This window comes from Sebastes umbrosus, chromosome 8 (assembly GCF_015220745.1).
Source record: "Sebastes umbrosus isolate fSebUmb1 chromosome 8, fSebUmb1.pri, whole genome shotgun sequence".
Taxonomy (NCBI): domain Eukaryota; kingdom Metazoa; phylum Chordata; class Actinopteri; order Perciformes; family Sebastidae; genus Sebastes; species Sebastes umbrosus.
This window is the reverse complement of record NC_051276.1, coordinates 27,308,238-27,363,574: the sequence shown is the minus strand read 5'-3', so window position 1 is coordinate 27,363,574 and position 55,337 is coordinate 27,308,238. Positions and strand designations below refer to the sequence as shown.

Genomic DNA, 55,337 nt, shown 5'->3' with positions numbered 1-55,337 from the left:
AGACGAGGGAGCCTTAAGTGCTAAAATGTTGGCTCATTTCTGGGTTTTAGGACTCATTGCTACACCGCAACATTTTAGCTTGCGCTAGGTAATAACTAACACAAACACATTTTCGCTTCCAGGACTTAATCCTATTAACTGTCCCCAAAGTCCGTACTGAATCAGGGAAAAAGGGCATTCAAGTATGCTGCTCCCTCTTCATGGAATCAGTTACAAAATTACCTGAATCTTCGAGAGCTGGTTTCACTGAATGTGCTTCTAAAAGACTTGGAAGCAAGCACATATGGCTGTAGATGTTTTGAATGCTGATGAATGTTTTTTCGAGACCTTATGATTCTATAATTTGCTCTTTGTTGTTAACTCATTTCCGGGTTTTAGGGATCATTCTTGGAGCACTCTATAACAGTTAAGCTACCATTAGCTATTAACTAACACAACCACATGGATGAAAAAAAAATGTTATTGTCTTCATTCAGTTGTGGAACTGATCAGGGATCAGATAAATGCTAGAAACGTTTGCTTCGTCTTCAGTATGGCCATATGTGTTGAAATCATTGAAGCCATTTTTTCTATCACTTTAATGTCGCACTAATTTCAGTGTAATTTCAGTGCAATTTTAGCTGCTATAATCACAGAGGAGAGACCCTGTGAGTTACATTTGGAAGGAGTAAAGATTGCAGACGCAACATCTGGCTAGAATGTGAGCAAACAGATTTCAATCCATCTTGAATGCATTAACCCTTTTTTTTTATCTGATAGCTATTTGATCCGCCGAAGACACATGAAATGACTTAAGTGCAAATCGGCTGATAAAGCTCAGTAGATCCAGCAGAGTGGGAGAGCTGGTGGACCAGTATTTGTACCACAGTAGGTGATGGGGGAATAAGGGACAGGTACAAAGGCGTAAACCCCAGCTACACCTCTGTGCTCAGTGCTCCAGATCACAGCACTAATGATGTGTGAAGAGACTTTCAGACTAGTACAAATGAGCTGAATTGATTAAGGAATTCCCTTAAAGCCGTCACAGAGGAGTTAACTGAATATTTAACATGTGCAGTTTTTTTTTTTGATTTTATAGCTGTGGTCAACAAGTAATCTTTTACGTGGATTGTAAGCATACTGTCACTGAGAATTCACAGAAAAAATAGACAATAATCTTCAAAAATAACTTATAACTAGTAACTAGTATAATAATTACTTTTTTTTTATTACGTTTTTCTCAATCGCCATCAATCACACTCTCTCCTCATTCTGCTGCAAGACACTCCTAATGAACAAATCTGCATTTCACAGAGAAATCACAGCACTGTGTTGATAAAACATTCAACATTAATGTATTAATATCTGATACAGCTTTTGATCAAATCCCCAAAAAACATATGAGGCAATCATTTAAATAATACCAATATTTTTGATGCATTAGCGAGAATGTTCAAGGAAGTTTTTTGCCACAAACCAAACATGACCTGGGTTATTTTAAATTCATCACCTGATCATGTAAGCGTAATTCTTTCATGATGCTGGAAAGTCAAATCTTTTGTCGACAACCTCTCACACGCATCCCGCACAGACTTGTGTGAGAAGCAAATCCACTATCAGAGGATATTACCTCCCAGGGTAATAGCGCCCCATCATTCTCAGGGACACAGTCCTTTGATATGCATTTTTTAAAGTGAGGCCTATCCCCGAGTTGCTTGAAGTTTCATGAAGGGAAATATTTATGACATTAAAAAGGCAGATAGAGCACTCTAGGGTGCTCATAATTGGTACTAGTGGGTAATCGTTTAGGATAATTTTGTCACTGTATGCTGAGGCGCCGTTGTTGGGCCCAGGAGTCCGATGTCAGACGATTTCCACGGGGACATAAATATGGTCTAGTAGTTTGGATAAATAAACAGGAATCAGTTAATGGGGTCCCATAATGAAAATATATTTGGGAGTAAAAAAGTAAGAATAACTGGCTTCTGTGACCACTAGACTTAAAATAAAATTTGACAGGTTGGCAGAAACATGACCTCATATGAATGCTAATGTTGCAAGATAATAATGCGTCAGTGACTCCGTTTGCATGCACACTAATATTCCACTATTATTGAAAAATAATAGACAATATTCTGAATTTGATACGGGTCATTTAAACAGCATATTCCCTTTGGTAATTCTGAATTAAGCTTTTTTTCCGAATGGAGCATTTTCCGATTAAAACATGTGGGATATGCCGATATTATTCAGGTTTTAGGAGCATCCTTTGGACATGTATACAGCACATTCAGAATATTTGTCTCAATTGGTGATTTTACGGCAGTTTGCGACACACGGCCTCTTACCTGTTTACGGCCAGCTCTGTGCGTTGTTCACAAACCAACTAGCTGACAGTTTGCAGAGATGCATGCCCAAAAGAAAAGCCCACATTTTTGTTCGGAAGGAGAAACACACCCACTTCTAAACATTATGAACGACTTGGATATCAACATTTTTTTGATATGCACAAATAGCACAACGCCGACCTTTTCAAGAAGGTGGTTGAGGGAATGAAAGAGGTTGTGTTCGCAAGGTCGAACAAGTCCGCCACCGGTTTCATTAATCGGAGTATGCACGGCTGCATGTTAACAGGAATATAAGTGGAATATTCATTTTCATTAGCCATGTTAACAGCTTAGTAGGAATATTGTCTTTTTCAGAATAAGGGCAAAAAAATGAATATGTTGTGCATGAAAACGTAGTCAATGTTGTGTTTACATCCTGCTCTGCTGCTCCCAAAAGGCCAAAACATTCATTAATGTTGCTTCAAGCCTCCAGTGTGGCCCTTTTTCTGGTGAGGGCTACCTCACTTTGCTACATGTAAAAGGATGCAATGCCCAGTACTAATCCATCTGTCACTGAGCTAAACCTGTTAGACAGATTCCTGTCAAGGACACCCGTTGTATACTGGGTGACCTTCAACGTAAAACCAATTACTCATACTATTAATCATTCGTGTGTGTGTGCACCTCGGAGAACAAGTGACATCTTCGATACGTGAGTCCTTCACCAAATGGCAGCAGATGTGAGTTGTTTTAAATAGACGCATACAATCACCAGAAAAGAATGAGCTCTTATGCAATCATTCTGCTTCCTGTTGCAACCCTGTCTCCAGCAAAGCTATGTTCCCATACAACTAAATTACATTCTCAATTACGTATTTTCAACACGTTCTCATCTCAGCTCGTCACATACTGACGCTTTATCAGACCCCTCGGCTTCAGGTCACAGTAAACACGTGCTAAATGGTGTGAATTAAACAAAAACACTTGTTTAGGATTAGGCAACAAAACCTCGATGGTTTGGTTTCGGAAAAAACAACACGGTTGGGTTTAAAATTACCACGTTTGTACAGTGAAAATGAAACTGAATGTTGTGAATACGGGACACGAATGAACAGCTGATTGAAAAGTGAAACATGACGCTTTGCGTTATTGGACCCATCCTCCTGCCCGCCCTCTGTGTCTCTTTCGCTCTTTTAACTACATCACCCACCACAGCACTTTCTCTGTGCGTTTACCGTTGCTGCAGATGGGTGATGCGGTGCGTCGTTTATGGACACTAAAGGGTGTATTGTACGGCAGTATCGAATCCCGATAGCGTCGGTATTTGATGCCCTGGGAATAAGAACGGGCTGGTATTTTCTCCCGGATTATGGTCGCAGTTTTAAACACATGGTTAAGGTTGTAAATCGAAACAAAACAAAACAAAAACACAACAAAACTACGTGGTTAGGTTTAGTAAAAAAACACACCATGGTTTGGCTTAAAATAAGTAGCCTACATTTGCTACATGTGTTACAAGTTACGGACGTAAATTAAAGTAACTAATGGCATTGATGCTATTGATGATGTTGATGACGATGATATTGATGGTGATATTATTGAGGATGTTGCTGATGTTGATTAGGATATTCATGATGATGATGATATTGATGACGCTGTTGATGTTGTTAATGATGATAATGACAAAAAAACATAAAAAGTCTGCTTCTATACACCCTGTGCAGTGCCTCTGTGCACTGCCTGTCGGCACCTATGTCCAATTGGAATTGAAGCTGTTGTTGGCACTTACTCACGTTGTTCCCTCCTATCAAGATCCTTGCTTGTGTTGTACGAATTCACTCACTGATATCTACACTTGAACATCTTCTAATGGCATCATTGTACTTTCTGCACACACCTTCAGGTGCAAAAAATGTTCTCGACATGTTCTCGTTTTTTAATGATCTGAGTGCATTCGTCAGTCTGCACCTTACTTGTTAAAAGCTTCAAGAAAGTCGCTCACATTGTGGAATATATTATCCCAACAGATTGTAACAAGAACAGCTGAGAGTTTTAAAATGTTTTGCCAGTTTCAAGGACACTAATTAGCCATTCTGAATTACCCATATCAGCTAATTAGGGTTTGGAAATTTCCACATTTAGCCAAATATTGTCAGTCATACTTTGAATATGGACCTCAGAAGTCAGATCTTGAAACACAGAATGAGAAAAATAAATATTAAGAAGAATGATATTCTGCGTATCACAGCAGCAGTCGTCAAGTGAGTGATATTGTTGCATGAAAACTACGGTAATAAAACTCATTCTGATTTGAATTAATTAGCTTTGCCTCGTCAACACCGGGCAACAGCTGGAGTGTGAAATAGACACGAACGCGTCTGGATTCCCATTTGATTTAATCATTGTTTTTTCCTCCTTTGTGCATCTTTCCTCAAAAAACACACATACCGTATCTCTTGTGTTTTGAAAATAGACATGCGGCGTTTCACGTGCAACAGTTGCTTGTTTGGGGAGTGAAGTGTGGAAGGACACAGAAGGACATTTTGGGCCTGGAGTCTTTTCCAGAAAAGTCTTTGAAGTGAGGGATTTTCGTTAGCGAGAGGCTGCACGTTCAGTGAAAGCTGCAGAAAGAGGCGGGTTTTTTACACAACTTATGTAAGTCTCCCAGATGGCACCGGCTGCATTTGATCGATGACAGAGAGGGAAGATTCTGGAGACAAAGGGCTTTATGACTAGAAAATGTTGCCTTTATTGTCACGCTGAGGAGAACATATATCACTGAAAATATCATATGCATTTGAATATTCAGATATCAATCCCTTCACAAGGTCATCTAGAGGACATCTGCATAATCGTGTACTTATCCTCCCAAATCCACAAGTACACGCACATGCAAACACAACGCCAACAGAGAGGAACATTTCCAACCCCTCACTCCCTTGAAATATGGTCACTTCACACATTTTCTGTTAAAACACTGCTCACCCAACCGTAAAAGCCGGACAGCACGGACTCCTTGTAACACCCCTTTCGGCTTTTTTCTCTTTCACCACACATTCTCATTTATCTCACCTTGTTTATTTTTTTCTCTATAGTTCTGAGAGTAATGGAAACAGGCAGGAGAGCCAATTGTAGACGATGCCAATGAAATTACCCCTGCAGAACAAGCCATTCGGCTCCCAAGCCGAGAGGCCTTAGTATTGATATCCCCCAGATGAAACTGCCTCCCAATTAAACTCATTCATGTTAAGAAAAAATAACACAATGTGAGCTAATGCGGTCCCTTTTGACAGCCCCACACAGGCCAGAGGGAGGCAAATGGCAATTTCACCTAATTCACTTTTTCTTCTTTCGTTTTTTTTTTTCGTTGTTGTTTTACTGAAAGGCTTGGTGAAATAATTGGCTTTCGTGGCAAACAGTGAGCGTACAAAAAACGATTTCCAGGGGACGGAAACAAATGACGCCTTAAACGAAATTTGTAATGTGTATTAATGATGCAATTAAATTAGCTACAATTGTACAAAATGTGCCCTTTTATGAATGCAGTTTGTTGATGTTTGCAGACATTTTCTATTAAATGAGGGAGTAATGACCTTTTACTCCATCTGCTTTACATGCGTCAAATAGCGAGGCCTTGTCACGGCTGTTGGCGTTTGATACCTCCGCACACAGCACCCTTTAGCGCCGTGACGCACGTGTCAATCTCCGCTCCAGTCTTTTCAAAATAAAACTACTTAGTTAGGTTTAGGAATAGATTGACTTGGTTAGGCTTAGGCAACAAAACAACGTAGTTAGGTTTAGGAAAAGATTGTGGTTTGGGTTTAAATAACACCAGAACGAAACTTGGTGGGTGGGTCCAACAAACACAGGGCTTTCATCCAGGAGCCCTCATTCGTGTCCCGTGTGTCACATTACAATCAGCTGTTCATTTGTGTCCTGTGTTCACAACTTTCAGTGTCATTTTCACTGTACAAAGATAGTAGTTTTAAGCCCAACCATGTTTTTCTTTCCTAAAACTATAGGGGTTTTGTTGCCTACACCTAAAGTGATGCCAAGGGGCATTACAAAGTCGCAATACGTGACGAGTTGGCGGTGATGTAAAGTAACTAAGTATATTTACTCAAGCACTGTATTTAAGCAAAGTACACATACCTCATAATTGTACTTGAGTATTTCCATTTTCTGTTACTTTATACTTATACTCCACTACAATACAAAGGCAAATATTGTACTTTCTACTCCACTACATTTATTTGACAGCTTTGGTTACTTTGCAGATTCACATTAATAATACAAAATGTAATCAACAAATAAATGTATTATAGGTTAAAATAAGAGGGAGGGAGACGGCTACACAGAAGTATCTAAAGTAAAACCTAGCCCCACCTATACCAGCTGCAACATTAACATGATGTATACATTAATGTCAAAAGTGAAACATATGCAATATAATAAGGGGATACATTATTCTAAAATGGACCATTCTGCATGAGTACTTTTTACTTTTGGTACTTTAAGTAAAGTTTGATGCTAATACATTTGTACTTTTACTTGTATGTATGACTTTTACTTTGTACTAGAGTATTTCTACATTGTTGTATTGCTACTTTTACTTAAGTAGAAGATCTGAGTACTTCTTCCACCACTGCAAGATTGGATGAAAACATGTTGGTTGTGTTTCTATAGTAAATTGTCACTTGTTTTTGCGTGTGTTAACATGTTTTGAGAGAAATGCCTGCCAGATCTTATCTCTTTCTGTAAATGATATCAGCGTTACATCATCATGTCTCATGGTGGTGACACAAGATGAAAACAAACAAAACATATTTCATCTTGCAGTGTTAATGTGATACTGGCACAAATGTTGTGTATTTCCAAACATGACTTATTGCAATCAGCCGTCCTCTCTGATGTGTGCTGCTGAAACGCTGGTGAGGAATTAGACAAATTAGTTTATTTTGTTTGTACAGACATAAATCATTACAGCAATGTAACAACACGAAGCTAAAACAAACATCCAATGGAAGCTGTCTCAGCCACAAATAAGGAATAATTAAAGTGTTGTTGTTTTCTGGAACCATTAAAAGCCTTGTAGTTATTATACACCCAAATATCTTGCCAGACTATAATCTATGGATCTAATGAAAGGCTGTCAGATACATTAACAAAAGCAAACACTTACAACTATTTTTTATTATTATTTATTTAACCAATCTGTGATCTTCTCCATGTTGAAAAGGCCTTTTTGGCATAGATGAATATTTTTAAAAAGTATATACACACATATAAAACAAATTCACATAAATTTCGACACCAGAAATCCGTCAGCGGGTAGATAACAGCCGTGCTGCAAAAAAAGAAGCTTTAAAAAGAGCTGGAGCTGACTTTATATCAGCGGACAGCTCTTCGCCCCGGGGTGTGTGTTGTCTACTGGGGGTGACTGAGGTCTCCAGCAGGGTTGCTAGACGGACTCTAACAGACAGGCCAAGAGGTAAACAGAATCCTGGAGAGTTGCCCGTGGCATCGAATACACGAGTGGACTACGCGAGCACCTGCTTCAGTGCTCGGTGGGCATGAAATTGAATAGAGCAGCGGTGACGCAGGGTATCATCATGCATCGGTGTTGGTGTTTTTTAAAAGTGTCGCCCGCAGTGCCTCCATGATCTTGTAACTGTGAGTTCCACTTTTGACAATGTGCCAGCTATGCAGGGCTCTCTACTGCACCAAACGCACACTTAAAGGGGAGAAAGTAATAATTGTCCCAGAGTGCTAATTAGCCATGAATCTGAGGCTTTTGTTAGGGTTGTTGATGGATACAAATGACTCAACACTTACTTCACCAGGTGTTGAAGCGTCTGGCTTTCAGAACTCATTTTCTGGCCTCTACTCTGTTTTGGAACTTCTTCTACTGGCATTTCAACACGCTCCCTGTCTCCTCCACCTGCTCGCTCTGTCAACCACTCAGCGACGGAGGACAGCAGTATACGAGTCAGCAGCAGGTGTCAGAGCACAATTCAACTAAGAAGTCTAACAAGCCTCATTCTTAAGCCAACAACGAGAAGAAGCAGTCGTTTTATTGCAGGATTCTGTACTGTGATATGTGACTACTTCATTAGGCCTTTCTCTGTAAACATGGTTTTGGTGGGTCAAATATGTCCCTGCGTCTAGGTTCAAATGTGTAAAAAGCTAAGAGTTTTAGCCAGAGTGTAACACATATATAATTAGTAGGGCTGTCAATCGATTAAAATAGTTAATTGCGATTAATCGCAAATTAATCACACATTTTTTTGTCTGTTCAAAATGTACCTTAAAGGGAGATTTGTCAAGTATTTAACACTCTTATCAACATGGGAGTAGGCAAATATGCTGCTTTATGCAAATGTATGTCTATATTTATTATTGGAAATCAATTAACACAAAACAATGACAAATATTGTCCAGAAACCCTCACAGGTACTGCATTTAGCATAGAAAATATGCTCAAATCATATCATGGCAAACTCAAGCCCAACAGGCAACAACAGCTGTCAGTGTGTCAGTGTGCTGACTTGACTATGACTTGCCCCAAACTGCATGTGATTATCATAAAGTGGGCAAGTCTGTCAAAAGGGGAGACTCGTGGGTACCCATAGAACCCGTTTTCATTCACATATCTTGAGGTAAGAGGTCAAGGGACCCCTTTGAAAATGCCCATGCCAGTTTTTCCTTGCCAAAATTTAGCGCAAGTTTGGAGCGTTATTTAGCCTCCTTCAAAAACCAGGATGGCGACGGCCGAAATGACGAACTCGAGGCTTCAAAACAGCAGTCCATAAATCAATGAGTGATATCACGGTGACTACGTCCACTTCTTTTATACAGTCTGTGGGTATAAAGGGTTTTTAAGGTCATTATACATAAAGGAATATGATAAAAGTTTTTTTTTTCTTACAAACTAAGCACTAATATTAAAAGTATTTGGCCTTTGTGCCCCTAACCATCTGCTGCTTGTAATTTAATCTATATGAAAAGCATCAGTTAATACCCCAATGAAAAGCCTGCACCAAACATTGAACATATTCAAAATTAGGCCTCGCTGAAAGATGTAAATTCAGTCAATCTTTTACTTCATGCTCCATTTCGCCTTTCAAATATCGGTAGCTTATCTAATTCCTTTGGTCTTTTATGTCTATCCAATATTTAATAGCCAGAGGACCCCTCTATAAATGAACCACCTCCTTATTAATAAAACAACTGTGCTGCTCCGGCGCTTAGGAAGTGAAATGACACTCTACTCTCTCTTTAGCTTCTTTGAAAGAATGTACAGTATATGTATATGTGAGCCACGGGGTTAATGAATTTCTGAATATACAATTATCTAGATTTCATTCATATCATTATTATTAACACTCTCATCGTCATCGTGAAGTAGCACTTTGGCTTTATGGCATTTTCCTGGAACTTGCACTGGAATATTACTATGGCCATGTTAACGATGATTGTGTCCCCAGGCATGAATATAAATGAATTTGGGGAAGTCTACACCCTCGAACCCCAGACAACTTTACCCAAGGTACAGCAGCATTACATTTAGCCCTCGTCCTAAAAGCCTTTTCTCTTAGAACGTTAAAGGAACATACTGTACCAATCAGCTGAGCATCCAGTCTGATCTTACATGTTCCTTATCTTATTTATTACGTCCTGTTAGGGGTCGCCACAGCGGATCATCTGTTTCCATCTAGTTGGTAACCTGGACCTCGACTGAGCCGGTATGGAAATCTGATTTTATGATCCACTTACTTGATTTGGCTTAGATTTTACGCCTGATGCCCTTCCTGACGCAACCCCTGCCATTCACTGCACCCGGAGGAAATACATGTTTTGGTGGTGGGAGGGAACCGACACAAACACAGGGAGAGCATGCAAACTCCACACAGAAAGGCCCTGCCCTACTTGCTGTGAGGCCACAGTGATAAATATGCTGTATTTATTATAATAGGACCAACTATGGCTCTACACTGCAAGACTAATGCAACAGAAAAAATAAAAAAAAGCTTTTGCCTTTTGTCTTTTAGCATAATATTGTGCATGTGGCCATCAAGTGCATATTTAAAATTTAAGATACGTTTTACAGCTTTTAAAACAAGTCAGCTGGAAACATAAAAAGTCAACCAACTACTGGAGCTACTGTTAGCTTATAGTTAACTAGGTAGTTACAGCTGATAAAATCTGCCAGCCACAGTTTTGTCATTTCAGCCGACAAAATCGCCAGTCGCTAGATAAAGAATGAGAAGCCCGCTTTTCCGATTTGACTGTTATCAAGCCATTAAATAGGCATTATCGGTCGCTATAAACACTACAAATGTGGGTCAATAGGGACCTACTATGCCTACCACGGTGTTAAAGTGAAACTTAAAAGCAACACGTTCTAACATGTTGTAAAACTGAATTAAACGTTACGTTTTGAACACAAAAAGGCTTCTTTAGGTTCAGGCAACAAAATCACTTAGTTAAGTTTAAGGGAAAAACAACATGTTTTGGCTTAAAATAACTATGTTTCTAAAGTGAAAATGAAACACTACACATTGTTGGTTTCACAGAGGATGCAAACCCCGACCTCCTGGGTGAAAACCCTGTGTTTTGTGACTGACTTCCGCTTCTGCTCCTGTCATAATTACTACAGTCGGTCACTGTCGTCTTCTTTTATACCTTCCTTTGGTGATCTACCATTTGAATAGATATTAAAGCCTACTAGTGGTTGTAGTAGGCCCCTATTGACCCATATCTACGGTGCTTATAGCGACTGATAATGCCTATTTAATATCCTGACCTCCATCTAAAATCAAGGACCCATTGTTGATGGGTAATGCGAGAAGATATCTATGGGGCTAATATATTCTATAAATTGGCATCAGTATAAATATCAGTGCTGTTATACTCCCACCAACGGTGTAGACCAGTCAATTCTGGATACAATTTAATATAGAAACCCCCCAGACTGTGCCCTCTGTACTGAGTCAGTGGTGGCAGCAAATAGACATCTATGCAAATCAATGACGTCTGTGAGAAGCAAAGAGGTGACAAGCCAGAGAATGTTACACTCCCCGAATGCCAACAAATAGGTCACCGAGCCACAACCAACAACAAGGAGGAGAGGAGGAAGGAGGATGTGATTCAGGGAGCAGACAAAGAGAAATAAAGCATAAAGTGACTGACAGCCACTGCTGAGCCGGGTAATGGCTACGAAGACATTCTAATTATACAGCTCTTCACAATATGGGGAGTTAATGTTATATGTTCTGTTGTAGCGAAGTGAATCATATGACAGTTTTTAGGGAGTTTTTCCTTTTAGGTTTTGCTTAATTTTCTGTCTTGATGGCTGCTGAGAATGAGGCAGAGATAAATGGAGCAGCAGAGACGGATAAAATCACAGAAAAGATGACAAGAAGAGAAAAAAGATTCTTTGCATGAGTATAGGTTTTAGGCAAGAGGGAAAATGCATAAAGCAGAAGTGAAATGTTGCCTCTCGCTGCCAGCCTAAAAATAGGAGCACTTCCAGACCTGACAGTGTTTTGAGTTGTGTTTCTTTAGCTGTTAAGAAACGGAGAAAGAGGGACAGCGAGAGAGTAGAAGCCTCTGCCAAGTTTGTGTGTGAATCCCTTACGCTCATATTGGGACGTCTGCCACGAGGATGTTAGAAGTATAGCAGCTTGGAGAGAAATAGAGGCACATGAATGAACAATGCAACTGACATCACTCCACAGCAAGACAGCCTTCTGTGCTGCATTCTGCCCCTATCTCTGTTACATAACACTCTATTACATCCAAATTCCCTACAGTAGAAATAAACCAAGCTGGCATACTTGGATTCAGTGACAATTCCTTTTTTTCCCATTTTGATTTTACACAGAAATAGCATTCAATATTAAAGGTGAAGGCTGGCAATATTTTCTTATTGTCAACAAATCCTACGAAAAAACAACAGCAATGTAAGTCTGTTTCTCAATACTTCCCTACGCCTGTCCATCAGAGCTCATTCATTCCTACTGAAGAAGTCAAATTTAAAAAATATATTTCATTTTTTTCAAAGGTGCTCTATATGATATCCAGAGCATTAATATAGCAGCAAACTTTGCTATGTAAAGATATAGCGGAATAATGTCTACCTGAGCAGAGAATGAAGCTTCGCTGTGCTTTGTCGACATAGCTGGGCCAGCCGCACGTGCCTTTTAGTGCATGTTCGTTCACAGCTGCCACTCTGCACTGCTCTCATATGGCGGTTACAGCTGATAACGCCATCCCGACCGACGGCGTAGTTGCGGAAGCGTAGCGCCCACATACTCGCCAACCTTGACACCTCATACATATGGAGGATTTCAAAACCAAAGCGGCTCAAAAATTTGAGTTTCAGAGACTTTGTTTCCTGCATTCTGGTGACTTTTAAAGAATGAAAATAGCAAAATATTAAGAACACTGCCACACATGTTTTATGTTAATAAGGCCTTCTTTGAAATTTACTTTTAATACTCAGGAAAGAAAACAGAATAATTCGCCCCTCTGAAGTGAATTTGTGTGAATCTCTGGCATAAACTAATGTTAGTATAGTATTTATTTCTCTTGTACTCTCCATTTCTCTCTCCGTTTCTCACTCACTGGAGGTCCTTTCAGACAGAATGCGACAACGGCACCGCTGCTCTTTGAAACACATTATTTCCAATGGCTTGCGCCACGCCATGACGGCTCTCCACTCCAACTCTCGAGGCTCTCTTCCAATGCAAAATTAAATTTTTGTGTATCTCTATTGTCGTCCGGTTGGGAACAGATGCTGTACAGTGCCAGAAACAGGTTGAGATAAGGAAACAGAAAAAATGTGTGAACATTTGTCATAAATTTGGAGAAATACTGGAGGATTGTGACCCCGGGAGGAAACCGGATGAGGGCAATGAAAAGGGGAGTCTCGTGGGAAAATCGGGAGGGTTGGCAAGTCTGAGCACCCACCCTCTGATTCCCCCTCAGGTTAACACTGTTAGCTCTGTCAGCCCTGTTGCCGTTGTTTTCACTGTTAGCTGCTAGCCTGCACGACACCCCTGGTTTAAGTCCTCAGACCTTTATCAGGCACAAATCATAAGCACACAAACAACACAAGGACAGTGATACACTGGACACCAAAGGAAAAAGAAAACAAGAAATTCAGTTTTTTTTTGGATCTCATACCAATTTCTTGAAGCCTGCCTTCAAAGTCTTGGTGTGTCATTACTGCAAGTACAGTCTTGTCTCAAAAGATTTAATCAATATAGACGTATGAAGTGGAGAGGAGGGAGCAGTGCACGTTGCACCATCATCCCCAGACACTTGTACGTAGTAGCTGCTGCTCCACTGGTGTAGAAATCATAAATAGAGCAGCCAATTACAGAACCGCCACTGGGCTGCTGCTGCTTCTCCACCTCTTCAACGTTTGGCCATCAATCGATTGGCCCTTTTGTTTTAACCTGAGGTTGTTCAGTTCATATACAGCTTAGTGAAAAATAAAATAACAGTACGCAGAGCGCCCACTATTTGCAACGTCTGCATATGCCTTATTGGTCTAGTGCTTTTGTGACTTAATGACCTCTTCTTCCGTTGTGCTGGAAATAATGTGCAAACAAGGGAGAATCAAAGTGAGCTGTTTTTCCCCAAAACGGGTCTCTGATGGAAGAAAGGTGCCAGGTGAAGCGAGGTGCTTTAAACAAGCGAGTACACAGCGAGGTGGCGGAAGACATCGAAAAAGCCTCCAGCAGGAAAACAAAAAAAAATGCAAATCTCTTCTCCCTGAGCACCTCTGATGCAAGATCTACAACAGCTCAGCAGACAGGTAGGTAGCTGTAGAAGTGGGTCAGTTAAACAGGTCAGGATGGATGAACGAATGGGACATGGATTCTTCTTACGATCTAATTAATACCTCCAAGACTTTGCCAGAGCTATTTTTTACCCCTCTCGGCTAGTATTTGTTTTAAAACCAGATTTGACACCACCAAACAAGCCACCAGCGGCCCGGGGGTCAGATTGTTAGTCTGAGCGATGGAGCAAAGGCCACGCCCCTGTCCGTCACGCCACCAGATGAGGGGATTAGAATGGAGGATACGTACAGAGAAAGTAATTTGGAAGTAACAAGAGAGAAATTGCAAGGTAAAGGTGCGCTGAAGAACCCCTCAGGGTATGTGTGCATGCATAATGAGTTTTTGCAATCGAGGAGAAACAAATCACGGTTTCATTCATGGTCTCACCAGCTTTAAAAATTCACTAATAGTGTTCCGCTCATTAATATTTCACAGATGACTTCTCGGCCAGTGTCAAAGTCTCATTAATAGTCTGGCTTTATTGACAGGATATACAATGCTCTTTGGCAGACACACCTTCCCTGTATCCTCTGGTGCCGAGTAAAGAGTGGCATAACAGAGATGAGCATGATGACCACTGACTCCCTCAGCAGCTCAGCCCCTGAAGACAGACAGAGAGGGCAGAAGTAAAAGCAGATAAAAGAGGGAATGAGTCATGTTGACGAGCAAAGAGAGAACGGATAATACTGGAGATTGATCCATGAGACGATGAGAGAGACATGTAGATATTCATATTGTAATCATAGACTATAAGAAGTGGACATAGTCACCGTGACGTCACCCACTGGTTTGTGGACTGGCGCTTTGAAGCCTGGAGTTTGGCATTTTGGCCGTTGCCATCTTGTTTTTTTGCAACCAGAAGTGACACGAGAGGGCGGAGCTAACAGTGTTGCCAGATTGGGCTGGTTTCCGCCTTATTGGGCTACTTTTGATTAAGTTGGGCGGAGGAAAAAGAGTTGGGTTGGTAGATGAAATTTGGGTTGCTTTTGTCAACATTTGGCGGGTTTTTTTAAATATTGTGAAAACTTTGTTGTGTCCACTCAACTCATATTATTGACTCGTTTAATTTGAGAAATATTTGATTGACATGAGTTGTATTCAATCGTCGTTAGGGATAACGGAGGACCTACTTACTTTGACGTCATCATCTTGTGAGCTGTGATAGCCTATTTATCTAACATATCGTTGGTTATTTGATGTAGATATGAAGCTTTGTATGCTTATGATGCTTTTCTATTGCACATGAAATGGGTTTACGGTTTTACACAGGTTTCTCGCAAGGTTATGATTTGGGCTGGTTTATATATTGAATAGGGCAGGTTTTTCTGATTGGGCTGGAAACTGTCAATCTGATCTGGCCACACTGAGAGCTAAGTACAACTGAACGCTGAATAAGACATTTTTAGGTCACCAAAATGTTATACATTTAACTTCATGAACTGAAAAAATACTGTGAAAGGGTTAAAGTTGTAAGATGAAAACGCGGAAAACTCCCATACGCCATAGTAGCGACCTGTTAAGACACAAGGTAGCCACGCCCTAAAGCATACCCTGATTTATGGTCTATTTGACCCTAATTATGTCCATAATTTACTAAATGAACATCATGCTGTATTGAAGAAGACTTGAAACTAGTGTTTGAGACTATTAACTCATGTTTACAATGTTTACTGAGGTAATAAATCAAGTGAGAAGTAGGCTCATTTTCTCATAGACTTCTATACAATCAGACTTCTTTTTGCAACCAGAGGAGTCGCCCCCTGCTGGCTGTTAGAAAGAATGCAAGTTTAAGGTACTTCAGCATTGGCTTCACTGTTCAGACCCCGGAGGTAGCCCACTGATTGTAATGTATAACAGACTGAGACGATTAAAACTCAGCTCAGGGCCATTACAGAATGTATTCCTCAACAAGCACTGCAAACAAGCTGATATTTTGAAAAGGGAGATTTTTCTTTTTTTAGCCCAAAATACTGAGCTCATTTCCATCCTCGCTAACTGCGGGGAACATAATGAACCCAATCATGGCGATTTTCCACAGGTATTTCACTCTGAGACATCTGCATCCTGGAATGAAAGAAGATACTAATTTGGCTGGAAGGACCGAGAAGGATTTTGTGATTCTGTGTGTGTCTTGTCAGAGTGTGGGTGCATGAATTTGAGCGAAATACACACACGCCAGCAACCTGATGCGGCGCGGCGAAGCTTCCAAGTTATCAAAATCCTATACACCCCCTGCCACCACACTAGAGTCCCGGGGGACTGGAAACATTTAATCACACTAAACATATGTGTAAGGTGAGGTGACGCACTATCAGCATGAAGAGAAGCAGAAAAAGGAATAATGTCACAAGGATTCGTACTGAATATCGAGTGAATAAAAACACTCCCACAGGATCATGCAGGGCTGCAGCACATCACCCCCACACGTTGAGGAAAGAGAGGGGGATTTCACCACTTTGAGTGTTTCATAATGAAAGAGTCAATGGATCCTCCTGGCAGGACGGTTCTGCACAACATGCTGATAAATGTGCTTATTACTTGCAGAGCATGTAGCGTACACATGTACATTTAGATGGCTTTCTGTTCATAAGCCAAAACTCTAATGCGCTTACATGACTTCTAAAACCCACCTTTTTGAGACCTTATTGAAATTCTTGCGTGGGCAAAGAGATCCTGGAAAGAAGTATTCACTCCCACATCAGGGTGTTGAGCTGCAGAGTATTCCATGAATGAAAATGTAAAAATCTGATATATATATAATAAGTCAATATTTTCTTTACTGCGGTGGAGACAGTCCAGCTACTTTGAGCGAGTTAATTGTCACACCAGAGCGAAAACCCGGAATATCAGCCTTTTTCAGATGCTTGGAGCACACAAGCATGACTTGGCACCAGATTCAGTCATCAAAAGCTGGAGAGCTGAGATCTCCATATGGTATTTTTAGACCTTACTAATGCCATTGGCTGTACACAACATCAACTACTGTGGAAGGGTTTTGATTCGCACAGTTCCTGGCATTCAATATTTTCTAGGTATCCAGAGATGAGTCACAAAAGCGAAGCAGCGTTTACTAGATCATCATGGGAGCATGTGGAGATGACGGCAGGCTGCAATTTTACCTCTACCTTTTATAATGACATTGGAGGTAATCATTCAGACATCGGGGGGAGTGGTAGATGGAGAACAGCAACAGAAAGGGATGTAGGCCTACTTCTACTATGCTATACATCAGTATATGTAACAGTAAGCATGGTTTTGGTGATTTGCACGTCAAAAGATGTTCAGGTTAAAGGGGACATCTCATGGATTCATACATTTTGTACAGACGGACAGATAACTGGAAAACATAATGCCTCTAGCCACGGCTGTCACAAGCGCGGAGGCATAAAAACATGACAACACTCTATTGTTATAGCACCTATTGGATTTGATTGGCCAGTGCAGCGCCTTGCCGAATGACGTGTTGCGATGCAGCACCGGGACGACCCTGAACTGTTTTGCCCTTGTGTTGGCAGCCCCACTGTGCCGACGGACCGGCTCCATTCAAATGAACTGATGGTGGATAAGAAGGGCAGAAGGGATACCAGCTGCGGTCTCTGGTATCGAAGTTGCACGCTTTGTACACCCATCAACCCCATCTGCTTTTGCTATCATTATTCGGACAACCAAAAGAGGTTGCTTTACACACAATTTTTTGATGCACTGAAGACGCAGTAAGGTCCGGATTATGAGGCAACATTTAAAGTTACTGACACTCCACATACTTTGATTTCTAAGGCAAGTGTGGCTCTTGACACAGTTTAAAGATTGAACATCAAAGCGAAGCTGCAGAGGACTCTGGACATTATCTACATTTCTATCCTATAAACTCTATAGGATTTAAATACCTCTATAGTAAAGAGGTATTTAAATCCATGCAGTTGAGGTTACAGATAAGGCTCAAAATATCTTAAGACGTATAGCAGAAGTGTACGGCCTTCTTTATCCACATCAAAGTAGTTCAACAGGTGGAGTTGGCACTTAGGGAAAGAACGGGGTCACACAGAGGACAACCTTTATGGAGCAAACTCCTTCAGGGAAAAGCAGGCTGGACGAAATACGGGAGGGAGCACCGAGGTGGGTTGCTCCTCAGGCAAAACAGTCAGTGGATGAATTGTAAATGTGAAGCATGAAAGATGCTGGAGGGAGATTTGTGGTAAGGAGCAAGTCGGATTCCATTCGTGATGTGCTAGCTGTGATTTTAGCACATCTTAGGTTACGTCCATTTAAATATATCCAAATCACCCCACCAGAATGTCAGTCCATAGACAGGTGAAATCTCTTCCTGTCCTTTCTGTTCAGTTCTACAGTTTGTCCAAGCACGATATAACATAAATCATCTACCAGCAGAAATTGAGAGCAAATGGTTAGAATGTGAATATATTGTATTTGTCCAGTGTTAAAAGGACTAAAGGATTTCTGAGCCGGCATATTTTAGGACAGGTATGGGTGGGAAGAGATTAGCACATGGGAGTAGATTTAGGAAGCAGTTGATAAGCCCACAGGAAATAGCAAGAACCACCATAGCTGCTGCAGATAAAACACACAATAGCTGGTTAAGTCTGTGGAGCTCACGATGCCAAGGGAGGACACAGTCGATGAGGCATGTGAAAGGAAACACAAGGTGGTGTCAGAGATGGAGCGCTGGGGATGGAAAGTTAGGGTGTGATAAAAAAAAGTTGGTTGCAAAGTTGATCTTGAACTTACATTACGTAAATTACTACTAATGTAAATTGGCCATTTGTGAGCAGAGTTTAACATGAGTAGTGGCAACAATGGAAGGTAATAATTGTGACTAAAGCTCTATTTACTACTACTGCAGTGCCAACTGCAATGCAACAAACAAACGCTGCTGATGCCTAGCGTTTGTTTGCAGCATTGCAGTTGGCACTGCAGTAGTTTGCTCAGGTTGAAAATAGAGCTGGATCTAAAGTGACAATTTCAGCTGAGAGTTGTGCATTATATACTGTACACTTTTCTCAGCTTTTCCATTTCTCCTTTTCTCAACAATGAAATAATACGATGTTCAAAACACTGGCTGTGAATACTGTACCCTCTGTGTGGTTTAGCTGAACAATATAGAGAATATTAAGACTTTTAGTAATGATTTGTTAATACTGGCAAGTAGAGAGACCTGAGGTAGACGTGACAAAATTGTTACGCATTGTTGCAAGAACAGCTTGTGGTTAAAACGTCTGTTAACTTTAGTTTAAAGGGGACCTATTATGCTTTTGTGCTTTTTCCCTTTCCTTTAGTGTGTTAAATAGTTTTTTTTGTGCATGTAAAAGGTCTGCAAAGTTACTCTCCCCCACAGAAACACTGCTCCTGAACTGCCTGAAACGGCTTGCTTGAAGTCCCGCCTTTTCTTCCGTAACGTGGTGATGTCACCAAGTAACACATTTGCATAACGGCTAGTTTGGCAGGCCCGCAGGAGCGGAGTCTGAGGGGTTTGGTTCGATTGACCAATGACAATAGAGTGGGCCAGCTGACCAATCAATCAGCTTTTCAGGACGGGGGGGCAGGAGCTCAAACAGAGCGTGTCAGACAGAGGGTGAAAAGAGGTGCTGCAGCACAGCCGGAATGAGAAAAGTAAAGGGTTTTTTGAACATTAAAGCATGTAAACATGTTCTAGTAGAAACCCTAAATACAAGAATGCACCTGAAAATAAGCACAATAGGTCCTAAAAAGACTATTTATTTAGCCAATTATTGGACCTAATATTGTAGTTATTTTGTACAAGTAGGCCTACAGACTTAGTGCATGTACACATGTACCCTGCCTACAATGGCCTTGTAAATATACCAATGCTGCATCCTGTAAGTAAGACCAACTTCAACATTAATGTTGGTAACCATGGTAACACATAAGTAGGCTGAAGACAGTCGGTGATGCATGTGTGTGTGCTGTTATGCTATGCCATGTAGCCTACTTTGGCACTTCCACATTAAAGCAAGTAAGAGATTGTGGTCATTAACATGTCTTCTATTGAACTCTGGTATCACCATTAAACAGTCAAAGAAATGGCATACTTGGCTAAAACTCAGTGAACAGCTATAGAGGACGCTTTCACTATAATAGCATCACACTCAGGGATGTATACCACAATATAAAGGTTCTTTATGTATACCATAATAGTGTCTGTTTGACAGCAGGCAGGTCAGTCTAGAAATACCATGACAGGCCGAGTCAGTGGCCGGTCCAGTGGGTGATAAGCTAGGCATATGGGTTCAGCCAAGGAACGCTGTTCATTAAAATAATGTTTAATGCATGTACCTACAGAAAAGTAGTGCAATGTTTCTATTTCAAATCATAATTTAAAGAAAGATTGACATTTATTAGGTGGCTACAATGAAGCCATCGTGCCCTCACTTCCACGCCATTAAAGTTTAAAGGTACCACCTCCTTATATCTGCGCAGTCAAACGTGAAAAAAGGAGATTTTATTGGCTATTGTACTAAGCCAATAAAACTGCTACTGTATCATTCTTTTGACGGCTCTGAATGGAGACTCAACCTGGATTATGACACAAGGGTTTTTCCTTCCTATTGTGTGTGCTTGTTCTATATTCAAGCCCCTGGCAGGTGCTGTACAGTCGCCGTCAACTCCCCTCACCCTGCAGCGAACGGAGAACCTTTTCCAATCTGCTGCAAGGCGAGTGTGTTTGTGTGTACGCCGGTGTGTGCGGGTGTGACGTCAACTGTGATCCCTTGAGAATGGATAAATGACAAAAGATGTGTTTCTTCCCGTCTCATCCTCTCCCCTGTTTTCAGAAGACAGGCAGAGGCGGCAATGACGCAGAATCTGTGTGTCTGTTTGGTTCGCCTGATGCCCCCACAGATCCTCCACCCCGGTCTCTGAGCGCCGGGCCCCGAGGGAGAGTTGGCTCCTGAAGACGCCTCTTTTTGTCACATCACTGACAAGCCAAAGGTGGCCAATCTCCAACTGCCCAGAGGTGACAGCGCCGTGGAGAAGCCCCCTGACCTCGGCGCCACTCACCCTGCCAGAGGGCTGTCAGTCTCAGGGACCTAACACCACGGGAAAGGGACTCACATTAAAGGGTTAACACACCCCACTCGCCCACACATCCGTAAGCACACACACAAAGACCTTGTCACTCAAGCAAACACGGTATGTGATCTGACACAAGATGGAGGGTGCTTACGTAACACTTGAATCATTTCAAAGGTGTAATTGGATGTCTATTTGGGTCGGGTGGAAGAGGCTCTTGGCACTATCAAAGCTGACATTCATCAAAGTCTGCCAAAATAACACAACGTTATTTCTGGGGAAAAAAACTCAAACATACAAAAAAAATCAGACCTGATATTCATTTATTTTACAAAACATACATATCTGGTACAATGTTTCTGTGAAAATGTATATCTAGTAATAAAAGGTACTGTAACTTCACCCAGTTTCATTTTAAATACTGCTTACTATCCTTTTTAAATGCAGTCAAGAAGAATTTAATACATATTTTCTTCACATTATAATTCCCAAAAATAAATTGCTTTCAGAGGGAAAGAGCACATTAATTCAAAAAGACACATTAATTCAAAATAGATGCTAATTCATGTTTCGAAAAAGTGGTTGTCTTCACAAAAAAAAAAAAAAAGCTGAGATAGACGATAGCTCACATCTAAGAATCACAGTTCCTTCATCCAGTTTGGATTCTCAGAACAACCTACAAATGATCGTCTCTTCACTTTTGAGAGCAGAGAATAGTGCACTCGCTGCCTTGCGTTAAGAACATCCTAATCAGGTGTTCGACTGATTGAGGCAGCCAGAGATATGTAACATGACTTCTCTGTGTATACAAGATGTAAAAGCAAAAAGTTGCATAAAGGCAAAAACATGGACACAAATTCTGAGATTTAAAAAACACTGCTCACACAATATAACCAATACAAATTACTTATACTTATAAACAAGCGGCAACCTCCGGTGCTGAGAAATGAAGCCACAGCGGAAGTGCCAAAAACTGCAGTTCCTCAAATGGCCACTTGAGGCTGGCTCCAAAAGGGAGTCAATCCGCATAGACCTCCGTGTTAAAATGCCCAACTTTACAGCAGAAATAAACATGTTTACAGCCTGGTACAAAAAACAGTTTTGGTCTCCGTAGCTAATTTTCCCATTCATGACAACTGTACAGGGTGAATTTTTATATAACTCACCTGTTTAAATTATATTAAAGGAACAGTGTGAAACATTTCGGGGGAACTATTAGCAGAAATGGAATATAATATTCATGTTTTTATTAGTGTATAATCACCTGAAACAAAAAATAGTTTGTGTTTCTGTTAGCTTAGAATGAGCCCTTCATATCTACATAAGGAGCGGGTCCTCTTCATGGAGTCAGCCATGCTGCTCCGACGTGTTTTTACAGTAGCCCAGAACGGACAAACTTAACACTCATGTTTTTACGTGACCTGAAGTCCGCTGTTGTTCTCTGACACACTTGTGCGGTAACGTGAGCAGCAGAGAACTGTGCTATCACCAGCTGCCGTCTGACTATCGTTGCTCCTAGTAGTGTATAAGTAGTGTTATTATGGTAAGGATGGCCTCTGAGGCCAACAGCGTTACCACGGTTTTACACACAGCGGCTAACGTTACAGCAGTCTTGGAAAGGGAGGGGTGAGCGGAGGGGTACTCGGTTGGTTGCAATCTGCAACCACACCACTAGCAGCCGCAGTTAGCAACGTACGTGCTAACTGACCATCGGCTGTAGTCGTTGTGGTGTGTTCAAGTGCAACTTGAGGCGACGCAACAGTTGTCCTTCATCGCCGCTAGTTCTTTGATGTTGGGTTGGTGTGTCTGTGCCATAAGGCTTAAAGTTCGGCATAATTTAGGGCGTGGCCGCTTTGAGTGACAGGTGGGTGCCGTCTCAGGTCGCTAGCTGCTAGCAGTCTGCTCTGCTGCGTCACGCCTCAGCTCCACTGACAATCCACCTCTGTGGATTAGCCGGGAGTTAGGCTGTGTCGTCACTGCCAAGATGGCAACGGCCTTAGCCACCCGCTTTGAGCTTCACAACGGCTCTTCCAACACCCATGGGTGAGGTCACGGAGAATACGTCTATATTTTATACAGTCTACGGTTATAAATCACAGAAGTGGATTTTTGTGTAGAGAACATTAATACCCACCACAGCCCATCAACTCCCACTATTAGAAATAAATGGCTGTTTAAATGTATTATGCAAAGAAATGCCCTGTTTTTGCTGCTTGAACATTCAATTTTTCATTATAAAAAAATCCATTGAAACAAGAAAACTAAGGCAGCATAAAGTTATTAAGTAAAGAAAGAATATATTATATGGAGGGATTTGTTGGCATTATGAATCAAATGGGCAGTCTAGGTGGGCTATAGCCACTAAATATCAAATATTTGAGTCAGGGTAAGGGTAAACTATCAGCCATATAATCACTTAATTCTCTTGTTCAACTTTATCCCTTAGTGGTTTACTTCTGTTTGAATTTCAAAACAGTAAGGCAGTGAAATAATGTAGGTCACCCCATTTGGACATGATATAATAACCATTCTAAACTCCACAAATACTGTCTCATTAGAGCCACAGTGGAACCGGAGCAGTCAAAGACCATTTCTATTTCTTTATGCATCGTCTACCTTTGTTCTTTGACATTAATAAATCCCACACACACAAATTCCCCTTTCGAAATATTCACAGAGAATGTGCTGTATTTCACACACTCTTACTGTAAACACACACTCAAATGTTTTTTATGAATCCCAGATTTAGTGCAGGAGCATTATGCATCCTTGTTTGTGCGTACACAACATATGAGGCCCCTGGAGTTGGTGCAGATGAAGGCAGTGGTCGTTTTCTTTGTGTGTTCATAGTGGTTTCCCAGGAAGTGGAGCATAAGGTCTTGGTAGTGAGGCCAATCATTTAAACTGACCAGGAATGTAGAATCAGGAGGCTCTTTGCAGTTGTGCATTCTCACCTTTACAGGTATGTAGATTAAAGTTCCTCAAAGAAGGCCACCCTGGACTTGGTGCTCTGTAGTGTCAGCTGTGGAGGAGACAGACCAGATAAGGATGTTTTGTCTGTGGTGGAAGTAAACAAGTACAGAATACACTGCAGTACAGCGAGCAAGCAAGCAAAATAAGTAACCAAATGGCAATCCTTGCAGGAGACTAATGTCACTGAAATCACCACCTGCCCAGCTGCCCTTTCCCTCAACCTTTATGCCAGATCCAATCACGCTATGTATTTCCAATGCAAGCACCATGTATATAAAAATAATACATCCACAGAGCCAAATAAAAGTATGGCTTTTCCTGAAAAAAAAAATATTAGGATGTGAATTAATCATTTAAAAAATGTTGGTGGGTCCAACATGAATGTTTTGTTTGTCTCTGTGGAAGATCTCTGACGTTTGGTTCCCACTTCTAACAAGGCTTGTGAGCCAATAGTAAAAGGACGTTGGTATCACGTGGTATCTCTGGGTTGTCAGGTAGTGTGGAAAAAACTGATAAATGGCTGAGATTGATGGTAACTGCATGGCAACGACTTGTTGTGAAATAAATGCAATGGAACGGGGGAGGGAGAATGCATCATCTAATGACTGAATGTTATCAATAGCACCTTTTAAGCAGTTTTGATTCATTCATTTTGTGTATTCCAAATACCACAATATGCTACATTGTGGAAACATAATGGACCAAACCTTTTTGACTGCGGTTAGTTTAGCTGCAGTTCTAATGAAGAAGTACACACACGCGTGTTTAATCCAGTCTCTCCTCTGATGAACACCAGAGTAGATTTAAAAAAAGGCTCTAGAAACCACAGTACATTCAAAACACGTGATTTGACTTGTTTCCCTCGACTAATCAAAAGACTAAGTGATCATAAGGAGAGGATAATTGGAGAGCCGGTACATCATTGTGTGTTTACTGAAAACATCCCCCCTAGGTTATTCAGTTTTTAATGGAATTTCTGATGGTATGAGAAGATATGCAGCGTTTTATACTGAAACAAAAATCAGAGTTTACAACAAAAAAGAAATCTGTAGGTCTTTCAAACTCTCCATTACTGCAGAGACAATCAGGGAGAGCGGGATGGGAAAAAACATCAATGCCGGTCAGAGAAAGCACTGTTAATTGTTTTTCTCTCCAGGTTTAAATGAGCTGGTGATGGATTAATTCAGGCCACCGACTGTGCCTTTAACCCCTTCGGCGCAAGCTCAGCGTTAGCTCATCTAATACAGCATAAGTGAGCACTACTTCAAATTGACTGGGCAAACTTTTTCCCCTCAACATCTGTAGGGCGAAGGGAATTAAGGCGGCTGCCAGAGTAAATATTAGAGCGGGGATGATGGAGGACAGTTTGGGAAATCCAGGTTATTTCTGGGGAATGTGTACACGGAGGGACTTAAGCAAATCCAAACAGATAATGTGTGGGAACGGGATGGATTTGCAGCATAATGTTTACAGATCACCTTCTATTGTCCCGGCTGACAGACTGAACTATACTTGTGAGCGTGAAAGTGTGTGTCTAACTCTGCGGCATTGTACTCCACACTGCCCGCAGTCTCCATGCTGGAAAGAGCAAGAACTCCTTATTGAATGTCTCAGGTATTAATATTGTGAATGCCACAACAACAAGCTATTTCCAGAGATGAAGTCCTTCTATATGTTGTTTTTCGATAAGCAGTAGAGCACAACCCAAATCGTTGACCTCCTTTGTGTACAGTCTGGATGGACCGCCACATGTAAAAGAAAAAAGAAGCAGTTCCTCTCTGTGAAACTTCACACAGAATCACTGCAGCTCTGGCGCTGTGATTCAGGTGTTAAGAATGAGCCCTCCTGGCAGGCCCGGTGCTAACAGAGCAGAACCTGTGGCCCGGTAAGAGTGCAAAGGCGCTGGGCTGTGTTAAGGGGCCATTCATTAATCATCCAGAGCGGGGAGAGGGGGAGAGTCTGGATGGAGCAAACTTTGCCCGGGGGTGCAGCCGCTCCTGATGCTTCTGGCTCAGACATCTGTGCTTTGTTGCACATTCCCTCTGCTCTTCTTTTCCCCCTTCATCTTGTCCCTCTCTGGTTGCCAACTTCATAGTACATTCTTAACACTTCTCCGTGACTCAGCCTCCTTCAAACTCCTCATCCTTTGAACATTTTTTTGGTCAACCTCAGCCTCCTCAAAAACTTCTCGTCTCTTTTGGCAAAGCTGACTTCGCTTCCTCACCAACTCAGTCTCAGGCAGTTCGTGAAATAGTCACGAAATTTAACCTATTTGATTTGTGTACATAGACACAAATTTTCCTTTTTTTTCGGGACACTAAGTAAGACTTTCAACAACGTATTTTTGTGCGTTTTCCTACAAATGTCCAGCAACACGTGTCAATTTCCCTCTTAGTAATTAAAATAACTTTCCGAAGAAAATCTGTTTTCCCTTTACCCAAGCGAGCTGGGTCATATGTGACTATTTCAACTACTGTGCGACTGGCGTGTCTTTGCTCTTGATTCCTCTTCCCTTCAACTCTCGTGTGCCCGTCTGTCCGTTCCCTCACGAGCAAGATGAATGCCCCTCGCCTCTGGTTCAATTAAACCAACACTTTTAACTTAGCTCCTTCCCCCCCTGCATGCCAAAGGTGCCCCCATCCATCCAGATGACTAATCACCAAGCAAAAATCAATTAGTGCTCCCTTAACAAGTGTATTTTAAAGAGGGAGACAAGAAGGGAGGAGGGTCTGGGCTTTTTTTTTATTACACAATGTGCTGAGAGCACAGCTCCAAATTTTCATTTGATACTTTCATTGAAATAACAGAGATACTGGAGTGGGAAGATAAAGGAGAATGAGTCTAATCTGCCAGTTCATCAGAGGACAGCGGAAATATAATCCACTTTTTATAACAATTCCGTTGCCTCTGACCAATCAATTTGGGAATATCCCTCAAGCTGAACGAGACTGTCACTTCTTTTGTGTCATTTCATATCGCCGAGCCTGGCACTTGGGCATGAAATACTGTAGCTGTTCTTACTGATGGAGTCGACATACTAAAACACAGATTTCCCTCTCGGTTGACCTGTGAGATCTTTTTAAAAATATACTTAAGGCCGGTAATGACTGTGCACTTTTAGAAGCTCCGTCAGAGAAGAAACTTTAGGCTGGAAAATTAACCCAGGGGCCAAGTGGAGACTGCTGCTATTAAGTGATGCCCTGAGAATCAATACCCCGTCTTGAAATAATACGAAGGTTAGGCCTGGGTGCTGTATGATCATAGTTTTGATAAATACTTATCCTCGGAAGATTATGCCAGATCAGTATTAAGACCTCATTTACACTTCATTTCTTCATGACTCTCCAGCTGATCGGACAGCTGTTGAACAGCTAAAAAATCAACTTGTAAATGTAACTAAGATGCTTTAGGCGTGTGCATGAATCCCTATCAGACAATTTAAAGCTACGCTAGAAGCACAAGAGTGCGGAGAGAGTTATTTGTAAAGTTTTTTGACAGCTGCATCAATTTGTTTTTCCAAATTTCAGCATAATTTGGGTCAGATCTGTGATTGAGTATTGACGTAGTCGAATCAGTTCATCTTCAAACACAAATCTGTTAAGGTGTAGATGTAATTAGATTTCTGTTCAGCTGCCAAAGACCTATTGGGAGATTGTGTGCATGTATACAAAGTGCTAAGATAACTACAAATGTTTGACACAAGTGTGAATACATGAAGTATGAGAATTGGTAGAATCATGCCTGTGTATTTTAGTGTACATTGTGTTACAATGTGTGTTATGTGTCCAGCATGCAAGCAGAGCTGATGGCTACATACCTTTTTAAAGTTGCTGTGCTTGCTGGTCCCCTGCTCGGTGTTCTGGTTGTGGATGATGTCCAGAGGAGTCTCCCTCTCTTTCATCTTCAGACTCTCGATCTCTGTCTTCAGCTCATTCAGCTGCTCCTGCAGGTGCTTGCTCTTCTCCATGTACTCCACCCTAAACATGATCAAATAGCAAGTTGGGAGACAGTTTGGTCATTGGACTTTTTTCATATCCATTATATGGCAACAATGGGTATCCTTGTTTTACTCCTCTTAATAGGGGAACAAACATTGAGATATAACCATTTTTATAATCTAGAAGCTTATACTGTTATCAAAATCAAAATTAACGCGATAATAAAATAAATAAAATAAAATCTGACCAGTCAACTTTCTTGTGGTGCCACAATTTATTTAATTTCTTATGCATCTCTTAATTCCATCGCAGTCTTTCTTTCTCTTATCAACAGTTTCCCACCAAACCTGGACACTCTGCTCACTTGCCTTTATTTTAAAAAGCTAATTACATTACATCAAAGACCCAGATAATTTATTCAACTGCACAGCCAGGGTCATACTTGTCTAAGTGTAGTTTTTCCTGTCGACAATCACTGACACCAAGAGCTAGAGAAAAAAAAAAAGCTTGTGATATCAGTGACAGCTAATGCTGAGGGTCAACTGCTGACCTGAACTCCTGAATCAAAATGTGCATAATAAAAAGTGACGGTGCTCCTCCTCAAAGTACAATCCTGAATTGAGTCAGATCTTTTTCAAACACATTTTAGTGTATTTTAAAAAAGACTCTAAAATAGATATTCATCAGATAACCAATCCTTTCTGCTGAATAACAATTCAATAACATTTTTCTCTGAGGCCAAAAATATCAGGCAGCATCAGCAGAGTGAGGCCGGCCACTCACTTCTCCTTCTCGATCTCCATGGAGAGGCGTTTCATGTCGGTATCTTTAAAGTCAAAGCTGAGGTTCTCCCTGCTGAAGCTCAGGTCGGGAGGCATGCTGTCAGATGGCAGTCCAGGGGACTAGGAGGAGAGATGGAGAGAGAGAGAGATTAGAGGAGAGGAGGCGATGTAGACGAATTGACAGAAAAAAAAGAAAGAAAATGGAGCAGAATAAAGAAGAAGTGGGCGTAATGGAGAAAGAAAAGGACAGAGGAAAAGATACATATACTGTTTAAAGGAGGAGATAAAATAAAGTTGAAGGTGACAGTCATATAGAGAGTGCATGGAAAAGACATATAGGACACCATGTAGATGGAGAGAAGAGTTAGGAAGGAGAAAGGGGTAAATAAGATGACCTCTTTGATGGTCACAGACCATGAACACACACATATATATATGCTTTTAGATCCTGACCAGATGTGTGAAATGCATTGGCCACATGTCACGTCAGGAGCAGGCTGGATAAGAAGTGGACCTAATACACAATATAAATGTAAATCCATTGGTCGGCGTGAGAATCCAAACTACAGGCTGGACATGTTCGATATGTGAGCAGAGAAGGCAATCTGGCCATGTCCGGAGGAGATAGGAATGGAAACTAATGTGTACTCGTTTGTGTGTTTGTGTGTGTGTTTAGATGCGTTTTCATGCATGAGCTGATAACTGTATAAAGGAGTTCCGGTGGCAGCGTCTCTTTTGTATGCATGTATGTATGTGTGTGTGTTTAGGCTCTTCATTCATAAGCGTACAAGCGAGTATGGCCAGCATCTCAATATGTATCTATGTGTGTGTGTGTGTGTGTTTGTACATGTGTGTAAGCAGCTGAATGTGCAGTGAGTGGGTTTTTAGCATGTTGGAAGCTCTTGCGTAGGCTGCCTTATGTGCTGCCTGTTCTTATGCAAGAATCTCCTGTTCAGTGTGGCTTTGCGGGTCTACAGTTGTATGTGTGTGCGTGTGTGTGTGTGTGTGTGTGTGTGTGCTATTAGCAGTCAAGCTAAAACTATATGGTCATTTCCATACCAGCAACAGTTGCAGCAGTATGCAGCTTATACTCCCAGTAGGGACGTACATGGTATTTTTCTGTGGGGTGCTACTGCTGTACATGCGTTCCCTATTGGGAGTGTATCCATGTACTGCATAATACATGTGCTTATGCAAGGCTGTAACTTTCAACTGTTTACATTATTGATTTATCTTTTAATTTACCTTCAATTAATCCCTTTATCTTCGTCTTTAATTATAATACAAGTAGGAAATGTCCGTCATAATTTATCACAGCACACAGTGACGTCTTGAGATTGCTCACTTGAGACTAAAAACATTGTTTTTCATGCACTGATCAATTTTGACATTTGCTTCTTCTTTCAGACTAGTGGAAAGAAAACATCCGAAATACACATTTAGGTGTTTATTGTACGACACTTTGTCTATCTGCATCTGTAGATTTCTCCTAAATTCATCAAAAGTTACCATTAGATAATGCCTCATTTGGATATTCTCAGAAAACTTGTAATACAATGAATAATTCCAATTAATGTAAGTAATCAACGGGGGAAGTTTCATGGCGGTATCTATTATTTAAATTGTTTTACCCTATTCAGCTGGGGGGTCTCCTCTTAAAAAAAGTGTTTTTCTTATCGTTGGTCATTTATTAATTTTTTGGGGGATATTAAAACATTCATCCAGGGACTATGGATGAAAAATTGTGGTTTCATTTATGTAAATTACATTACATTTACATTAATGTTTATTAATGTGTAGAGCTGCATTGATTAATTGATTTGTTAATCGAAAGAAAATTAATCTGCAGTTATTTTTTCAAGGAAAATTTTCAAATGTGAGAATTTGCTGCTTTCGTTGGTCTTACATAATATAGTGAATTTAATATTTTTGGGTTTTGGACTGTTGGTTGGTCACAACAAGACATTTAAAGACATCACTTTGTGCTCTAGGATATTGCCATCAGCGTTTTTCACAGTTTTCTAATGATTTATAGACCAATTGATAATGAAAATAATTGCAGCCCTTTTAATATGCACTGTCCCTACTTAATCAATTAGCAGAATTCCCATAGATTTATTTCCTGCCATAGTATGTGTGTGTATGTTCTGGGTCCATTACCGCATACAGGGCCCTGCTGGTAATCTCCAGCAGCTTGTGCTTCGCCCTGCGCTCTGACTCCTTGGCTTCCTGCAGGTCCTGTTTCAGCTGCTCAGCCTCCTTGGCCCTGAGGGACAAACAGACAGACAGACAGATGCCGTTAATACTTTAATTCACCTCCTAGTCCTTCAAAGGAAACTGAATTATCTAAATTGAATCCAAAATTGAATCCAAAATTATCTCGCATAATCGGTACGCCGTTACTCGATGAACCAGGAATGTCACTTTGTTATTACCCAGGTGATCAATGTGTCACCCGAGCAGACAATCATTCCTGACTCCATTATTCCACCGTCGAGTTTGCACACAGAGATGTAAGAACGCTATATGCAGGTGATTACATTTCTTTTGATTGTGCTCCTGAACACGCAGCAGTTCCTCGTTGATGTGGGGGAGCGATGTGCCTCGAGGGTTTGAGTGGACGTAGTCATTTACATGTTGAGTGCCACAGGTTTAAATTTCTCTGGTACAGAAAGTGCTCATCCAGAAATTGCAGTTACTGGCAAGTGGTTAATGGTGCCCATTCAAATGATTGCCTTATAAATTGTGAAGTAGAAGCTTCGAAGCGGTATTCTTAGTATCTATGTTTTATTATGTTTAGTGGATTGGCATATGTCAGGCTTTACTGATCAAGCATCACTCATCAAGTCATCTTTTTATCCTTCTGACCTCCAAAGAAATAAAAAAAGGCAACAGCAGATATGATAAGTACTGGATTTGAACCAGTCGAGGATGCAACAGAAAATGACAAAATTGCTTTCTAAGGCACCGATAAACACACTACCAAAAAGTCAGTTTCAGCACTGCGGTGCTTCAATGTGTAGTAAAAGACACTGTTTGATAGGGACTCCCACCATCAATCGATACTGCTGCTAACAATTAACTAGCACAAATTAACTGCAGCACCTCGGAGGACGAGAGCTGCTGAACAAAAGCTTTCTCCCTTCTCCCTCCTGCGTGCAGCAGCGTGGCTGTGGCCGCATGATTACCTGCTGCGGTGCGAGAACAAAGCCTTTAAAATTAAATGATTTTAAACAAGTTAGAAGTTCTTTGATCGAGCAATTAAAATGCAGTTGCGTTACCTAGCTCTACGCCCGCGGCATATCGACTGACTTCTCTTCTGCTGAGCAGACTGAAAATGCAGCGGCGTGTTTGTGCACCTTGACATTAAACAGTACGGTGATTCAAAAACATTTAGGAGGCTTATGAGTTGAGGAAGTTATTTAGGAAGTGTGTTTTGATGCTCCTGTAAGACAGCTTCCTCAGTTCAAGGTATTAAAAATATATAAAATGTACCTATTTGTATTTAATACTCTTATCAACATGGGAGTGGGCAAATAAGCTTGCTTTATGCAAATGTATGTATATATTTATTATTGGAAATCAATTAACAACATAAAACAATGACAAATATTGTCCAGAAACCCTCACAGGTACTGCATTTAGCATAAAAAATATGCTCAAATCATAACATGGCAAACTGCAGCCCAACAGGCAACAACAGCTGTCAGTGTGTCAGTGTGCTGACTTGACTATGACTTGCCCCAAACTGCATGTGATTATCATAAAGTGGGCATGTCTGTAAAGGAGAGACTCGTGGGTACCCATAGAACCCATTTTCACTCACATATCTTGAGGTCAGAGGTCAAGGGACCCCTTTGAAAAAGGCCATGCCAGTTTTTTCTCGCCAAAATTTAGCATAAGTTTGGAGCGTTATTTTGCCTCCTTTGCGACCAGCTAGTATGACATGGATGGTACCAATGGATTCCTTAGGTTTTATAGTTTCATATAGCTAGCTTTTAAACTGAGCCCGCTAAAACCTAAAAATTGTGTTAATGCGTTAAAGAAATTAGCGGCGTTAAAACAAATTTGTGTTAACATGCTATCATCGCGTCAACTTTGACAGCCCTAAAAAAAAAAACTCTTGGAAAGTGAGTAAATGTGAGGAAAAGTTATTTTAGGATCTAAAAAAACTATGCATGTTGTGCCTGTGCGTGTGCGACGGACATAAAGAAAGATAATTTGTGTACGAGACACACAGAGAGCCACATAACAGCCAAAGCTGGATCGAAATCATCCACTTCTTCCTCCTCCTCTCCCCACCTCCTTTCCGATTCGTCGGCCATCTTGAGGGCCAGCATCTCTGCCTCCAGCATCTTCTGCTCCATGAGCCGCCGCTCCTCCTGGCCACGGATGGCGGTCACTTTGATGCGCTGCATCTCCGACTCGGCCTCGGCCGCTTTCTGGGCCAGCAGCTTAGCCTCCTCCTCCGCGATCTGGGCCTTTTCAGCCAGCAGGTCCGCCGTCTGCTCCGAACGCAGCTGGAGAGGAGCGGGAGGATGAGATGGAGGAGGAGGAGGAGGAGGAGGAGGAAGGGGGAGAGGGGAAAAGAAAAGTTTAAAATGGGAGAAGGGAGATGGGGAAATGGAGCAAAGAAAGAGAGAGAGTGAAATATATGCGGACAAAGAGAGGAGGGAAGGGGAAAGAGGGGCGTAGAGGGAGGGATGAGGATGAGTACAGAAGGAGGGAGGGAGGATGATGGAGGGGAAAGAGGTGACAGTGAGACACAATAAAGGGGAAGAATGAGTAAATTACTTGAAAAACTGGGAGGAAGTGAAGTGAGGATGGTGTGAGAGGAGCTCAATTTGACAAAATACTTTCTTCTGAAACTTGGCGTATGTGTGATATAGCCGACAAAATGGTGGATTTTGGATTAAGCCAGCTCAATTGAATCTCACCAGCGCGTCGTTGGCCATGTGAGCCTCGTCCTGCACCTGAATCAGCCTCCTTTTCAGCTCGTCTCTGGCTCTCTCTGCCTCCTCCCGCAGCTGCTTCTCCCTTTGCAGACGCTGCCTCTCTACCTGAATGACACAGACAGGTGGAGTGAGAAAAATATGGACAAAGAAAGAAAGAAAGAAACAGAACAAAAAAAAGATGGAAATATGGATGAAAATATAATGGGCAAAGCGCAACTTGGATCAAATGGAAAAAAAATCACAAAGAAAGTGCACCTGATGGATCAACAACATCATACCACAGAGGGGGAAAAAACATCAGGGCACTCTGTTTTGTTGTAAATACATAAAGTTTAAAAGGTAACTTTTATGTATTAACAAAGCAGATGGAACTTGGAACAGATGTGAACAATTACAGTCAACACGTCGAAGACATATACTGTTTAAATGTCAAATAACATGAGAGTGATTGGACAGAATGCATTTGTATCACTAAGTGTGTTTCCATCCACCTGTTTGTATGTGCATTTTCAATTTTAGGAGAAAGAACCTGAGTGAAAATTCGCTGTCAAAATACTGTGAAAATTACGCAATTACATCATCTTGTTGCGGCCTCTTCTTCTGCAATGGTATAATGGCACCGCACTGCAGAAGTAACACCATTAACTGTTTATCTCGATGTGTCCAACTCACAATATTTTGCATACCAGTAGAGGATGGAAACATGCTATCATTTGATTTTGTTGTTGATTTTTTGGTTAAAATTTGCACTACATTTGGATGGAAACCTTGCTATTGACAAGTTCAACGCCATCTCCTCTTCTTTGTTTCTCCTCTATCAGTGTACCTGTTTTCTGGCCCTCTCCTCTCTGGCCTGAGACCTCATCTGCTGTACTTCAAGTGAGTCGACCCGCCGACGGCGGATAAACAGGTCATGGTTCCCGATACACAACTGGAGGATCTGCATAAGAAAGGCAAACCAAGAATGGGTGCTACATGTATTTACAATTATATGATATGTGCATCCCAGCCACTTCCAGTATTTTCATCACCTTCACTATGAGAAATGGTGAACTTCTACCATCTCAGCTGAACTCACCAACTTGTTGACTCTGAGCCGTGAAGAGTTGAACTTGAAAACGTTGGTTTTCTTGTCCAGAGGTCTGATGGTGAACTGAACATTGAGGAGACAAGAACAACAGATGTTTGATCAAACCACAAATGAAAAATAAACATCTGTCAGGTCACAATATTCATATAAAAACTCAGGCTGTCAATCGATTAAAACATTTAATCGTGATTAATTAAATGATTGAAGGGGAGACTCGTGGGTACCCATATAACCCATTTTCATTCACATATCTGGAGGTCAGAGGTCAAGGGTCTCCAAAATTTAGCAAGTTTGGAGCGTTATTTTGCCTCCTTCTCAACAAGATAGTATGACATGGGCCCTTTTGATTTTTAGGAGGTTTTATTAAAAATCGCAAGTTAATGCGTTAAAGAAATTAGTGGCATTAATAACGTGTTATTATCGTGTTAACTTTTACAGTCCTAATTTTTTTTAATTGAATGACTATTCGAAACTTCGAAAATCATGACCCATCTCTAATATACAGTAGCTCTATATTCAAGTTACAACCGTCTTTATTGCAATGTAAGTAGTGCTGTCCCACCAATCTTCATCATGAAGAACAAAAGCAGATTGTCCCACCTCCTTGTCGCTGTAGGAGATGTTGCGGATCTCATTCCAAGGGAAGGAGCACTTGGGTGTCAGCCTGTTGTCCGGCTCGTAGATGTGCAGACCCAGGGCGTCCACTCCCAGAAGAAGATCTGTTCCCTTTTTATTCTAAAGCACATACAGCACAGTAAACAAAGCTTTTCTTCTACCCGTCTGTTAAGGGACACTAGTGAGCAGTCGTGGGATCATCCTTACAGCCAACATTTATTCCTACTTGCATTTGACATTGTGTCATTGTGGTGGCTCTGCTTGCCAAAACTATTTGTTAGAGTTGAGCTCTGTTTGTTGAGAGTTTCTTTTCGTTATGACTCACCTGGAAAAGATCCCATAAACCACCAAAACATACACATTTGTATTAAAAAGAAAATGCTCAAGATTTAAATAATACATTCAACTAAGGGACAATTTAGAACAGCAGAGTCAGACTGCTATTCCCCCACTTCATTTCATAGCAGCACAGTGAAATTGACATGCCTCCTAATCTCCCATATTGGCTCCATTTGTAAAGATATAGCTAAGCAGCATTGACTCACCCTGATTAAAAAGTAATTGACGCCATACATGTCCAGGTCCTGAGCTATTTTTAAATACTCCATCTCAGCTTCATCCCTGGTTCAAAGACAGACAGAGAGAGAGAAAAAGATTGAGAGGGATCCAAGGGAATTGGAGAAGAGAGGGAGGGAATGGGGGGAGGAGAGGAGAGGAAAGGAGAGGAGAGGAGAGGAGGTGCACAAGTGGAGAGAAAAAGGAGATCAGACCTTGTTTCCTCTGCTTTTGTATGTAGCATCTGTCACGTTGTGTGATCTATAAAAACTCCGCCACATAGCTCTTGCGAGGGTGAAAACATAAGCACAGTGCTGACACGAAACACAACTATAATTCGCTAACAGGCTTCAGAGGTCATGCTTGATGGAAAAGAAGACTTATTCTGATGCCTCCGAGACTCTAAATACTGTGACAGACAAACCAAACTCTGTTTCTTCCTCTCTTTCTGCAGCCTGGTTGGCAGATCTGTTGTGATTTCAGGGTCAACTCAACAAAAAAAAAAGAAAAAAGAAAAAAAGAGCATTAGCATACTTTGATGGTTGAGGGAAAAAATCAGGGCATGCTTCCGCCTCAACTTTTAATAAGTTGCTGTTTGATATGGGTGGTGGGAAATTGATGATTTAAGCCTCATCAAAGTTTAAACAGGCACGATAGCATTATGCCAAGTAAACAAATCTTAACTAGGTTGGAGTATTGGAGTTCGGAGTGGGTCGGAGGAAATTTGAATGCTAATGTTTGATTAATGCTGTGGAAATGTAAAGCATGGGAGTTGTGCTCTATGAAAAAGAACACACAGATGCTCAGAGCAAGTAAGTCAGTTACTCTGATGTTGTGCTGACATCAGTTTGAAAACCTATTTCTTATCAAGTTAGAAAAGAATATGAGCCAAAATAAATTAGGGATGCACCGATACCGATATCGGGCCGATACTGACTCAAATATCTGGATCAGGTATTGTAAATTCTATGCTATACTGCAACACATTATATACTGGAATTTCAACTAGCAGCTACAGGCGTGGCTTTGGTGTGTGTGACGACACGGAGAGGCGACTGTTCGTTCTAAACAACAGTGGCGTCTCCTGTAGAGGTTAGCGTTAATGCTGCAATAGCATCAGTTCTATCAGAACTGGTTCTTCATTGAAAAAAAGGCTTTTCTCCGTGGAAAAGATGTTTTCACTCTTCTCCCCGAGCGAGAGAGTTTGATTGACAGATGGTTCATCCAATCACCTGCCAAGTATTTTTTTTGAAAGCGCCTGCCCTTTTCCAAATAGTTTCCAATGACGGATGGTTCTGTGTAACAAACCATCTGGTGCGTCAGGTCAGCGTCCAAGCGGACGTTTGTGCCAAATTTGATGAAATTCCCTTCAGGCGTTCCAGAGGTATCGCGTTCACGAGAATGGGACATACGGACAGACAGACAAACCCGAAAACATTATGCCTCCGGCCACAGCTGTCGCCGGACACTAGATGAAAAGTTAAGGGATCAGCAAAATTATTGGAATTCATCTTGAGGGGGACACGAATGTGTGTACCACATTTCATGACAATCCATCCAACAGTTGTTGAGACATTTCACTCTAAATAAAACCTTGTGGTGGCATGGGAGGAATATGGGATAAATCTTCTAGGAACCATGAACATATGTACCAAATGTCATGACAAGCCATCCAGAAGTTGTTGAGATATTTCAGTCTGGACCAAAGTGGTGGACTGAACGACAGACAGACATTGCCAAAAAAAAACACATGTTTGTATTTCTAAAAAGCAAAGTATCTCAAGAAGAGAAAAAAAGTATTGTTTGGAATTGATACCACAACTCAGATACTGTATCCACACTAGTATGAACGATATCAGCCCTAGTGAAGGCCGGTGACTTCCCTCCCGTGTCCCCCGTTACCCTGCATCACTTACTAAACAATTAAAATGCTAAAGGTGCGAGGATCACCAACTCCCCTCTCTCTGCTGGGGTTGAAAGGGTTATTGATCAGCACCGGTGAGTCAATTATCACTTTTCCAAAGTGCTGAGGTTCAGTTTACAGGCTTTTATAACTCACCTCCAGCCCAAAACTCCCCCACCCACGGGAGTTTTAAGACTCTCCACATCCCTCACACTCGCTCCCAGTCGATTTTCAACTTTAGTGGTGGAGCAAAGAGCAACAACAGGACTGATTTCATTCTTGTGTCATTTTAGATTTATGAAAGCAATTACAGCAACATCATTTTTAAAATCCCCTTCACTATGATGCATTTGCTCCTCACTAAACGATTCTCTTTTGAAAAATAGCTACACGAATTGTGTTTCTCTTGTGAAAATACATATAATTACACTTAATTGATGAGTTGTGGTAAGCTTTGCCATTTGGTGCATTTTGTTGGTATACTGTGGATCCATCACGTCCCTACAGAAACAACTTTTATGCGAGTCTTTTTGCATTTTGCCAAAATTGGACTTCAGTTTTGCATAAAACATTTCTTGCGGAACAAAGTTTTAAGCTCATCCTATGTGAACTTACTGTAAAATTGAAATTTGCTAATGACTGTGGAACTTCACAGTAGTGCAGCAGTTTAATGCAGCACTTTTTACCTCGTCCGGCCCCTGTGCTCTGCGTAACACGCTGTGATCCTCTCCTCCCACATTTCTGCAGTCATCTGGTACAAGTTAATCACCTGAAATGGGGAGAAAATACATACTGGATCATAATGCCGATACAGTATAGGCCTATAATAAGACTAATATGTAAACATCTTCACTCATTAATGACAATAAGTAAACCCAGCTGTCACTCACCCTCTTTGGAAGCAGTTCCTCCTCAGCCAAGAAGCCAGGTTTGTGAACATTGGGGTCGTAGTCTCCGTACTGCAAAATGGAGCAAAAGTGACAAAAGGATTAAAATCACTCCAAACTAATGGCCGCTATCCTCCTTCCCTACAATAAGAGGCCAGACTATGCTTCCCCTGGGAGCTGTTCACAAGATGAAACTACAGCGCCTGTAAGAAAAGGGTCTCTTGGAGAATGAATGGAGGCTGGTCTGCCATCAGGTCATTAATGTGCACCGCACACGCGGTGGCCCAGTTGTTTGGAGACGGTGTAAATTATGCTATTAGAGATATCTCCTAGAGAACTGAGACTGATCACTTATCATCACAGAGCTGGGGTACAAATTATATCACGCATGTTTGAGGGGAGATATGGATGGATTAGGTATGACGGAGTGGCGGTGGGGGATTTCCTTTGGGCTGCTGTGAAACTGGTGGAAGGATATGAATTATACATGTTTAAAAAGTGGGCTTTGACTGTAGATTTATGTAAGTAGGTTAACTTTAATGTTTACCTATATATGTGTGTGCTGTGTGCTCTGTGCACGTTTTTTCAAACACCGTTATCAAATCCAGTTGTGTCTTTTCTTGGCATTGTGATTATTGTTATTTTGTATTACCTCATTGAGGTACAAAATCTTTATATATTTATAAGCCTTTTGTATTTTTCCCAAGCCGGGTTTATCCTCGCCGTAGTGTCCCTGGTGCGAGGGTGAGCAAGCCAAAAATGGTCATGCACCTCTGAATTTTTGTAACTAGGCGCCCCCTGTGTGCGCGGGGCTTTTCAGATATTACTGCCAAAATAAGATAAAAGCAAGAGAAGTAAAATAATGAATTAGAAAGATGGTTAATTCATTTTTAAATGCTTGAAAAGCAGGAGATCTTAGAACTCTACATTTGAGTAAATCCTTTGCCAGCCTAATCAAATTGTTTAGAGGATATTAAACCTTTCAACCTTTGTTTCATTATAACACATTTAATACTCGACTCCTTTCTTTACAGTGATTGTCTAAAGATGATAAAGTATGTTCAAGAATATGAGATATGAGTTTACAGTTCATTACAATTCCTCCTCCGCATTGAGGAGTTTGGTTTATGGCGTTTTGCCGGTCACACTCATTGACTTCTTTCTTCTTCACAGAACACTTTGTTTTTTTATGCCCTTTGGCGTTTCGGAGAATACTGCAATGAACTACACATTGAGCATAAACGCCATCGTGCGTGCTCGTAGCTGAAGCACCATCTGTGGAGGCTTGCACCATGGGTCCCTTGCGCCAGTATAAACAAAGCTTTAGAGCACTGAGGTATTAAAGACACACGTGTCAAAACCAGACAAATATAGTAATTATTATTGTGAAAGTCTAACTTTATCAAAGAGTTTTCACCTTTTAGGCCTAACTGCAAATGTCCCCACTCCTAATCGACTCATGCTGTTTGTGTGAGATTCACATGACATCAAGAGTAAGTGAATCTTTTTGGAAAACAGTTTTGAGGGCACCCTCAAAAAGTGCTTAAACTCAAGAGTGAAAGCACCAAAGTCAGCAAAGTGACTGTTGAATCTGGTTCAAAATGATGGCTTTTAGGAGAAGCCTTTGTCTTTGACTTTGAGGGGTTGACACCAAAAAGTGGTACCGTGGATTTCTCCCTCTGACTATTCCACTTTTTGGTTGTACCTTGGTGGAAAACAGGAAGTCTAGAAAGAATCGTTCCCTATTTGATTCTGAGCCTGACACCAAAAAGTTAAAAAAGGTTTCAGAAAGTGAAAAAGCCTTCTGCTGCTGCTCAAGTGTCATTGTAATTGCACTCAAAATGTCATTGCTGTGTCACCTTCAGTTGGCCGGCTACCTGAAGGAGCAGAAAAATATACACAACAAAGAGATTGTCTCAGGAAAAAAAGGGAAGGGACTGAAACCAAAACCACTTATTTTGAAGTTACATGACATTGTGTTTGGAAGAATAAACACCATCAAGTGCTTAAACGTTGACAAATGCAATTTAGAGCAAACTGATTGTACTTTTTAATGGTGGACTTTTTGCTAATTTGCTCGTAATAAATTAGAAGCTTTTGTCCACTTGTGTGGCTCTAATTAACTTATTCCATATGTCGTTTTGTTAGTTTTATTATGAGGTTTAATTGGATTTCATTTCTCTGCACTTCAGTCTGAAAACAGTACAGACCTGAATATAATAAGCTCAACACACAGACTGGAAATCCTGGAACAGCGGTGCGGTGGCTAAAGAGGAGAAGCCGAGAGCCATTTAATTAGATCCTTAAGTTTCCCTTCCTCGACGCTTCTACTCCCTCAGTTCCTCACCTGTTTGTTTGTAACTGCCACATAATTGATGATATATAGACGTATAGAGGTATTATGGCACCGACTGGGCATCAGCTCAGGCATTTTGACAGTGACGGTGCTCTCGGCTGCTTTGTGATTACACACCTTTCTTCCAATTATTTCAGACAACCCCAAACTAACAGCAACAATCAATTCTCAAAGGACAGCTAAGTGTCAATATATTCACTCAACAATTATCACCAGCGGCACAACAGTGACCACTGACTGATGGATATATTCTGTTCGATGGAGCCCTTTTCTAAATTTAGGAATTGTATTTCTCACACAGTCCAGTTCTCTGAAGAAAATCCATTTACAGTCCGATAGTGAGAAATACAGGTTTCAGCATTTATTGTTGTGTAGACAGACACAATGGGACTTTTTCTTTTTTAGCTTAGGCTACTTCCATAGATGGCTATAAAGCTAAATTAAATCTATGTTTGCTGTGCAATTAAATGCTGTTTGTATCTGATGTTTTTAGCCATGAAGCCATCTTCCTTTTCCTCTAGCACCACCATGGTTTTAAGGGAAATGACTCAACAAATATTGGATGGATTGCCATGAAATTTGGTATACCCATTCATATCCCCCTAAGGATGAATTGTAATCATTTTGGTTATCCCTTTATTTTCATCTAGTGCCATTATCAGGTCAATATTCCCAGTTGTCCAATACTTTTTGGTTTATGCCTAAATACCTGCAGAACTAATACTTTTATGCTTAGTGCTAATTACCAAAAGTCTGCATGTTAACACACTAAGATGTGAACATGGTGGACATTATACCTGCTTAAAATTAGCATGTTGGCATTGTTAGGACTGGGTATCGTTTAAAAATGATGGTACCAATACCAGTACCCTTAAAGTGATACCGATACCAATGGAGTACTTCATTTGATACCATATTTTTCTACTTCATTCGATACCAATTATGTGAATGGAAGCAGTCAGTTGCGTAAAATACCACCTCCATCGCATTTCTTTTTATCAAACGCCACAGGTGTGTAGTATAGCAATACTTTCCAACATTTTGGTGACATCTCAGCACGCTGAAATCCCAACTCCGACTAATACTAACATGACAAAAAGAAATCGCCTGTTTAATTTATTTCCCTTCTCAGTTACACTACATACCAACAAATTGTGACTGAACTGACATGTCTCTCCAGCTAGCAGTAAACATTATCTATATCGTTTTCCTTACATCTCCGTGTCTCATTGTCCCTCATGGTAATGCTGGCTCCCCCTAAGCTGTGGTGGGTATCAATATAACAGTATGTCAGTTGAGTCTGATGAGCGAAGGAAGATTTATATAATCTCAAGGCAAAGCTGACAAATTCCACGAGAATTAAATAGCATATTGTACAGATTGAAACTGAAAAGTGAAACTCTGTTAAGCTCTTTGCTGTTTACACAGATTGGAAAATATATCTCATATATCATATCTGTGTCTGTGAGGTGAAAAAACAGAAAAAACAGATTGGGATGCAGCTACAGAGTAAACATACTGTAGCCTGAAGGCTGCCTCATTCCATTTTCACAAACTTAGTGTAAGTATAAGTCTTGTTGAAGCCAACTGTAAACACTAATTCCCAGTCCGTTCCTATTATTGTCATGTCCCTCCCCACTCAGCTGGACACGCACCTCCACGACCCTAAGTGGCATTGTGGCCGAGGGAGCCGACCTCACTCCTTATTCAACCTCCATACCAGAGTGACTCCCTCTGCATTTTTCCAGAGTGGCCGTTTCTTGAAACTCCCTGTCAACACCTCCTTGAAGCACTGCACCCACTCAGAATACAAAGCAGGAGGCACTGAAACCTCTGCAGACCCACCGAGGCTCAACTGTTGGCTCACCGAGCGTTCACATACAAATACCCACAGAAAAGTGAGTGTGGTTGTTAACTCTGATGACTTAGAACATTTTCTACATTACCAAAGGGTTTTTTCTCACCTCTTGGGAATGTTGTTTATTTGCTGTCTTAGAGAGGATTAATGTGAAATCTGTTAAACATTAAAAAAACGTTGCATTCATCAAGCATTACTTCTAAAAACACCCATTTTCCAGCTGTGATTAAAGGAACGGTGTGTAACATTTTCGGGGGATCTATTAGCAGAAATGGAATATAATATTCATAACTATGTTTTCATTAGTGTATAATCACCTGAAACTAAGAACCGTTGCGTTTTCGTTAGCTTAGAATGAGCCCTTCATATCTACATAGGGAGCGGGTCCTTTTTACGGAGTCTGTCATGTTTCTACTTTAGCCCAGAACGGACAAACCAAACACTGGATCTAGAGAGAGCCTTTTGCATTTTTACGTTACTTGAAGGCCACCGTAGTTCTCCGACATGCTTGTGAAAATGGCCTCTGAGCTAGGAGAACGGCGTTACCACGGTTTTGCACTCGGCAGCTCATGTTACCGCAGTCTTGGAAAGGGAGGATTGAGCAGAGGGGTACTCAGTTGCTTGCAATCTGCAACCACACCACTAGATGCCGCCAAATCCCACACACTGTACCTTTCAGGTAAAAGGTGGGCATACCAAATTTTGACATCAAGTAACACATTTTTGTCTTAAAAATACAGCTGAATCTATTAGTTGAATAATCAATTAGTCGAATTAGTCAAAAATTATATGTTAACTATTTCGATAATCGATTGATAGGTCATTTTTTGAGCAAAAATGCCAAATATTCCCCAGTTACGGCTTCTCAAATGTGCAAGTTTCTTGCTTTTCTTTAACTTTTGCGATCATAAACTGAATAGTTTTGGCTTTTGGACTGCTGGCGGACATTTGAAGACGTCACCTTGGTCTTTATGAAGTTTCAATATGTATTTTTTGTTTCTTTTCAGACATTTTATAGTCTAAACAATTAATTAATTAAGAAATTAAGAAATTAATCAGGAAAGCAATCGGCAGATGAATCTATGAAAACTGTTAGTTGCTCTACAAAACATATTAACGCATTTCAGATATATAATGTGACTGGACATTTTTAGTGTTCAATACAATAGGAAAACAGTAATTATGATGGATTCGAATATATTATAGATGATTAAAAATTGTTGACTTAACACCATACATAATTATGTATTTTTTCGAATGAGTGATGAAACAATATTACTTCCTCTGGTGGACTGAGATCTTGGAATCTCGTGTTCGAGGTGAAATAATTGTAAAGAAGTCAGTTGGAGCATTAAAGCACACACAAATTCCCCCAGTATCCCCAACTTCTATTATCCCCTCTGTTCATGCACTCTCTCTAACTCATAGGTAATGCAGCTTTTATGGCTTCCTATACAGTTTGTTATGAATTATACACCACTTTTTGCTCCCACTGGAAACTGACTACACACCGAGATTATGTGTGCAACTGTGCGTACCTGAACAGAGTTATGAATCACATAATTTGAAAAAAATCTTTTAAGCATTAATGCTGTCTTGGAATACGCCTTTACTCTTTTTTATTGCTACCTTCAGGCTGGCATAATCATGATTAAAGATGAGCGAAGGTAACAAAGTAGATCCCACTGTGTGATATACTCAACTTCACGGCACAAAAACAACGCCTGATGAGAGAAAGAGAAGGGAAAAGTCTGCCAACAACCTTTCAACAGCTGCACTGCTAAACAAGTACCTGTCTCCCCTTTACAACGCCAATTTACTCACATTGGCTCTAATCAAAGTGGACTGCTGATTAAATGAAAACAGATTGTGGCTCCATATTTTGTGCTCTTTCCAGATCGAGGGCGCTGACAGAGCACAAGTCTCAAGCTCATTTGCTGATTTTTCTTCATCCGCACAGTCTCTTTTAACCTAGGCCTGTTAAATTGGCATGGGGAAGGCGAGTCTCGGAGGGCTCTTTGCCAAACCTTTGAGGTAGAGCTTCGGTCTCACTGGACCCTGTCCGCCTGTCAGAAAGCTGCACCTCACTCTCCTTATCTTTTTTTCTGGGGGATTTCAGAGAGATGGGATCCTTCAACCAAAACGGCTGAGATCGCTGGAGGTTTATTAAGGGAACTTTTTGCTGTGGAGTGATTTCCATAGACTTCAGGTAACTTGGTGTTTGATCCTCAACCAATAAATAAATGACGACTTTTATACGGCGTGCTTTCATACAAGATAATGCAGTTTAGGGCTGTCCTCGACCAAAGACATTCTTCGCCGACTAACACTCTAATGATTCTGTCGACTAATGGATTAGTTGATTGGATCCCAATGCATCTGTCTTCTTAAAAAGCACTAATAACAGAAAAAGATGATATCAAGTCATCAGGAACAAATTGATCGACAAAGTCATGAAAAATTGGAACGATAGAATAAAGCACCTGTGAGATGATATAACAAAAAGTATACCTCTAGGGTCTGTGGTGTCCCAGGTTGGTAGGATGAGAGTTAAACTTCATCAGTGGCAAGAATGTACTGTAGATGTAATCCTGAGGTCACCAAACTAGACACGCTCCACTATCTGGCTGCTGTATTCTCACTTTAATTAAATGGGATTGTGGTGATTTTATTTATTTGAGGTGTTCTGCTACCTGCAGATCCGCTGGGAGGCTGCTTTAACAAGTAATGCGCTGCTTTAGTAGAGGTGTTTGTTCTGCATTTTAGAGCAGTTACTTAAAAGACTACTTCCAGAGTACCTGGGGTTTAAAAAAATCAATACCGAACCTAGCCGGTGAAGAAACTTTAGGTGTAATGTGTGCACCTCTGGTCCTTATCAGGACTCAGACAGCAGAGTTGTGGATCAATTGTGGGTGATTCATGTCTTATTTTTTCGGGGGAGAAACCAGATATGAGAAGATTACAAAAGTAAAGCCAGCTGATGATAAAACTTACAGTCTCTCTGCACTGAGAGAAAGAGCTGCACTATAGTAATATACTATTTTATCAGATGAACAAACAAATGCATGAAAGTATTGTGCGCGTTATGAATTCATGTGAAGCACCGCAGGTTATAAACAGATTTTTCTTTTGTTTTTGATTTTTTACAGATTCTGTTTGAATAGATATTCATCTACAGCCACAAAGAAATCACTACCCGAGATGTAAGGAGGGTAAACCGGGTGAGGACAGTTCCAAATAAACACATTTCCTCAATGGGCCTGAAAACCTGACTGAAAATTGATGGGTCTACATTGTTTTTCTTTAAAACTTCTTTAGCGCAGTGACAGAAAGCACCCTGTTATAAACAGGGCCGGCTCTAGCCCTTTTGGTGCCCTTGGCAAAATTCGGATTGGGTGACCCCCTCCCCCCATAAATAACTGTATTTACTATAATATAAATAAACAATTAGTCCCTGATATTGTTGTGTTAAAAGTGTTTCGTCAGTTTCACTACAATTTACACTTTTATTAACAAATAAGTGCGGCCGGGCAGATGAAAAAGTGTGAGAAAGAGAGGTACAGGGGTGATAAGTGTATTTCTTTCTTTATCTATTTATTTATTTATTTATTTATTCATTTGTTACCTCAATGCAGAAAATGAGGAAGAGAGTCCACCGGCATTTTTTTTTTTTTTTTTTTTCAGAGCGACCAGCGCCCCCCAGAAGGTGGCGCCCTAGGCGACTGCCTATATGGCTTATGCCTTAAGCCGGCCTTGACTGAAAATGATTCACAGCTGTTAGCACCTAATCAGACCAATAATTTAAAAAATATGTTTGAGGAGGAGGAGAAGTTGTCATGCAAATGTTAATATAAAGATAAATAAACCATAAAAGAATATGTATAAGAACGGATGGATGGATGTTCTGATCTTGCTTTAAAAATAGCACTAACCTTGGCATGGACAGCGTAGGAGGCCAGCAGCACAGAGGCCTCCGGTGGACAGTGAATCTCCTCCCCCAGGATCTTGTTCTTCACCTGAGGAGTTACCAAATATAATCAGCTTTGAGGCACTATTAATTTTTTTCTATGCATATATCCACCTTAATAACACAGCTGTCTTCACTCCACCTAACACAAAAAATGGATTCAGAACTACCCATGCAGATAATGTATGTTCTGTGCCATTTAGTTGTTTGTTAAATAAGTGGAGAGGCTTTTCACTGTTAAATGTTGTAACAGCGCTGAAGACGTATCCAGTGAGGCTGGGGTTTTGGGAGAAAACTATCATCTATCATTTAAATCAGGACATTTGTCTGCAGTTTGAGTATTACATCTTCTTTATATTGATTTCCACAAGAGGAACAAAATGATTTGTGTGAGATGAAGGACCTGAATCAGATTGACAGATGATTGTACGTGACTCAAACACAATGAAAAAAGACTTGATACTTTAGAGAGAAGACGTGGCAGTGCAGGGTGAAACACAACTTTCTGACAACTGTGCTTTTGACAGCCAGAACTTTATTCCCTTAATTCCACACACAAATACAGGAAACAGCTAAAACAGTGTTCAGCAGAAACAAAATGAAGTTATTATGTGCTGCAAAGAGAGTAAATAAACTCCCAGCTACCACTGCTACAGTTCACTGGTTACTTTCTCATTTTATAGAGGTCTGGAAACAGGACAAACAGTGTCAAATAAATATTGTAAGAGTCAAGTATCATAGCCACATGGGGACTTATTAGACGCCGAACCAGGAACTATACCAAGCCAACATTATTTCATGTGATCATTAAGCTGCTCTAAGAATATCTGCTTGGGAGTCGGTAGAGTATAATGACACGACAGAAATGTGCGAGTCCTCCAAATCATAATTAGAGAGCGCCGCCCATTTTTATGATTCATCTTTTTTTTGTGCCTACAGCTATATTCTATGTGTGTGAATACACTCCACTGAATAAAAGGGACAAATTCAAGGTTTAGGTCTCCAGTTTATAGCCCAGGGAAAGAGTGTTTGCAAGTGTTAACTTAAAGCTAGAGTCGGTAACTTTAATAACACGATAATAACGCGTAAAAGCTAATGTGTTTTAACCCCACTAATATCTTTAACGCAATCTATCGTTCAGAGGTTGTAGCGGGCTCGGTTTTAAAGCTAGAGTGAAGATCCTGGCATCATATTTAACCATATGAAAGCCTAAGAAATCCATTGGTACCAACCATGTCATAGCAGCTTGGCGGGAAGGAGGTTAAAAAAACGCTCCGAACTCAAAACCGTGATACGATCCCAACCGTGAGTTTTGTGATCCGTTGCACCCCTAACTGTCAGGATCAGGATATAGTGACAGTTTCATTTAATATGACAAAAAAGTTATTTGTATTAAAGTTACCGACTGTAACTTTAACTGTCACGGATCCCAATAATAACATGAATTCTTAAAATGGGTGGCAATCCCCTTTAACAAGCTCCCTCCTGATTAAAGTGCTACGTCTCGTCCAGGTGCCACTACCCGCGCTCCCTCACCTGTCAAACTAATTGAATCACAAACTTGCAAAACACCATATAGAGCACAAAGCCGGATTGTAAGGTTAGACGGTGCAAACGTTCGTCAGCCGTAGTGGGCAATTTAATGCTTTAAACCTCACCATTTGCCAAAGCCGGTCATGCTGTCTTCTCTTGTTTTGAACTAACAAAGGTGTGGAGCGAGAGGTGACAGCCCTTAATCGCGGCGAGCGCTAAGAGGCTGAGGCTGCAATCTGGTTTACAAATGAGGGGCGATGTTGTTGCGAAGATTGCGGGCCGAGGTGACGGAGACGTGCATGTGTCGCTGAGAGAGGTGTGTGCGTGTGTTTGTATCCGGGTCGGTGATCATTTGTGATAAGCACTAATCCAGCTGTCATGGCTGTGACACTATCTGAGCAGAGGCCTGCTCCCGACATTATGGGAATTAATGAGAACAAAGTAATAAGGAGACAGGCGGTGCACGGCATTTGTATTCTTCTCCCCTTGTAGCTGTGTACCGTTTTAACTGTTGAGTAATTTGTCAGCTGTAGTGTTTTGTTTTTTTTTAGCAAGGTTTCCCTCTGAAATAAATAAAATGCTTCAACTATCTCTAAATGGATTAAGGGCACAGAGAGACTTTTTATATGCCTTAAGTAGATAAGTGCCTCTATCCAAATGTTGAGGAACACGAGCGCACTGCTGTCTCAAGCCATATAACTAAACCAGCACAACGGGCTATGAGTGCTATGGAGGATGAGCATCCCATGGAGAATATGTCATTAACTGGGCCAATAACTGAGCCCCTTAAAGCTTAATTGGTAATTGATAAATGTGGCTGGTGGCATTGGATGATGGGAGCACAGTTACAAATCTCATCTCTTGCGGGTAGAATGGTGTGGCAGGCTCCGCAGGAAATCCCCCGGAGAGTATTAAGTGGAGAGAAAAGGCTGCGGTAATATGTTGTGCATTGATTCCACATGGCTGCACACAATCAGACCGGGACAATGGAGAGGAAAAAAAGTGTATTACAGAGAGCTCTGCTCGACAACTTGTCAGAAACTCTGTGGATGCGTGCCCCCTGTTGGAGCCGGATCAAAGTAGTGAGGAAGCCGCGGATACAGTGCATCAGCCTGGTGTGCAAGGGTGAAGTGGGTAGTCCTAAATGTACAAAGCTTTTTAAGTGTTAAAAGATCTCACACACCTTTTTCTTAAAAAAGCATTAATTTCAACTCATCTAGTTCCTCAGAAAGATGACACCCACTTCTAAGATTTTCTTTTTCTTTTAAAGTCTTGAACACAGCGGCACCCCTCTGGGGAGATTACGATCAAGGAAAGAGAGGTTTGAAAAAAAAATAAAGTGTCTGGCCACTAGCCAGCCGTTAGGCAGTAATCCACAGATTCTTCTGAGAGGTATGTTGGATTTCAGGTTTACCTGTAAGCCTGCAGCAATTCCAACTTAGAGAGCAGAAGAGAAACGTGTCAGTCAGAACCTTCTCAGAAGGCCTTTATGGAATGATAGGCACTCTATGAAATAGATAAGACGAAGACACGGTAGGTATTTGAAGAGTATATCCAGAGCCAAAAGAACAATCTGCAGTTAAAAAGCAATGCTTACACACTGAATATTTTCAAATCTGATTTACCTTGAAATGGAGAAAACAAAACTCTACATATCCAGCCCGTTCTCATTCCTAGGGCATCAAATACCGAGGGTGCGTCACACCAGTCGGCGTTCGATACCGCCGCACAAGGCACCCTTAAGCGCCGGTATGAGACACACCAGGCGTTCCATTAACTACAATGTAATCCCATCCGCGGCAACTGTGGTGACGTCGTGTAAAGAGCAAAAACACACACACCGTGCGGGAGGGGAGGTGGATGGGACCAACAAACACAAGGCTTTCATCCAGGAAACTGCTGTTTGTGTCCCGTGCGTCACGTTACAATCAGATGTTCGTTCGTGCCCCATGTTCACAATGTCCAGTGTCATTTTCACTGCACACACGTAGTAGTTTTAAGCCCAACCATTTAGTTCTTTCCTAAACCTAACTATAGTGGTTTTGATTCCAAAAATAAAGTGACGCCAAGGGGTGTGATAAAGCGACGAGTTGGGATGAGAACGTGTTGCAATATAAGCACGATGACAGAACAGCAGGTTTACAGGTTACCTGTAGGAAGAAGAGATGCTGTGTGATATCTTGCACTAGCTCCTCCTCGGCATTTTCAGGGTAAAACTTGGCCAGGAAGTAAAAAGTGATAGGGTCCTCCTTTGGTATCTCCTGATCCAGAACCTACGACAACGAACCAAATATATCAACATTTGCACGGTGGGGTGATGCAGCATTCCCTTTTCATGCTTCATGGCTGTTAAAGACCAGTATAACGTGGGAATCACTTACCTTCTTTTCCATTTTCAGCCAGGCAACTGTGTCCTTGATGTCGTACCGGAGCCCAAAAAACCATGTCTCCCTCAGTCCCAGAGTTCGGCACACAAAGTCAAACAGGTCTTTTCCTTTCCACTTGACCTGAAACACATGAGTGTTTTAGTCTTATACCATTTTCTCAGAAGGGAAAAACAACAAATGCTGAATTACCAGAATTTGTTCATCCTGCAGCATACTAAGAGATTCAAAACAAATGCAGTCTGTTAGAGCTAGATATTGACAGTAAAATTGTGCTGACTGCCCCTATTATAATGTGCATGAATTAGCAAGAGAACAGAAGCACTTAATTCTTCATAGGGTTATGGCTTCAGTAGGCAGAACATTTTTGACATTATTGGGGGAAAGAATCTGTAATAACCTTTCAGCATATTGTAATTCAAGTGCTCTGAGGGAAAACTAGACTTCTGCACCTCATCATGGCTCTGTTTTCAAGCTTTAGAAAACCTAGCCCGTGACGGGAGACTTTGGCCAATCACAGGTCATTTCAGAGAGAGAGCTTTCCTATTGGAGGCAGCTGTCAATCACTCCCAAACTCCGATCAAACGGTCAAACTAGGCCGCACTGATCAAATCTGAATCAATATTATGTTACTGTAATGCCTATTTCTCTCCTCAAATGTTTTCAGAAACATCTTATAATGTACTGTAAAATGAGAAAGTGTGCTCATGCTGGTGGGCGGTGCTTGGTACAGTATTTCCTCAACTGATCTCAACACGGCTGCCGGGTCACAAACTTTCTCATTTTAGATGGATAGAAGAAGATATTTCTGAAAACATTTGAGGCGAGAAATAGACATTACAGTAACATAATATTAATTCATAATTGATTAGCGCTGCCTAGTTTGACCGTTTGATCGGAGTTTGCGAGTGATTGACAGCTGCTCAGAGACGGCAAGGCTCCAGCTCGGCTCTGATTGGTTGTTTTCCTCCTTCCTCTTTGAAATCTTGCAGATGTCGGCGCACCGGAGGACACAGAGTCACATGATTTTTTTTCAGATTACCTGTCTTGTGCACTACTGTCAGGATTTATAAAAATAACTTTTTTTAAATCATATTTGCTCCAATTCTACCCTCTGCAGCTTTAAATATTGACAGCCATTCATACGACGCTGTGTCTACTGAAACCAGACATACTAGCATTTCAATCATAACATCAGGTTCAAAGCAGGGCGCCATACACGTTCTCCTCATCCAGCTGAGAGCTATGGGGCGGGCATATCAGACGCACGTATCCAATTTAGATAGCTTTCATCTCAAGCCTCTGAGCAAACTCAGGGTGCAAGCTTCTGTAAAGTGCATTCAAGGTTAACATGACACAACTTGACTGCTAAAAATAAGGAAATCAGCTCCACCATGCAGCGGGGAAAGGGCAAATAGGGCCAATCAAAAAAAAAAAAACTATGTCTGAATAAACATGTTGTCCATATGACCAACACCCGTTAAATGCTATTTACAAAACTCATAATTGATACAATTATCATCCCAGCTCAGAAAATAGAAACCTGCAACTAACTCTATGCCGCTCTGTGTAATTACAAACTGCAACCTTTTGGTGGGGTTCCTCCCCTTTAAATACATGGTGTTGTCTTGCAAGTCGTTTTGATGCCTTTCAGTACGTATATCATCAACCACATCATATGCTGAACCCAGAACACTGCAGGAGAAAGGAGGCCAAAAATACATATTGAAACCAGTGTTTTTTACTTCACACTGCAGGATGGTTCTCACAGCATTGCAGCAAGTTCCATACTGCATTGAGCTTTGCCCATTGACTAAAATGTTCATGATTCCATTGCTGCATGAGACAGAGATAAATTATAACAGATAGTATTCTGCAAAATAGACCCTAACAGGCGTTTGTTCATAATTACTTGCTGCCATCTAGTGTTGAAAAGTGAACTCCCATATACTTTGAGTGACCATCATCACTATTGTAGTCTAGATTTAACTCTGTAACTACACGCTAATTCAGTTGTTATTACAATAAGCATAGAATAAAGTTGTAGTTGCATTACAATGCATGACAATTGGTAGCCCTAAAAAGTATGAGAACTTAGATGCACTTGTACGTTGTACCTCTATTTAAGAAACTTCAGATTCTTACTATTTATGATATCAATATTTCTCAAATATGTGTTTATATTTATAAGATACTTTCTGGTGGGAATATTCCTGAGCAGTACAAATTCTCGGGTCCATTCTTACTCAACCCGTCAATCTCTAGATCTTCATCCTCCTAAATTCCTCACTAGTAGAGGTCAATTTTCGATAAGATTTGGGGGACCAAATTATGGAATAGCTTTTCACATCTATCAATAAACTGTTCATCTGTCAAATGTTTCAAAAGTCGCTTAAAAGGGTTGTTTAATTGCTGTCTTGTAATTGCTTTTCCCCATGTTTTCCATGTGTCTGTTTTAGATTTTTTCCCACTCACAATGTTGTTTGGTTACGATTGCCCAGAAGTCTTTATAGATATTTAAATCAATATCCTCCTCACAAACACTAACCATACACTTCTATGCTACACACACACACACACACACATTTGTCTTTTTTTATTTATTTACTGTATTGTTATTGTTTTTATTATATATATCTTGTCCTAATTGTTTGTTATCACTATTACGTAGTCATATTATTTATATATATTAATCTTCAGATAAGCCTAGTGTTTTTTTTGCCTCTTCCTGCACTTTATATCATTCATTTATTTATTTTGTGTTATGTTGTATAGTCTTAAATTGTGCAAAACAAATAAACAAAATAAACAAAGTGGTCAGGAAAACCTTAGTTGAATGAAATTATGCTCAGTTTCTGAGACAAAAACACACACACACATTTGTCTTTTTTGATTTATTTACTGTATTGTTATTGTTGTTATTATATATATATCTTGTCCTAATTGTTTATCACTATTATGTAGTCATATTATTTATTTATATTAATCTTGTCTCTAGGTGGAGGCTTCAGATAAGCCCAGTGTTTTTTTTTGCCTCTACCTGCACTTTATATCATTCATGTATTTATTGTTTTTGTTATGTTGTATAGTCTTAAATCGTGCAAAACAAATAAACAAAATAAACAAAGTGGTCAGGAAACCCTTAGTTGAATGAAATGATGCTCAGTGTCTGAAAAACACATGCATACATACATATACACACCTCACAGCTGAACTCCATGTCTGACTCCATGGTGCAGATCCTCACGTTGAAGTTTCTGGCTTGTTTTCTCATCAGAGAGTTAAATCCCATTTTGGCTGCAAAGGCACTTGCCATAGCGAATGAATAGCTAATAAACTATAACTATTCACTTAGTAAAAGTTCCTACAAACTGAGAGCACTGACTGTCAATGCATTATGTGTATCATACTCCATGGTAGACAGCAGATGAGTCATTTGTCTGCTTTAGTTATCAAAAGATAAACACACATGTGAATGTGAATGTCCAGCTTCAGGATAGCTTGTTAACAATGGATAGATGCTTCAAAGTATTAAAGTTTACATAAGATTTGTGTATGTATTTGTAGTTTTTTGGTAATCACACGTAAGCTACAAAACAAAAAGTTTACATTTAGTTTAGTTAGCTTGCTGCTAACATTAGCTAGGTTAAACTGCCACTAAGTTAGCTCACTAACATTAAGGTTAAATATCCAATATAAGCTTGAAGCTAAAGTTATACGTCTCTATACCGTGACTCCGTTTACGTTTTCATCTACGTGTCCGAGAAATAGTCAATCCAATACATCCCCTCTGGACAGTTCAAAGCACTTTGAGCTGCTGCATAGAAACTCTGCTGGAAGTGAAGAGCTACTGAAGCTAACTGCTGCTAATGGTAACATCCTAGAAGCAATGCTGCGTTCAAGCACCATCCAGAATGTTGTAATAACGTTGTAGTGCACATTATTACATTTAAATAATGAAGAATTAGTTTATTTGGAGCAGACATTATTTTTTTTAGATTAAACTACTGTATCCAGGTTAACAATAATGAATAAAAAAAAACCGTTTTATTTTATTATTATATTGTTGTGTTTTTTTTGTTTTTTTTTATTGTGTTATAAAGTGATTACAAATAAGTGAAGACATGTGCAGGGACATATACAAAAAAAGACCAAAATATATTATACAGAGAAAGACAAATAACAAAGTACACAAACAAAACAACACAAGGGAATAAAAAAAGGTTGAAGTGTGTGTGTGTGTGTGTGTGTGTGTGTGTGTGTGTGATGTGGATAATGGGTGTGTGTTTGGCATTGAATGAGGCTAGATGGTCATATATGACATATATCTACTCTT

The 55,337-nt window shown here is 40.7% G+C and overlaps 1 protein-coding gene across 1 annotated transcript; it reads right to left on the bottom strand.

Moving 5' to 3' along the window:
• Positions 1-22,444: 22,444 nt before the first annotated feature.
• nf2a (neurofibromin 2a (merlin)) lies at positions 22,445-54,857 on the bottom strand. Its single transcript, XM_037778100.1, has 16 exons — positions 54,204-54,857; positions 50,999-51,124; positions 50,768-50,890; positions 47,050-47,133; positions 38,907-38,975; positions 38,703-38,785; positions 36,104-36,179; positions 35,544-35,678; positions 34,932-35,006; positions 34,680-34,793; positions 33,836-33,958; positions 33,201-33,418; positions 31,059-31,164; positions 28,900-29,018; positions 27,996-28,155; positions 22,445-24,227 (listed from the first exon to the last, which is right to left on the bottom strand). Exons 1-16 carry the CDS (start codon positions 54,315-54,317, stop codon positions 24,177-24,179), a joined length of 1,776 nt encoding a protein of 591 aa, XP_037634028.1. The 5' UTR covers positions 54,318-54,857; the 3' UTR covers positions 22,445-24,176.
• Positions 54,858-55,337: the final 480 nt, after the last annotated feature.

Bases quoted from the DNA above. Each gene is read 5' to 3' on its own strand.
- nf2a (XM_037778100.1), bottom strand. From the start codon at position 54,317: ATGGCAAGTGCCTTTGCAGCCAAAATGGGATTTAACTCTCTGATGAGA. The intron at 35,007-35,543 runs GTGGGACAATCT...CTCAATGTTCAG, and splicing joins TCTCCTACAGCGACAAGGAG to TTCACCATCAGACCTCTGGA. The intron at 34,794-34,931 runs GTGAGTTCAGCT...TTTCTTATGCAG, and splicing joins GGCTCAGAGTCAACAAGTTG to ATCCTCCAGTTGTGTATCGG.